The sequence below is a fragment of the Hordeum vulgare genome, chromosome 3H (assembly GCF_904849725.1).
Source record: "Hordeum vulgare subsp. vulgare chromosome 3H, MorexV3_pseudomolecules_assembly, whole genome shotgun sequence".
NCBI lineage: Eukaryota > Viridiplantae > Streptophyta > Magnoliopsida > Poales > Poaceae > Hordeum > Hordeum vulgare.
The window spans coordinates 576,828,611-576,900,699 of record NC_058520.1 but is presented as its reverse complement, the minus strand read 5'-3'; the positions used below and the strand labels follow the sequence as shown (position 1 = coordinate 576,900,699).

Below are 72,089 nucleotides of genomic sequence, written 5' to 3'. Positions count from 1 at the left end.
ATCCTTGGCACTGAGGTTCAAACGATAAGATCTTCGTAGAATATGTAGGATCCAATATGGGCATCTAGGTCCCGCTATTGGATATTGATCGAGGAGTCTCTCGGGTCATGTCTACATAGTTCTCGAACCCGCTGGGTCTGCACACTTAAGGTTCGACGTTGTTTTATGCGTATTTGAGTTATATGGTTGGTTACCGAATGTTGTTCGGAGTCCCGGATGAGATCACGGATGTCACGAGGGTTTCCGAAATGGTCCGGAAACGAAGATTGATATATAGGATGACCTCATTTGATTACCGGAAGGTTTTCGGAGTTACCGGGAATGTACCGGGAATGACGAATGGGTTCCGGGAGTTCACCGGGGGGGGGGGCAACCCACCCCGGGGAAGCCCATAGGCTTTGGGGAGACACACCAGCCCTTAGTGGTCTGGTGGGACTGCCCCAAGGGGGCCTATGCGCCAAGAGAAGGAAATCAAAGGAAAAGAAAAAAAAAGAGGGAAGAAGTGGGAAGGGAGGGGGACTCCTCCCACCAAACCAAGTCCAACTCGGTTTGGGGGGGAGTCCTCCCCCCCTTGGCTCGGCCGACCCCTTGAGGGTCCCTTGGACCCCAAGGCAAGGTCCCCCTCCCTCCTCCTATATATATGGAGCTTTTAGGGCAGATTTGAGACGATTTTCTCACGGCTGCCCAACCACATACCTCCATAGTTTTTCCTCTAGATCGCGTTTCTGCGGAGCTCGGGCGGAGCCCTGCTGAGACGAGATCATCACCAACCTCCGGAGCGCCGTCACGCTGCCGGAGAACTCTTCTACCTCTCCGTCTCTCTTGCTGGATCAAGAAGGCCGAGATCATCGTCGAGCTGTACGTGTGCTGAACGCGAAGGTGCCGTCCGTTCGGTACTAGATCGTGGGACTGATCGCGGGATTGTTCGCGGGGCGGATCGAGGGACGTGAGGACGTTCCACTACATCAACCGCATTCTCTAACGCTTCTGCTGTATGATCTACAAGGGTACGTAGATCACTCATCCCCTCTCGTAGATGGACATCACCATGATAGGTCTTTCGTGCGCGTAGGAAAATTTTTGTTTCCCATGCGACGTTCCCCAACAGTGGCATCATGAGCTAGGTTCATGCGTAGATGTCTTCTCGAGTAGAACACAAAAGGTTTTGTGGGCGGTGATGTGCGTTTTGCTGCCCTCCTTAGTCTTTTCTTGATTCCGCGGTATTGTTGGATTGAAGCGGCTTGGACCGACATTACTCGTACGCTTACGAGAGACTGGTTTCATCGTTATGAGTACCCCCTTTGCTCAAAGATGACTGGCAAGTGACGGTTTCTCCAACTTTAGTTCAATCGGATTTGACCGAGGAGGTCCTTGGATGAGGTTAAATAGCAACTCATAGATCTCCGTTGTGGTGTTTGCGTAAGTAAGATGCGATCCTACTAGATACCCTTGGTCACCACGTAAAACATGCAACAACAAAATTAGAGGACGTCTAACTTGTTTTTGCAGGGTATGATTGTGATGTGATATGGCCAATGATGTGATGTGATATATTGGATGTATGAGATGATCATGCTGTAATAGAAATATCGACTTGCACGTCGATGGTACGGCAACCAGCAGGAGCCATAGGGTTGTCTTTATACTAACTTATGTGCTTGCAGATGCGTTTACTATTTTGCTAGGATGTAGCTTTAGTAGTAATAGCATAAGTAGCACGACAACCCCGATGGCAACACGTTGATGGATGATCATGGTGTGGCGCCGGTGACAAGAAGATCGTGCCGGTGCTTTGGTGATGGAGATCAAGAAGCACGTGATGATGGCCATATCATGTCACTTATGAATTGCATGTGATGTTAATCCTTTTATGCACCTTATTTTGCTTAGAACGACGGTAGCATTATGAGGTGATCTCTCACTAAAATTTCAAGATGAAATTGTGTTCTCCCCGACTGTGCACCGTTGCTACAGTTCGTCGTTTCGAGACACCACGTGATGATCGGGTGTGATAGACTCAACGTTCACATAAAACGGGTGCAAAACAGTTGCGCACGCGGAACACTCGGGTTAAGCTTGACGAGCCTAGCATGTGCAGACATGGCCTCGGAACACATGAGACCGAAAGGTCGATCATGAATCATATAGTTGATATGATTAGCATAGGGATGCTTACCACTGAAACTACTCTCGACTCACGTGATGATCGGACTTGGGATAGTGTAAGTGGATCATGAACCACTCAAATGACTAGAGAGATGTACTTTTTGAGTGGGAGTTTAGCATATAATTTGATTAAGTTGAACTCTAATTATCTTGAACATAGTCTAAGTCCACTTTGAATATATTTGTGTTGTAGATCATGGCTCACGCAAGTGTCATCCTGAATTTTAATACGTTCCTAGAGAAAGCTAAGTTGAAAGATGATGGAAGCAACTTTGTAGACTGGGCTCGTAATCTTAAGCTAATCTTACAAGCTGGGAAGAAGGATTATGTCCTTAATGCTGCGCTAGGAGATGAACCACCCGCTGCGGCTGATCAGGATGTTAAGAACGCTTGGTTAGCACGTAAGGAGGACTACTCAATAGTTCAATGTGCAGTCTTGTATGGCTTAGAACCGGGACTTCAACGTCGCTTTGAGCGTCATGGAGCATTTGAGATGTTCCAGGAGTTGAAGTTTATCTTTCAGAAGAACGCCCGGATCGAGAGGTATGAGACCTCCGATAAATTCTATGCTTGCAAGATGGAGGAAAATTCGTCTCTCAGTGAACATGTGCTCAAAATGTCTGGGTACTCAAACCGTCTAGCTGAACTGGGGATTGAACTCCCGCAAGAAGCTATCACTGACAGAATCCTTCAATCACTGCCGCCAAGCTATAAAGGCTTTGTGTTGAACTACAACATGCAAGGGATGAACAAGTCTCCCGGCGAGTTGTTTGCAATGCTGAAAGTCGCAGAGTCTGAACTCCGTAAAGAGCATCAAGTGTTGATGGTGAGCAAGACCACTAGTTTCAAGAGAAACGGCAAAGGCAAGAAGGGCAATTCGAAGAAGAGCGGCAAGCCTGTTGCCAATCCGCCGAAGAAACCCAAGGCTGGACCTAAGCCTGAAACAGAGTGCTTCTATTGCAAGGGTATGGGTCACTGGAAGCGCAATTGCCCCAAGTATCTGGCAGATAAGAAGGCGGGCAAAGAAAAATCAGGTATATTTGATATACATGTTATTGATGTGTACTTAACCGGCTCTCGTAGTAGTGCCTGGGTATTTGATACCGGTTCTGTTGCTCATATTTGCAACTCGAAACAGGAACTGCGGAATAGACGAAGGCTGGCGAAAGACGAAGTGACGATGCGCGTAGGAAACGGTTCCAAGGTTGATGCAATCGCCGTCGGCACAGTGTCACTTCAACTACCATCGGGATTAGTGATGAACTTAAATCATTGTTATTTAGTGCCTGCGTTGAGCATGAACATTATATCTGGATCTTGTTTATTGCGAGACGGATACTCTTTTAAGTCAGAGAATAATGGTTGTTCTATTTCTATGAGTAACATCTTTTATGGTCATGCACCGAATGTGAGAGGATTGTTCATATTGAATCTTGATAGCGATACGCATATACATAACATTGAGACCAAAAGAGTTAGAGTAAACAATGATAGCGCCATATTTTTGTGGCACTGCCGCTTGGGTCATATTGGTGTAAAGCGCATGAAGAAACTCCATGCTGATGGACTTTTGGAGTCACTTGACTTTGATTCACTTGACACGTGCGAACCATGCCTCATGGGCAAGATGACTAAGACTCCGTTCTCCGGAACAATGGAGCGTGCAAGTGACTTGTTGGAAATCATACATACCGATGTGTGTGGTCCAATGAGCGTGGAGGCCCGCGGCGGATATCGTTATTTTCTCACCTTCACTGACGACTTAAGTAGATATGGTTATGTCTACTTGATGAAGCACAAGTCTGAAACATTTGAAAAGTTCAAGCAATTTCAGAGTGAAGTGGAAAATCATCGTAACAAGAAGATCAAGTTCTTACGGTCTGATCGTGGGGGTGAATATCTGAGTTTCGAGTTTGGTACTCACTTAAGACAATGTGGAATTGTTTCGCAGTTAACACCGCCTAGAACACCACAGCGTAATGGTGTGTCCGAACGTCGTAATCGTACTTTGTTAGAGATGGTGCGATCTATGATGTCTCTTACTGATTTGCCGTTATCATTTTGGGGTTATGCATTAGAAACAGCTGCATTCACTTTAAATAGGGCACCATCAAAATCCGTTGAGACGACACCATACGAACTGTGGTATGGCAAAAGGCCAAACTTGTCGTTTCTTAAAGTTTGGGGATGTGATGCTTATGTCAAAAAGCTTCAGCCTGAAAAGCTGGAACCCAAAGCGGAAAGGTGCGTCTTCATAGGTTACCCAAAAGAGACAGTTGGGTACACCTTCTATCTCAAATCCGAGGGCAAAGTGTTTGTTGCTAAGAACGGAACTTTTCTCGAGAAGGAGTTTCTCTCGAGAGAATTGAGTGGGAGGAAGATAGAACTTGACGAGGTTGTCGAACCTCTTATCCCTCTGGATGGTGGCGCAGGGCAAGGGGAAACCTCTGTCGTTGCGACGCCGGTTGAGGAGGAAGTTAATGATGATGATCATGAAACTCCAGTTCAAGTTTCTGTTGAACCACGCAGGTCGACGAGATCACGCGCTGCTCCAGAGTGGTACGGTAATCCCGTCTTATCAATCATGTTGTTAGACAACAATGAACCTGCAAATTATGAAGAAGCAATGGTGGGCCCAGATTCCAACAAATGGCTAGAAGCCATGAAATCCGAGATAGGATCCATGTATGAGAACAAAGTGTGGACTTTGGAGATACTACCTGAGGGCCGCAAGGCTATTCAGAACAAATGGATCTTTAAGAAGAAGACGGACGCTGACGGTAATGTGACCGTTTATAAAGCTCGACTTGTGGCAAAGGGTTTTTCACAAGTTCCAGGAGTTGACTACGATGAGACCTTCTCACCCGTGGCGATGCTTAAGTCCGTCAGAATCATGTTAGCAATAGCTGCATTTTTCGATTATGAAATCTGGCAGATGGATGTCAAAACGGCGTTCCTTAACGGTTTCCTTAAGGAAGAGTTGTATATGGTGCAACCCGAAGGTTTTGTCGATCCTAAAAATGCTGACAAGGTGTGCAAGCTCCAGCGATCCATTTATGGACTGGTGCAAGCATCTCGGAGTTGGAACAAACGCTTTGATGAGGTGATCAAAGCATTTGGGTTTATACAAGTGGTTGGAGAATCTTGTATTTACAAGAAAGTGAGTGGGAGCTCTGTGGCGTTTCTAATATTATATGTGGATGACATATTACTGATTGGAAACAACATAGAGCTTTTGGAGAGCATAAAAGGTTACTTGAATAAAAGTTTCTCTATGAAGGACCTAGGAGAAGCTGCTTACATTCTAGGCATTAAGATCTATAGGGATAGATCAAAACGCCTGATAGGACTTTCACAAAGCACATACCTTGATAAAGTTTTGAAGAGGTTCAAAATGGAACAGTCCAAGAAAGGGTTCTTGCCAGTGCTACAAGGTACGAGATTGAGTAAGACTCAGTGCCCAGCAACTGATGAAGATAGAGAGCATATGCGCTTCGTCCCCTATGCTTCAGCCATAGGCTCTATCATGTATGCGATGCTGTGCACTAGACCGGATGTTAGCCTGGCCATAAGTATGGCAGGTAGGTTCCAGAGTAATCCAGGAGTGGATCACTGGACAGCGGTCAAGAATATCCTGAAGTACCTGAAAAGGACTAAGGAGATGTTTCTCGTGTATGGAGGTGACGAAGAGCTCGCCGTAAAAGGTTACGTCGATGCAAGCTTTGACACAGATCCGGACGACTCTAAGTCGCAAACCGGATACGTATTTATTCTTAATGGGGGTGCAGTAAGCTGGTGCAGTTCCAAGCAAAGCGTCGTAGCAGATTCTACATGTGAAGCAGAGTACATGGCTGCCTCAGAGGCGGCTAAGGAGGGTGTCTGGATGAAGCAGTTCCTGACGGATCTTGGAGTGGTGCCAAGTGCACTGGATCCAATAACCTTGTTCTGTGACAACACTGGTGCCATTGCCTTAGCAAAGGAACCAAGGTTTCACAAGAAGACCAGACACATCAAACGACGCTTCAACCTCATCCGCGACTACGTCGAGGAGGAGGACGTAAATATATGCAAAGTGCACACGGATCTGAATGTAGCAGACCCGCTGACTAAACCTCTTCCACGGCCGAAACATGATCGACACCAGAACTGTATGGGTGTTAGATTTATTACAATGTAATTCACATGGCGATGTGAGGGCTAGATTATTGACTCTAGTGCAAGTGGGAGACTGTTGGAATTATGCCCTAGAGGCAATAATAAATGTATAGTTATTATTATAATTCCTGTATCAAGATAATAGTTTATTATCCATGCTATAATTGTATTGAATGAAGACTCATTTACATGTGTGGATACATAGACAAAACACCGTCCCTAGCATGCCTCTAGTTGGCTAGCCAGTTGATCAATGATAGTCAGTGTCTTCTGATTATGAACAAGGTGTTGTTGCTTGATAACTGGATCACGTCATTGGGAGAATCACGTGATGGACTAGACCCAAACTAATAGACGTAGCATGTTGATCGTGTCATTTTGTTGCTACTGTTTTCTGCGTGTCAAGTATTTATTCCTATGACCATGAGATCATATAACTCACTGACACCGGAGGAATGCTTTGTGTGTATCAAACGTCGCAACGTAACTGGGTGACTATAAAGATGCTCTACAGGTATCTCCGAAGGTGTTAGTTGAGTTAGTATGGATCAAGACTGGGATTTGTCACTCCGTGTGATGGAGAGGTATCTCGGGGCCCACTCGGTAATACAACATCACACACAAGCCTTGCAAGCAATGTAACTTAGTGTAAGTTGCGGGATCTTGTATTACGGAACGAGTAAAGAGACTTGCCAGTAAACGAGATTGAAATAGGTATGCGGATACTGTCGATCGAATCTCGGGCAAGTAACATACCGAAGGACAAAGGGAATGACATACAGGATTATACGAATCCTTGGCACTGAGGTTCAAACGATAAGATCTTCGTAGAATATGTAGGATCCAATATGGGCATCCAGGTCCCGCTATTGGATATTGATCGAGGAGTCTCTCGGATCATGTCTACATAGTTCTCGAACCCGCAGGGTCTGCACACTTAAGGTTCGACGTTGTTTTATGCGTATTTGAGTTATATGGTTGGTTACCGAATGTTGTTCGGAGTCCCGGATGAGATCACGGATGTCACGAGGGTTTCCGAAATGGTCCGGAAACGAAGATTGATATATAGGATGACCTCATTTGATTACCGGAAGGTTTTCGGAGTTACCGGGAATGTACCGGGAATGACGAATGGGTTCCGGGAGTTCACCGGGGGGGGGCAACCCACCCCGGGGAAGCCCATAGGCTTTGGGGAGACACACCAGCCCTTAGTGGGCTGGTGGGACAGCCCCAAGGGGGCCTATGCGCCAAGAGAAGGAAATCAAAGGAAAAGAAAAAAAAAGAGGGAAGAAGTGGGAAGGGAGGGGGACTCCTCCCACCAAACCAAGTCCAACTCGGTTTGGGGGGGAGTCCTCCCCCCCTTGGCTCGGCCGACCCCTTGAGGGTCCCTTGGACCCCAAGGCAAGGTCCCCCTCCCTCCTCCTATATATATGGAGCTTTTAGGGCAGATTTGAGACGATTTTCTCACGGCTGCCCAACCACATACCTCCATAGTTTTTCCTCTAGATCGCGTTTCTGCGGAGCTCGGGCGGAGCCCTGCTGAGACGAGATCATCACCAACCTCCGGAGCACCGTCACGCTGCCGGAGAACTCTTCTACCTCTCCGTCTCTCTTGCTGGATCAAGAAGGCCGAGATCATCGTCGAGCTGTACGTGTGCTGAACGCGAAGGTGCCGTCCGTTCGGTACTAGATCGTGGGACTGATCGCGGGATTGTTCGCGGGGCGGATCGAGGGACGTGAGGACGTTCCACTACATCAACCGCGTTCTCTAACGCTTCTGCTGTACGATCTACAAGGGTACGTAGATCACTCATCCCCTCTCGTAGATGGACATCACCATGATAGGTCTTTCGTGCGCGTAGGAAAATTTTTATTTCCCATGCGACGTTCCCCAACACTCCTCTCTCTTTTCCCTCAAGAACTGGCAAGAATCATTGGAGGGATTGAGAGTTAGCAAGTTCGAAGAAGGTCAACAATGGGGGGCAAACTCAAGCTTCACGGATAAGGTTCGACGGGGAAGAAGATCTTCTTTTATAGGTGGGGAAAAATACAACAGTTATGCTTCACAGCTCGCACACAGCGGTACTACCACTCATGGGAGCCGTACAGCCGCTCATGGGAGCGGTACTACCACTCGGTAGGTTCACCAGCCATGCTGAGGCAAAAAGGATGCGCAAGTAAAGTCCGACAGAGCGTTACTACCGCCCGGTAGGTTCACCAACCATGCTAAGGCAAAAAAGTATGCACAAATAAAGTCCGACGAAGTGGTACTACCACTCGGCATAGAAACTGCCTTTACTTTTGCATACGGACTCCAAATTCAACGAAACCAAGTTTGTTAGAAAGCTAACGAAATGGGCTAACACAATGTTGATAGGAATATCAATAAGAAGCAAGTGATAAAAGGCCCATAAGAAAATGGCGAGAACCCTTCCTCGAATAAGACCGGTAAAAACTCCCAACATCAAAAACATCATAGAAGATTCATATGGACTCCGTTTTCGATGAACTCGAGCTTTTCATGAAGATGACCATAAGCTCTAAAACTAACAAAGAGAAACAACAAACAAGAACCAAGAAGTATGATGCAAGGATGCAAATGGTTTGATCTCTCAACGAAGATACGACCAAGCTACTCACCTGAGAGCCCCCCTTGACACTACGACAATCTATCCTAAAACAGAAAACCTATCAAGGGCAAACCTATACCTTGCACCTCGTCCTCTTGAGCTAGATGACGATGATCTTGGCTTCCTCAAGATGGAGGACCTTTCTTGATTGTGTTGGCTTGATGAAGACTAGTTGATTGCTCCCCCATACGAGCCGCTCTTGAGCATATCTTCACAAGTCCATTGCCACCAAATGGACGGCAAGCTTCAAGCATGATATCTTTGTGATGATCCACTTGAACTTGCACACCGCAATCTTGATGACGATCAACACTTGATGTCATCCTCCATGGGTTATATGAGATCTTCCTCTTGACGCAAGCCCATGGAAACACACCTAACCCCACACAGAACTCTCACGAAGACCATAGGTTAGTACATAAACGTGTAATGGACAATGCTTACCATACCATGGGATCACTTGATACCTCTCGGTACATCTTGTACGCTTCGTGTATTGATCATCTTAATTTACTCTTTGTCTGACGATCTTGATCAACCTTGTGTCTCTATGACCATTCTTTGGATAATACCTTGAATACCACCTTGGTCATCATATAAACTCCTTGAACCCAACAGATGGACTTCAAGAAGTGCCTATGGACAAATCCTATAAATATAACTAAGGCAACCATTAGTCCATAGGGATTGTCATCAATTACCAAAACCACATATGGAGAAATATGCTCTAACATCATGCTAGTGTGCAACAATGATTTTTCATAAAGCCTGTTCATGACTGTGTTCGCTCGCTAGCTGGTAGCTTCCCAACATATTTGCTAGCCTCCCCGTGTACTAAGCGGGAATACTGCTTGTGCATAAAAATCCTTGAAACAAAGTTATTCCATATGAGTCCACCATACCTACCTATATGCGGTACTACCATGTCGTTCCAAGTAAATTTGCATTTGCCACCTATAATATTTCAAATGAACCTCTATCTTGTGTGCCTAGACCGCTCATGGAGCAACAGAGGGCGGTCAGTGTCATCCATGCTAAGCGTATTATTCTCATGATGAGTTTTTATTCACTCGTCCTTGCACGAGAGGGGCTGGTATAAAGGGAATCCCAACCCCGAATCATAAATCAAAAAAATCCCCCTGGATTGTTGTTGGTATGGACGACACCCGTGGATTCGGATAGCCGTGGAGTGTGTTTGGTTGGTGGAGGGGGTAAACCTTTACTTTTACCGCTTGGGAACCGCCGCTATTTTTATTAGCATGGAAGATATCGATAACTCTTGGACGTAATGTTGATAGGAAGGGTGCACCTCCCAAAATAATTTATCTCTTATTTTTGCTATGAGCTCTGGCACCTTTGCAAATCCCTGCTTCCCTCTATGAAGGGACTTTCTATTTACCTTCATGTTATTTTATTCTTACTTTGAGTCATCACCTTCTCAAATAAGCACCAGACCTGACAGCACTGTTGTCATCCTTATGCTTTGTGTCTAGTTAATCGTTGTTTGTAGCATGACTGGATCTCTTTTACCTTGAATTACAATGTCTAGTTGTTGCTTGAACTTTAGAGGCAATCTGCATTTATGTTTTGCGGCCTCAGAAAGGGCTAGCGAGATAGCATTATTGTCATAGTATATCATGCTCGTTCTGACAAAGTGCTGATATTTGACACATCTTATTATTGCTCGCTAGGTGATTATGCCATTGATATGAGCTAATATAGTTTCTAAGGGTTACTGTCGATACGGTTAGTTATGATTTATGCTGAAAAGCTGGATGCCCTCTAAGCATGTATATGTAAACAAGAACAAAAGAGTTTGTAAAAGCTTTTCTTTATCACTTTTAGTTTGTCAATTGAATTGCTTGAGGACAAGCAATGGGTTAAGCTTGGGGGAGTTGATACGTCTCCACCGTATCTAATTTTCCTAACTCTTTTTCTCTTGTTTTGGCCTCTAATTTGCATGATTTGAATCAAACTAACCCGGACTGACGTTGTTTTCAGTAGAACTACCATGGTGTTGTTTTTGTGGAGAAATAACAAGTTCCCGGAATGGAACGAATTTTTTTAGAGATTTTTCTGAAATATATAAAAAAATATTGGAACCAAGATCCACAGCAGCCCACTAGACATCAGGGTGCGCCAGGCCCCCCTAGCGCGGCGTGATGTCTAGTGGTGCCCACGTGGCTCCGCTGACCCTAATTCCAACGCTATAAATTCCTATTTTCAGAGAAAAAAATCATAGAGGAAGTTCCATCATGTTTAACGATACAGAGTCGCCACCACCTCCCGTTCTTCATTGGAGGCCTAATCTGGAGTTCGTTTGGAGCTCCAGAGAGGGGAATCTCGAGTCTTCGTCATCACCAACCCTGCTCCATCGCCAATTCCATGATGATCTCCATCGGGAGTGAGTAATCCCTTCGTAGGCTTGCTGGTCGGTGAAGAGCTGGATGAGATTCATCATGTAATCGAGTTAGTTTTGTTAGGGATTGATCCCTAGTATCCACTATGTTCGGAGATAGATGTTGCTACGACTTTGCTATGCTTAATGCTTGTCACTAGGGCCCGAGTACCATGATTTCGGATCTGAACCGCTTATGTTTTCACCATTATATCTATGTTCCTGATCCAATCTTGTAAGTTATGTGCACCTACTACGCGTTAGGATCCGCATACCCCAAAGTGACAATAATTGGGATTCTTTCCAGTGATTACCGTAGTTTGAGGAGTTCATTTATTCACTATGTGTTAATGCTTTGTTCCGGTTCTCTATTAAAAGAAGGCTTTAATATCCCTTAGTTTCCTTATGGACCCCGCTGCCACGAGATGGTAGGACAAAAGATGTCATGCAAGTTCTTTTCCATAAGCACGTATGACTATTTACAGAAGACATGCCTACATTATATCGATGAACGGGAGCTAGTTCTGTGTCGCCCTATGTTGTGACTATTATATGATGAATATTATCGAGCAACATCACTGATCCAGTGCCTACGAGTTTTCCACATATTGTGCTTGATAAGTTACTATTGTTGCTACTACTGTTACAACTGCTACACAACTGCTATCACTGTTACCGTTACTGCTGCTACTGTTACCACTACTATCAAAACTATTATATTACTGTGCTACCGATCACTGTGATGTAGATACTAAATCTCCAAGTGTGGTTGAATTGACAACTCGGCTGCTAATACCTGCAAATACTCTTTGGCTCCCCTTGTGTCGAATCTATAAATTTGGGTTGAATACTCTACCCTCGATAACCATCGCGATCCCATATACTTTTGGGTTATCAACTAGTACCATATATTTACTATGGGCACCTACAAGCGGGACGAGAAGGTCTGCAAAAGGGCGGTTCACATGGTTGAGCTAGTGGTACGACAATATCTAAGGTGGTTCGAGCACACGATTACTTGGAGCCGGGCAGATCACCCGCCCCAGGTTGATGATCTGGGTGACCTGGCTTTACTGGTCGCCTCTCAAGTGGGCGGTTATAAGCATACTAAAGTGCGTATGGATGGTATCAGTAGCATCAACATATTGTATTATGAAACCTTTCAACGGATGAATCTCATAGAGAAGGATCTTAAACCGTCCTCTACTATTTTTCATAGGGGCGTGCCCGATAAGTCGGCTTATCCTGTAGGAAGGATTGCATTGGAGGTGGCCTTTGGTAATAAACATAACTACAGGGAAGAGACATTGTGGTTTGAAGTGATCAAGATCAAAAGTCCATATCACACGCTATTCGGATGACAGGCTTACGCCAAATTCATGTCTCGCCCGTGTTACGTGTACTTACACCTCAAAATTCCAGGACCAAAGGGAACAATCACGATGCACGGAGATCATCAAGTCGCCATGGAACGTGAGGAAGGAGATGCTGCTTATGCGGAAACAACCTGTGCTATGGAGGAGTTGAAGTCTTATAAGGATAATGTTAACACAGCTGATATGACCCCGCTCAAGAAACCAACCACTTAGAAGGACACTCTCCTAAAGTTCCAGCCGACTAAAGATAAAAAAGCAAGTTGATTTTGTCTGTGGTGACTATTCTCAACAATTCACCATTGTGTCAGACATGGATCCCAAATAGGAAAGCTCGCTCATCGAGTTCATCCGTGAGAATCGGGACATCTTTGCATGGAAACCTTTTGACATGTCGGGTGTACCGAGAGAAATCGTTGAACACCACCTTAATGTGGATCCTAAGTTGAAGCCAGTCAAGCAATTCCTCCGTCGTTTTAATGACGAGAGATGCAAGGCCATTAGAGAAGAGGTGTCCCGACTCTTAGCTATCGGGTTCATCGTGGAGGTTTTTCATCCTAAGTGGTTGGCTAACCCGGTGCTTGTGCTCAAGAAAAATGGCACGCCGCATATGTGTGTGGACTATACGGATCTTAATAAGGCTTGCCCAGCTGATCCTTTTGCCCTCCCACGTATTGACCACATCACTGATGCAACGGCGGGTTGCGAGAGTGTGTGTTTCCTGGATGCATATTCTTGTTATCATCGCATAAAGATGGCGGTTGAGGACCAAGAGAAAACAACTTTTATCACGCCCTTTGGAGCATTCTGCTATGTGTGTATGCCTTCTGGACTCAATAGTGCTCACGCGACTTATTAGCGTTGTGTGCATAAATGCCTCCATGGAAATATTGGGCGCATATTTATGCTTATGTTGATGACATTTGGTAAAATCAAGGAAGAAGGAGACCTTGCTTGAGGATTTAGAGGGAACCTTTGGCAATCTTCGGGTCTACAAGATGATGCTTAACCAAGCCAAGAGTTTTTTTTGGAGTACCTATAGGAAAACTACTAGGTTTCTTGGTTTGAGAGAGGGGCATTGAATCTAACATGGAGAAGACTAAGGTTATTACTTCCTTGTCTAAGTTGGCATGCATCAATGATGTGTTGCACGTGGTGGGCCGCGTCGCAGCTCTGAGCCAGTTTATAAGCCGCAGGGGAGAAAAGGCGATTCTGCTTTACCGGATGAAGAAGAAGAGTGACAACTTCGTGTGTAGTGATGCTACTAATGAGGATTTTGAAGCGCTTAAGAGGCAGTTGGCTAAACCGCCGGTGTTGGCGGCTCCAATCGACAAAGAGTCTATGCTCGTGTACATGGCATCTAATAATCGGGCCGTCAGCATGGCAGTTGTCGTGGAACGCAAGGAGGTAGGGAGGAGTACCCAGTCCAACGACCGGTTTATTATGTTACTGAAGTTTTATCAAAGTCCAAGCAAAGGTACCCACATTGGTAGAAATTAGTGTTTGGAGTGTTCATGGCTAGTCGCAAGTTGAAACAATACTTCCTTGGGCATCCAATCATGGTGGTCAGTTCAGCTCGTCTTTGGATCATCCTGCAGGAGTGACCTAAACAACCTTTATTAAGGAGCTGGTGCCAAATGGATAACAGGAGAGTCGTGAAGGAGCGCCACATAAGCGAGTCATCACACGTTCCCATCTCCATCAACCCAAGCCGCCGCCATCTCCCATCTCCATAGACACCGCCTTCATCACCACCATAGTTCTCTACCATCTATTCATACTTGTAATCGTGTATCACACACGGTATCCATTATAGGACATATTATCAATCAGTCCATCTTTGTGATGTATTCTTCATGTGGTTTGATCTCCATGTTTGAGTAGTCTGATAAGGTATGGGTTGAGGCAAGAGCCTTGCAACCCAATGTATTTGTTAGAGGGATCAATGGAAATGCTTTGAATTAAAGTCTCACATGTGTAACATAAAAAAAAATGTAGTTGTCTCTTGTCTTGTTTGTGTTCTTCATCCTTGCAAGTACCCAGCATCATGGAGAACAGGCCACAAAGAGGCTAAGGACAAGCAGACCGTGGAGGGTTATTTTGAACACCAATGACACAAAGGTTTAATATGGTAACACACATACTTTCCCTCGCGATTCAAAAAGTGTAGTCATTAAACGCCCGATGCTTTTGTCTGATTATTGGAATCTTAATTATCAAGGGAACCATGTGTTACGGATAGGGCCTTCAGTTGGACAACTGACACTTGATGCAGGGAGCGTGTCCGCTAAGACATAATTTGGACGCATCCCCACTTCGATCTGTAGCACATATCCATGGGTCACTTCCAACACACAAATTAAGATCATATTTGGTCATGTCACAAATACATGGTTGTGATAATTAATACCTCATACCCATCCCTATTTTATTATAAGTGTTATTCTTGTTTTCAGTTTGATTTAAGATCCAGTCAAGAGTTGGATTAATTCTTTGGCAAAAGCTTGTTTGAGACCCTAGCTTAAAGGACATCGTCCTTCCATGGATTCAATAATTCACGATCACCTCTTGGGGAAAGGCGAGAATCCTTTCTTCTCCATTTCCATTTCACTAAAGGAAGTAATCACCCGCCTTCTCACGCGAACATGTGGGAACCCCGTTGTATGGTTTTGCAATATGTTAATGATTTTACTTATAGTGGGTTGCGGCCTTGCAAAAGTGATAGAAGTCTAAACCCGGGTTCGTGAGTTGTTTCATATGTGATTAATGGGGACTTTTAACTTAATGTTATGGTTGGGTTCTACCTTAATGAACCTTTAGTAGTTGCACATGCTTGCTAGAGTTCCAATCATAAGAACATGCAATCCAAGTACGGAGAGTATGTGAGCTTAGGCCTCTCTCTCTCTCTCTCTCATAAGTATGATGACTATAATTATCGTTTCATATTCAATTGCCTAGAGACATTCATTTTTCTTTACTATACTTACAAAAACATTTAATTTATTCTACTCTTTATCATCTTGGAAATCTATCATTTTATTCTCGCAAAGTAGCTTTATTACCCATTCTAGGTAAAGCAAAGGTTAGTGTGCCTAGAGTTGTATCGACGGTCGATAGAACTTGAGAGATTATTAATTGTACCTTTAGCTTCTCATTAGGTTTTACACTCTTATTTATCAAAAAGACTACTACTGATCCCCTACATTTGTGAGTTATCAACGCGTCATAATACAGCGGGGCATTGAAGCGCCATTATGAGTCATTGTTAATGTAGCCGAATGACCCAAAGTCGATGACAATCCCGAAGAGCATCTCCACGGCAAAAATCTGTGAAGAAACCACATGCGCCATTGATCGCAAGATGTGCAACCCCACGGTGGGCGTCAACTGTCGTGGGGTAAAATATGACAGTAAGGGAGGGGTGGAAATGAGGCTTGATCTAACAATGCGAGAGAGGGTGATAGAAGGTGTATATAGGTTCATACCCCTCCGCGATGGAGGTAAAGCCCTAGTTTTATTCTGGAGAAAGATGTTCTTGCGTATAGTGTTACTATTACAAAAGGTTTCGAGCTTGTAACCAGGAGCTTGGGGTTCGCTTAGGCCCTTTCCGGTGCTTCATGGTGTACAGGTGCTAAGGATGCCACATAGGTAAAAAAATGATGTGACAAAGAAATTAAAGATGAGAGAGAACATTATGATGACCCTAGAAAGAAATAATGCTACGTGTGTGGACTACCAATCAATGCATGAAGGAGTTAAGTTGTTAAACAATTCAATATGGAAAGATTAACTAGAAAAGCTAAGCACCTATGCATTGAAGGGAATAGTTGCTAAGATTTTTAATACACTTAGCACCTCATGTAAGCACCAATGCATTGAAATTTGGAAGTGGCCTTACATAGAGTTCGCTACTCCGTCGCATATTGCAATGTTATATGTAAATTAAAAAGTAATAAACATGCCCGCTACTTGTGCTAACGAACACCAAAATTACTTGCCGCAATGCAAGGCTCCAGGCTTGGTAATGTTCAAATCAATGTTTTTGGCTGTTAGACTCCTGCATCCCGAGTGACGATGCATATGCGTGAGGATATGTCCTTTGCATTTTGGGTCGAGAGTTATTCTCTTTACGTGTAACCCATCCTGAGTGAGAAAACCTTATGCATTGATATTATATTGGAACATATCATATATTAGCTTGGGCCTCCACGGGCCAATGTTGTGTTTTAGGTCATCATGGTCCTACATTGTGGGAGATGACCTCCTCAAATAATGTGAAGAGATTGTACTTTCAATCTTCGTTCGAGGGAGAAATTTTCGCATTTTGAAGGATGTAAATCCTAGCTACGAGAATCTGCATCAATACTCTACATCAACTCTTCTTCAGTTGCACTTTAATTTGGTAAAGATCTAATCTAATTTTATTTGCATCTTTATATTGTTCCTAGGTTTGATTTGTAGGACAACCTTTTTCTACTACATGGTTGTTTAACTAATTGGGCGAAAATGCCACGAATCGTGACATTTCGGATGGGAGGAGAGTAAACAGGTCCTATTCATGGCGTTTATATCTTTACCACATCGGAGGGTCGATCATGCTGATGCATATTGTAGGTAAGACTAAACGCTAGAGAACTTGACGTGTCCCATGCAAGCAAAACATATGTTAGAGCAACTTCAACGGGGCGACCCAAACGGACAGCGTTTTTGTCCGTTTGGGTCGTCCGTCGGTTTGTTCGTGTTCATTTTTTTAAATGGGTGTGCACATACACCTAAGGGAAGCAAGTGGACGGCAGCACTGTCGTATTAAAATAATAGAAGAGAGATGGGTGGGGGTGGACCAGCAAATTAAATAACCAGACAAAGGTATGTGGGTGACTATGTGACAAGTAGGCCAGATCGACCACATACGGGCACCGAGAGGACGCGCGCGTGTCCGTTTCGCATCCGCGCCGACGCATTTTAGCCCCAAATTTGAACCCAAAATGGATTGACGCGGACGCGTTTTAACAATGGATCCGCACGTTGAGCCATCATTTTAATCCATGCAGACCCAAACGGACGACGACAGACGAAATGGATCTCCCCAATGAAGTTGCTTTTAACGTGGCAAAGAAAGTTAGGTCCATTTTTTCTTCTTCAAAACCGGATAAAATCACGCTGAGCTTCGCATTTAGGCTGGCCATAGTGGGGAGTATCATATAGTAGTATCATGCATATGATACTACCTTTAGACTACCCATAATGGGAGTAACATATGTAGTAACATAAGTGACACCTAAGCAAAAAGTATGATGTGGCAATTAAAAAATGAGAAGAGAGAGAAATTGAGTAACTTAGCATGTTACTACATCTATGATTAACATAGCGGATACCAAGGCAAGATGAGTCTATAGCCTAATAAATGGTAGGCTCAATGTTACTACCCTTATGTTACTATCCATTGTGGAGGTAGTAACTTAGACAAATAACATATGTATGTTACTACTCCATGTTACCCCCCATTGTGAGTATCATATATGACCTTATTTATTGACATGCATGGCACATAGTACCATAGCATTTAACATGTTACGGTATCTACCTATGTTACTCTAACCCTCTTTCTTCTTCAATTATCTGCCACATCAGCATATTTGCTAGTCTCAACTACATGAGGCTGGTCGTAATGGGAGTATCATAAGTACTATCATGCATGCCAACTAGTCATATTTGATGAGGTGACATGAAATTAAATGAAGAAAAAGAGGGTTGGGTATCATATTATGATATTGTATCATATTAAATGTTGTGCTACTATGTGTCATGCATGATAATAAATGAATTGTTCTATGATACTAGCACATGATACTATGCATTACGGATGTAGTATCATATGCATAATACTAGTATATGATGCTCTCCATTACAACCAGCCTGATACCACCTTAGTTACTCCCACTATGATCAACCTTAGCCCCTGTTTGGTTTCAATAAGTCAGGTAACTTAAAACCAGTGACTTATAAGTCACGCATGTTTGGTTGTCATCTGACTTATAAGTCATCTTTTCATGTAAAAGTGGATGACTTATAAGTTTTAAGATGGGGTGGAGCAACTTATGACTTATAAGTTGGGGTTACTTATAAGTTGGGTATGTTTGGTAAAATAAGTCATTTTTTGTACTTTTCAACTTATAAGTTGATGACTTATTTAAAACCAAACAGGCCTTAAAAGTTAATAAAACAGTGATTTGGTCTTGCACACAACGACAACGCAGGATCCAAAGGAAAGAAAAGAAAACGCGGCCGCGCCCGACGACCGCGCGCGCCACGGAAACCTTGCCTTCCGCGGTATCCTTATCCTCACAAAAATTAACCACTTTCGGCTGATTAGGCCTCACGAGGACCAACTCAGGCCCCGTTTGGTTTCAATAAGTCAGGTGACTTAAAATCAGTGACTTATAAATCACGTCTGTTTGGTTGTCATCTGACTTATAAGTCACCTTTTCATGCAAAAGTGGATGACTTATAAGTTTTAAGTTGGGGTGAAGCAACTTATGACTTATAAGTTGGAGTGACTTATAAGTTGGGTCTGTTTGACAAAATAAGTCACTTTTTGCACTTTTCAACTTATAAGTTGATGACTTATTTAGAACCAAACAGGGCCTCACATATTTGGGCAGCCGAGGCACCATACGGCCTAGCTAGAGCCCTCCGCGTCCAGACGCTCCAACCTGGCTCGGACGGAGCACTGCAAGCAGTGGCCAGTGGCAGTGGGTCACCTGTTTTAAAGCGTGGAGCCGGGTGGATGAGGCCGGGAACATGCAATGCTCGTGCTGGTGCTCGTGCAGCAGTGGATTTGCACCGCACGTGGCTGCTTCAAAAGCCAGCCGACAGGTCCATCCGCGCATTCCTAATCGGGAGTTTTACTAAGGTTACCTGGCCCAGTGGGTGCGGTGCGCTCTCCGTTTCATTGATTGATGAGTAAGCAAAACATGGTCTCTTGGATCTCTAGACCTACTCCTTTGTAAACTAATACTACCAACATTTTAGAGTATATAAGTACCTTTCAGCGTTTTATTCTGCTGGACACCAACACCACCGACATGAGTGGAGTGGATTCCTTTATGGAAAATGAGGGGAAGTGGATTCAAAAGTGAAAAGTGGGACACGTGTATATCCTTTGGTCGATGCCATTACAGAGCAGCTACCAAAACTAAAAGATGTCCCGCGCCTTGCTACAGAAAACTTGTTAAAAAATAAATGAGTAAATATTGGAAAATTAATGTTAATGCAAAAATCATTAAAAAAATGTCTTGTTTAATTACTTAGAAAAAATCCATCCATGAGGGTATGTTAATAGAAAAAAATAACTGATGTCTACATACATGACTTGATGATATAACATTGTTGCATGAAGAGAAAAATGGGGTAGTGAATTTTAGCTATTTTAAAAGATACGAACGTACCCCTTCACTCCTACCCATGCGAGCACCCAGCGCTAGGATTTGTGCTGCCTCCCGTCGCACAGCCGTCGGCCTACCTCGTTTCGTGTGGCCTTAGGCCATGAAGGCAATGATGGATCCCGGTTCCAACCGATAGGAGGACTTCATTTTTAGGTATTTGTTAAGTATTGCTCGAGTTTCTCTCCTATTCTTAAAGACGAAAGGGCGACGACTTTATGATAATGGAATAAGATTCTTTCCTAGCCCCTGTTTTGAGTGTGCCTTTAGCGTCATCGGAGAGCGTGTGGAGGTTTTGTCTTCAACAGATCTCACGGGATTCGATCGGTGTTTGTCTTCAGTGGATCCATTCCGATCTAGTCTGCGTTCGTCTTTGTTCGTGTGTCTACAGGTTGGATTCTTTTGATATACGCTTTCTATTCATCGGCGATGGTTGTTGTTCTGATGCGTTGGTCCTGTGGTGCCTTAGCACGACGATTTTCCGACTGTCTGTTATAACAAGGTTGGCTCGGCTCTGCTGATGGAAGGACGACGATAGCGACGCGCTTTCGGCTCGCTTTAGTGTTTGTAGTCGTCGTTAGGTGGTCTATGAAGATGGATTTTTTTACTTCTAATGTCCTTTATACTATATTAACAGTTGATGAACTGATCAGAGGTTTTTTCAAAAAAGAATCTCATTAAAAAAACAATACTCCCTCCGTTTTAAAATAAGTGTCTCAACTTTGTACTAGTTCTAGTACAAAATTGTACCAAGGTTGAGACAGTTATTCTGGGACGGACGGAGTAGTTAGAAAGCCATACCACGTGATTAATAAACAGAATAAAATACAGGTAGTACAACCCCGCTGTGTGCGTGCAGCAAAAACCAAAAAGCCCCGGGATACCGACGTTTTCGATTCCCATTGCAGCTGCTGGGGAGCACAGAATCACCCCGTGTGAGATGTACAGCGATCCGTCAACCACATTGACCCCACGTCACCCCCGCGCCCCGTCCCTCTGACAGTCTCACTCCTGCTCTCCCCGACAGTGCTCCGAGTCGGAGGTCCCCTCCCCGCCTCGCACCGCCCCGTCACACTCCCTTACCCCTACCAACCACCGGGATACGAAAACAGAGAGAGAGACGAACGGCGGCCGGAGGAGACTGGCGCGGATGGCGCGGCGCGGGCGCGTGGAGCTGCGGCGGATCGAGGACCGGACGAGCCGGCAGGTGCGCTTCTCCAAGCGCCGCTCGGGGCTCTTCAAGAAGGCGTTCGAGCTGTCGGTCCTCTGCGACGCCGAGGTCGCGCTGCTCGTCTTCTCCCCCGCCGGCAGGCTCTACGAGTACGCCTCCTCCAGGTAGGTGCATGCTCTCCCCCCGCCGACCCCACGCACTCTGCTTACCTGCTCCAGTTACTTAGTCCTCTGCACGAACGCGCGGCGTGCGCTCGGCTCGGTGGATTTGCTCTGTTTTCAATCTGGTTTCCCCTTAGCAGGCGGCTGCTCTCCGCGCGCACGCCATATGCTCGAGACAATCTTCGGCAGGGTTTCCACCTTGCGCGAACCTGCTTAGCCTCTTGGTTTTTTCATCTGCTGCTAGTATTGGCACCACCGCCTTGCATGAACATGAGCAGGGGCAGGTGTTCTGCTTTTGCTTCGTCCGAGAGAAAAGCGTAGTCAATACTGCTCCGCGGAGGCCTCTCTAATGGCGTGGACCGCGTGCTCGTATTCTTCCGCCTATAGGACCCTTGAGCTTCTTGCCTAGTTGGCTCCTGCGCGGTCAACCAACGCATGCCGCCCGCATGGTGATTTCCATTTTTGTGTGTGCGTCCTACTTGACAGGAGACGAATTCGTGGTCGCCACATGCCGAGAGTGGGAGCATCGGCAGTTAACGTCAGGCCTATACCGTTGAGTTTAACATGAAAATCATTACTGGAAGTAGACAGACAACACGAAGGGTTTTGGGTGGGCCGGGGATAGATAGCGATGTTTCGCGTGTTCGAACTCCCGCAAAGCCCCCCTCACCCCCTCCTCCACCATGTTTGTCCCTGTTTTACCGGAAAAACGCAGGACGGCCCCATGGACTGATATATGACCGTGTTTGATGGCTTCGGTGGTCCGGACGGATGTGGCATGTTTGCAAGTTCACCTTCGAGATGTCCTCAACAAAGTGTTTGATCTTAGTAAACTTGTCAAGCTAACCAATCCTAGATACAAGCTTCCTCTCGGTGAACTATTTGGAGGGTTATTAATGTGGAAGAATATCAGGTCAAATATATCTTAGAAAAAGACACTTCCTTCACAAGGTGCTAATTACGGTGAAGAGGAGTTCTGGTTACTTTGCTCAAAATTAGAGCAAGATTGGGTCATGCCTTGGTGGATCTAGGCATAATATAACTACGATAGGGTCCATGAACATCTCAGATTTTTTCAAATAACATGAAGAGTAGTTGCTTTGGAAGGTTATCGAATAGATATTTAATAAAATAGGAAATGATATTTTTCCCAAACTTAAATGGGGTTGAAGGTTTTACTCGATGACAATGTGGGCACATAGATCATGTCTACAATGTTTCATAATTTCTGTAAGTAGGTAAATATACCTTTAATATTATGATCCAATAATGGACATAGAAGTATCCAATAAAGAAAAATATTGGAAAATGCATCACAATTTTTGTGGGGGCGGGCTTTATAATATCATAGGAGCACAAAAAGAAGTTTCTTTCTAACAACCAGAAAAAGAAACCATGGTTTTTATATGGTGGCATTAGCTAGGGTTTAGAGATAAACCCTAAGAAATAGCTTGAGATCAAAATGGTCTTTGAGTAAGGGTCATGGTTTGAGGGGAGAGAGCTTGCCAACTTACTAAGTCATTCAACACACATCCAAAGAAAATCCAAGAAACTCAATGCATTCAAGAAGAAAAAAAGTTAGGAGGCTGGTTCACATGCCAAGTGATGTTTGATCTAAACATGTTGGAAGGTCAAGTTCCCCCTCTCTCGTGGGGAACAAAGAAGCATGGCCCTTTGTCCAGTCGTTGAAAGCTAAATGGGGAACACACAATCTCCATGGGGTCGATTGTGACACCTCCTGATCGAACACACAGAGGAGCTCAGGTGATCCCTTAGCCTCCCTCGCGATTTTTTGTGGGAGTAGTGGAGTGGGTCTTGCGTGAAGCCCGTCCAGTCCTTAGAACGTAACTCCTACAGCCTAGGGACAACCTAAATAATCAAATGTGGTGTCACTGGTCATCATCCTCTCATCGCTTTACATGAAGCTCTAGTAGTTCGGACTTCTTTAGGCGTAGTCGTTCACCGAGACGACAAATTGAGGGATGCGTGACCTCAATGTGAACTTTTGGTTATCCCATGGCTGGAGGGTTTTCACGTCTACTCTGTCGTGATTCCATGGAACCACCGATCCCAAAAGATTTTCTTAATATATACACCACATTAGAAGCAACTGGTGGTTGTGATGTTCTAATACCTTTGTAGCGATCCTTAAGGGGGTCGTTAGAGATTGACTAGCGCATCTCCCCTGGTCATCAATCCGCTCCCGGGACAAACTATGCCACATGTCCAACATGGAGATGAGGATCCACTATTGGACTTCATGTCTTCATCCACCTTTTCAAGACGCGCGATACAATATTGTCTATTCTTTACTACCTATTCATCCAACCATTCAAGGGGAGGGGTTTTGCTTCCACTGCCTACACTACCAACCTAACCAAGGCTAGGCCATAGTCGATATAATCCCTCCTCAAATGGGCATGGAAGGTCGTGGATGTCGAAGAGTCCATAAAGCTCATCATCAAAAAGTACTTGGGCTCGTTTAGGTCGGGATCGCACCGCAGTGACCGCTTGGTAGAAAAAAATAAGAAGTGTGCAAGAGCCGGTTGTGCCAAGAAAACCTTGTGCTTTGGTTGCTTTTAGTGGCAAGCCCAACCCCTCTCTGTACAAGGGAAGTGTAGGCCAACAACCCCTACCATAGTTTTCCAACCTCCACCAAGAGCAAGGGCGACTCTAGCAAGTGGTGCCTCATGCATCTAACAAACATGCATAATATCACAAATTTGCGCACCTACATCGAGGCAGTTTAATACAGAGTGGAAGCGTTAGCAAAAGAGGTCGTCTAGTGGCGACCACTACGGTCGACCCATACTCGGATGCCAACACTGACCCTTTTTGGAACGCATGCTGGACCATATATTTAGGGGCTTGATGTTTGACGTGTTTAGGAAGCATTCCAAGGTCGTTGAAAGGGAGTTGTTGGCCAGCATCGCATCCCAAAAGCAGCTACCAATGGTTAGAGACCGTCATCACCTTCGAACGAGTGGACAACCCCGAAAACTTAGTTTAGCTTGGATGTTTCCTTTTAGTACTCACCTCAGTGATCGCTAACTAGAGCACCTTCAGGTGCTCATCAACTTAGGAAGTTCACTTAGTGTTATCTTCACTTAAGCATGCGACGACGTATGAATCCCGTTTGGGCAATTCTTCCATGTAAGTCCGCAAATCTTCTACCCAACCTATCATACATGTTGCTTTGTCCATTTCTGTCGGCACCGCTGACAATTTCTTAATGAGAAGGTGATCTTTGATGTTGTGGACTTCGAGACAACATTCAACGCCATACTTCGATGGCTAGCACACATGAAATTGAAGGTCATGCCCAACTATGCGCACTGTGGCCTCCAGACCCATGTGATGAAGGGGGTCATCATGGTTTAGGGATGCATGAAGGCCGTCGTTGGTTGCGATAGGAAGAATATTGGCCTGGCAACCAAGTATGTCGAAAGAATGAGTGATGTGTCTCAAGGTCGACTCAAGTGGACCTTAGGGAATCACCCCGACACCCAAACTTGATCCCGAGTCAACTTGAATGAAAAAGAGGACTTGAAGACCGCGGGGCAGATGTAATAAAAGCGAGAGCACCCTTAGTAATACTAAGACATCAGATCAGACACTACTTTCCCCTTTACTAATTCACGTGATGTAAAGCCTTAGGCCCCGTCGATAAAAAAAAGTTGTCGATTGCCCCTCTGATGAAGTACACCTCATCACAACCTAGTACTTGCAATGACATTCGTCCCGACACAAGGGCATCTTTCCTCAAGAGGAGAACCAGGATGATCAGGTTTGGTACAAAACTCGAAAACATGAGAGGGAGGGACGCGCCGGGCCATGGATGACATTGATGGCCTTATGGACCTTATAGGGAGAACCTGACCCTTGTTGGTCAGAAAACCCAAGTTTTCTAATCGTGATCTTTGCACTTCCCATTAAATCCATACTTGCTTTCGCCATGAAAAAAATTGTTGGCGGCATTCCCATGATAAGTTTTTTTGTAAACACTAAGGTTTTTGTGGGCTCGCCCTTGCACGAGATACATGAAGGAATAGAAAGTCCTTGTGGTACCCTGCCTTGATTCCTCAGTGTTGCCTTCACTTAGAAAAGTGGTCTCCCCTAGGTATCTAATAGTGGCACGATAAGATGTATTGCATGCAACCTAGTTATAAAAACAAAACTAAGTATAACAAGCATAGATGAGAGAGAGCCGTGAGGCGGCCTAGGAGCTAACTAGGACATTGCGACTTGTTCACAAATGTAAGAATCAACACACGATTGTCAGCCCCAAAGGTACTACACCTTTAAGCTAAGTGTCCGCAGGCTAGAAAGGGTCGATGTTCAACTCAAGAATTAGAATGCATAGGAAAATTGATATTGTTTTCATCAATTTATGTGACGTATGTTTAGTGTTATGGGTGAAGACCCTGTGAACCTAAGCTGCTCAGAGCCTGGAATATCCTTAGTGGTTGCTAGGGGTCAAGTCTCGGCACAAGGGAAGTAGAAATCGCTCAGAACTCTTAGGCAAGGCCCCCTGTCGTAGAAGGATTGACCATAAGGAAGTTGTCGACTACGTGGGACAAAACTTGAACGACTCCTTTCTCTTTTGCCGAACTCACTTCCCACGTCACCATCTCCCACATCGCGTCAACACATGAGTCTTAAATCTACCGTAGATTGCCAAGGTCATCGAGGTTCCTCGTGGCATGATCTGTAACCCACCTTCAGACAAGAAGTTGCCACTGTCGTAGAGTACGAACCATAGTGACATGTGTGTCGCCACCAAGGACCTCTCATGGGAAAAGATAGTCTCCATCATACTAATGTTTTTCCTTGGCTAATGTGCCTCCTTGGCTAACGCAACACACGACATCCACTCAGTTTCTCCCCATGCCACGGCCAGATGACGCTCCAGGAGCTGGGTGCGCAAGGCACGTCGAATTTTATCTTGCTCTGGAGAAGTTACTTGGTCTTCAAGTTTGACACCCCCTTAGGTCGTCCTCATCTCTCCTTGACTTGCAAGACCCCAACAAAGATGGTTGTTAAACACGAGAAGGTTAATGTTTAACTAATCAAGCAAAATATCGGCCCTATCGTGAGGCAAGGATGGTAAGCCATTTGTCGTAGTAGTCCTGTCTAGTCCGGTTCACGTTGGTGGAAAGATTCACTCGTAACTCCTTGACCATAGGTCGTTCTCATGTCGCCTCGATGGTCCTCCCAGCTATACGAGTCGGACCAGCTGACCGGGTCATCGTTGGACTGTGGGAGGGTGACAAGGACATCACAAAAAATGCTATGCATTGGAACTAGGGCCCCATAAGAAAAAAAAGCCTGAAGCCCACCCACAAAAGAGCATCAACCAACAGAAGGGGGAGATCCCTGTTAGTTGGGTTATCCCTTGGCTATCATCGCAAAGGTACTTTGAGGGAGTTTTGTCAGGGCTGGCTCGCCTCTGCTCTTTCTCATTTGCGAGTCAAGGTTTCCAGCCTCGAAAACCCTAACCTTGCAGTGAAAAATCTCTCCTTGGTTTTTGTCACTGCCAAGTGGCGGCGGTTGTGCGCCCAATATGTTCCGGCCATTGAGCAAAATGGGGAGGGAAATCCACCCTTATTTGAAAGATCAGAAGTGTGTATGTGAGTTGAACTCGGGCCAACACGATGTCTTCTAGATAACTTGCGGTGGTTAAGGGTTAGCCAAAAGTGGAGCACACATGATGACCATGCTTCGTTGAGGCTAGAGAAACCTTACCAATCACAACGTTTATAACTTCTTCATCGGAGAACTTCACCAAGAAGACTCCCTCAAACATCAAGGGAAAGTGTGGTACTCCGAGAAGTTTTGGGTTGCATCCTTGGCATGAAGATCTTTATTGACAGTAATTCACCGATAGTACATAGCTGCCCTAAAGAGGTAGGCCTCGAACTCTACTCTGGAATCTTGGCTAGGGAGCTTCCCCTGAACTCGCCTCGACAATGGAACTACGTTGACCACCAATTGAGGGAGAGGCATTGTCCAATGATGTAATCTCTATGTTGCTGCGGAATGATGCGGCAAGACACCCTATCCTCGACGTTTTTTTTAGCTTTCTTGAGATAGAAGTACCGCCACCTGCCGAGGTATAGCCTTACCTTAAGCCAAGCTTCGCAGAGGTGAGTGGACAAGGCAATCAACACAAATGTCGATGGACCGAGGTGGGTAAGCTCGATTTGTTACAAGGCGGGATCAAATGCCCAGCCAGAGGAAGCTTTCAAATACCACCACTTTGTCGGTGTTGTTTCGAGTAAAAGGTTCCCCAAGGGTAGAGCGCTAGTGTATGACCTCTTGCTCTAGTAAGAGGTGACCGTCCACCAACTGATGTAACTCCCCCTTGATTAGAGGCAACATTGTCCATGGGCCAATTACCATTCTGGAAGAGGGCTGTGAGAAAGGGAGGTTGAGAAACCTAAGGTCAAAGGGGTCCAATAGATTCTCTCCCGTGGGTTCTTATTGTAGTCTCTGCATCGGTGATAGTTTAGATCAAAATACACCAATGCCACTACCAAAAATTCATGTTGTCGAATAGAAGCAGCTGGAACGATTGAACCTAGACTAGTCATGGGTGAAGCACTCTTTGTTTTCTAGCCTGAAATACCATCTCCATACATTGTTCTCAATATTGGACTGAAAGTATGATTAGAGCCACGTGTTCAACCATGCATGACATAGGGGTCTGCAAAGATTGAGGCTCCCACTCCGCCGAGCTAGCTGGGAAGAAGCCACATGAAGTGGGAGTGGAAGATACTTTTGAGGCCCCATCCACTGAGCATCACATTAGATTCATTTGAATACCGGTGGATTTTGTCGGTGAGAACATGTACCTAGTCGGAGTAGGATACCTGGAAGGCCTACCCATACCAAGTAACCAAAAGGGTGTGTAAAGAATCTCAAGCTTTGAACCCCATTGTCCCCCAGTTGACACTTTAATGAGATAAGGATGTGTGCATTATACCAGATATTTCGTAGTTACAAGATATACACTCCCCATAACAAATAAATCACGTGGTCGTATTGTATCACCCAAAGGCAACTATTATCACCGCTCATCAACTTATATAAGGGGCAAGTGATCCTGCGTCAAAGATCCTCATGGTCCTCGAGCAACATGCCTGTAATCTAGCCTTTTGTAAATTAGATCATCATTTCAATCCTCTCATTGATCAATACAACTTAGTAGGCAGGATCTAGGACTTTTATCCATTCGAGGGCTTGAACCCGGGTAAAATCACCGTGCCACCTTCATCACACATGAGATCCCTTTGGGCACCACCCTTCTCACTACTGCCTTCCACGACCTCTAGTAGATCGTGAGATTTTCGATGCAGTAATCGGTGACAAACATAAATCCATGAAGTAGTTATCGTATTGAACAAATTTAGTTGAATATACTCCCACCAAAATCAATATTCATCTCTTGATACTGGGTGACTACATATCCATAACTAACTAGTCTACTAGTGACCTTTTGCGCCACCACTGGAACACGACTGAATCTGGTAAGAGACACTTTGCTAATCATATCCTACATGACTCAGGTTACTACATGACATCTCTATGCCTTAAGGCCAACCTTAATGTCCCAATGTCATTAACTATTATGATGACCTTATTAAGATACTCAATTCTATGTGTGTACGTTTTCTACACGAACACATCTAATCTAATCAAGGGAAGTTATGACACCCTACTTTTGTAAACGAACCATTAATTTAGAAGCGAAGTGACGATGTAATTTATAAATGGGAGGGCATCACTTTTACTTAAAAACTATCCGAGGGTTTATTCTACTTCTACCATATAACATGCATATATGAGTAAAATAACAATAATAAAATCTACCACATACACATGATTGTGATATATGGTATGGCACCCTATTATGGTGATCTCCATCGCCATGTTTTTGTTATCCATATGGCCTCCATCTCCATGGTCCATGTACAATGTGCCACCAAGTACTAATATGAGTTGTTACTCCTAACAGTTAGTAATAAATTACATAGAGTTATGGAATCATCACAAGTCGACATGTAGGTCGTTAATACAATTAATGATAGCTCATTGGCTCCACAACATGGGTCAAATCGTCATGACTCGCAGGTCATGGAAAATTACATACACGTATCAGATGCATAATGGGCCATACTATACACATTAATCCTGCAAAAACAAGTTATGCATAGAATCACATTATATTGTTTTATGTGAATCCACAATTCCTTAGGATGTCTTATGATATAAGGGGTTCAGAGGGGCACCGGTCCTTCCAAAGGTGTCCCTTGCGGTGTCTTGACTGCCAATTGCTGACCTATTCGTCGACCATCCCTTTCTTCACTTGGTAGATCATATTTATCGATTTCATCATATATCGATTATTGTTCTGATTCAACCAATCAATTGATCTTTGTATGCAATAGGCTATGGTGTTTAAAACCGACAAAGACCCATCCGAGTTAATGTAGAACCCAATCGCACAATCATGATACATTGGTGACAAATCTAGAACACGGTCTGATCGGTAATCTTTATACCGATCCGACCAAACATATTGATCTTTATTGACAAAGAAGAAAACAAACCTCTATAACTACTCAGTTATGTCTTAGTGTTTGGTAACCCCTAAGTAAGTCACTATACACCTCAAGTACATGAAACAATCTTAGGTCTAAGGACATGGCATACTAATTGTAAGAGATAACTAGAAAGCACTCCCTCTTTATCTCAAGTTGGGTCATTCCAACCCCTAACAACATCCCCTAGTAGGATGTGCCAACTCCCAAAACTGCACATAAAGAACATATGAGACGAACTTTCAGAATGTTACATACTTGACACTCCTTTTCCCTCACGATATTGGTCAAGCTTGGGATCGATCGCTCTTTCTTGATCACGTGACTCAAAATACTTTACTAGGTTATCTTTTAACCGTAAATAGCATGCCCATGCATTTTCGAACGGATGAGGGACCATACCTCTCTCTCTTTTTCATTATAGATAATGAAAATTTCCATGGTTACTGACCATGCCCCACAACATGTTATATGACAAACAAGAAAAGCAACCTCTATAACTAGGTTACGAATTAGTGTATGGTAACCTCTAAGTCACCACACGTTGCAAATACATGTGACAATCTTAGGTCAAGGGCATATCATACTCATTGTAAGAGATAACTAAAAAGCACTCATGTTGTATCAATTTAGATTTTCCCTGTTAGGAAAGCAACGTATCTGTATTGAAGGTCCAAGGAGCATATATATATTACACATGACTTGAGGTGCAAGGAAAGTAAACATAGACTAATAAGGACTCCTAGACTAATACTAATAGACTAATAAGGACTCCTAGACTAATACTAATACTTCCTAACACCCCCCTCAAATGCAAAGCTATGCAATAGCATTGCATTTGAAGAAGTGTAATACTAAAAAACAATGATAATCCAAATCCGCGTCTTGAGAGTGTCGTTGTAGCATGAAGAGTCTTCAAAACTTGTCGAGTCGCCGAAGGAGAGAACGAAGAGATGGCACATCAGAGGTAGACACCGAAGAGATGGCACATCTGAGGAAGACACCGCATCACTTGAAGATACAACATAAGTATCAAGAGAAGATGGGTTATCAAAAGAAGATGGCACATCAAGAGAATAAAGCATTGCGCAGAAAATCATAGTCCACGACAACCGTCGGCGAAAGAAGCTCGGCGAATAAGGCACGATGGACATAGATCGACAATGCAAAAAAAATCCAGAAAATTCTATAGAAAACAACATGGGCAAGTAGGCCACAAAAGTTGCATAGAAAGGATCAGGACCAAAGAAAAGGCCGACGGACAAAGGTACGGTGGACTCGCATGGCATGAGAAAACACAAAATATCAACGGATTTGGTGGACGCAGCGGAAAACAAGGAAAACTAGAAAACACACACTAGATTAGGGATGATGGCAGCGGAAGAGAAAAAATAGTATCATGGCGGCGAAGGCCAATTCCAACCAGAGTGTGCGTGAGACGGTCCTGACTGTGTAGAAGGTGGTTGCTCAGTGCGGGAAGCCTGAGTCACAATACCAACAGTACCCGTCAAGGAAGAACCTGAAGCAGCGAGCAGACGCTTAAGTCTCAGAATATCCTGCTCAGTCAAAGCGATGGCTGAAGCTGTCGAGGTAGATGCCGAAGTCTCTGTAGATGATGATTGCGCCTGGCGCAAGTGTTTCTTCTTCGTGCAGCAGTGGGACTCAATATGACCATCATTGTTGCAGTAGCCAAAATGTGGACGGGGGCGACCTGAGCCTCCAGAAGGAGTGGGCAAGAGCGGCGAAGCACTCGAGTGAGAAGGGGTCGGTGCAGCAGTTGGCGTAGAAGTAGCCCGAGCAGCGAGCACCGAGGGAACCTCCAGCAAACCAGCACCACGTAAGCGAGTCTCCTCAGCACGAATCTCAGAAAGCGCCTTCATGAGAGAAATACGGCCACGAGCAAACAACTGAGCACGCCGGGGCTCAAACTCCTTACGGAGCCGAGACAGGAACTCGTAGACGCGACGAAACTCCAAGTTGGCCTGGACAGCCTGGCAACAGGGGCAAGTACGACAACCAGCAGTGCGGAGAGAATCGAGCTGGCGCCAGATAGCAGAACTCTGTGCATAGAAGTCATCAACAGTAGAGTCACCCTGCTGAAGAGCATGCTCCTGACGAACCACAGAGAGGTATAAGGCATCACCAGAGGGCGCATAGCACTGACGAAGGTGAGTCCACATCTCAAAGGCAGTAGGAAGGCCCAAAAACTCAAAGGCAAACCGAGGCAGAACACTAGCAGTGAGAACAACTGCATCACGAGCATCATCATCAAGCCACTGGGTGTAAGCGGACAGAGCACCGTGATACACCTGAAGAGCCTCCTCATAAGCCAAGACCTTCTCATCATAAGCACCCACAACGGCCTCATCAGCAAGCTTAGCCGCATCCTTTGCGGCCTGAGGAGCATCCGCAGGAAGAGCCGGTGTGGTCGGCGAAGTAGGAGCCATGGGAGGAACCGGACATGGTGGACAACATACCTCGCCAGAAAGAAAACCCCATATACGGATGCCACACATGTGAATGCGCATGAAGCCAATAAACTCGGTGTAGTTAGTGCCATCAAAGATCATCGGACAACGCGGAACAACAACGTAGCCGAATGCAGCAGATATTTTTTCCTTTTTCTTTTTCCTTTTTTTAGGAATAGCAGTCAACGAACCGCAGCTGCGTCTGAAACCGCGTTCGCTTCGTCAGGAGCCGCGTCGATCTGGATCCGCTTCGATCTGGATCCAAGGCAAGGCAGCGAGTTGATCCGGAGCCGCCCTCGATCTGGATCCGCGGAAGTGGCGAGATGGGGTGGCGGCGGTGGCCGCGACTGGAGACGGCGCCTGCCAGAAACCAAACCAGATCGGGAGCAGTGGCGGCGGCTGGCGACGGCGGAAGGCGGCTGGAGGCAGAGCGGGAGCAGCTTCGTTCCAGCGGTTCTGGAGAAGCAGCGCTGCAGCAGGAGGAGGAGATCGGAAACGGGAGCAGCTTCGTTCCAGCAGTTCTGAAGAAGCAGCGTTGTAGCAGGAGGAGGAGAACGGGAGCAGGAACAGCGGGAGCAGCTTCGTGCCAGCAGTTCTGGAGAAGCAGCGCTGCAGCAGCAGGAGGAGAACGGCTGCAGCTTGCACGACGCGGGAGAAAGTGTCGGCGAGAGAGGCTGCAGCGAGAGCTCGGGAAGGAGGAAAAAGCACGAGTTGCGTGTGCGAAAAAAGAACCTAGGGCTCTAATACCATGTTAGGAAAGCAACTTATCTGTATTGAAGGCCCAAGGGGCCTATATATATTACACATGACTTGAGGTGCAAGGAAAGTAAACATAGACTAATACTAATAGACTAATAAGGACTCCTAGACTAATACTAATACTTCCTAACATTCCCAACCCCATGTTCCCTAACTTGTGTTCGTATTATTGGTTCGACATCTCCATGTCCATGAATGTGAAACATGTTCATCAACCAATACATGTGCTAGTCTAATTTTAATATGTTTCCGCACATGAATTTGGACTAGGGACTAATTTAGAACAATCATTTAAGCATACGAGTTCTACAAACAAGCCATATATTTGCTAATCAGTACAAATGATATTATTCGAGGAACATTTTATAAAGCATGGATGCATCAAAATATAATCATCTCTATGGTTGTCTCTATGGCATATTTCCAACATAACATCCACATAACACTCTAGTTTAGCACGAACATATGACATGCAATGCTACAAATTCTATCAACAATCGCAAGGAAAAGTTAGGTTTGTCAAGTGAGTATACATAAGTTCTAATAAATTCATTATCACAGTCAACACACATTGTTGTTTGATCCAGCAGGCTCTCATAATAATCATGCCAACTAGTATATCCTTTTACATACAACATCTCCAAGAAATAACAGGTATTATGAATATGTTAACATCATTAATGAGTGCATGCTCATGTAATGCATTCTGGTAAAATATAACAACTATCAAAGTTGTCAGAATCGCGATTCTGAATCGGATCGGAGCTCCGTTGCTAGGATCGTGAATCGTAGAATCATAACTATCAGGATCGTAGAAACTTAGATTCTATGAGGAAAACCGTAGAATCGGAGGGGCTAGTTTGGATCGTAAGATCGTAAGATTCTAAGACTTTGAGTCGCGATTCTGACAACTTTGACAACTATGTCATATGATTACTAAAAAGCTTACCACATTGCTATATAAATTCATAGTCAAACTTGGCAAATCATTTTGATCTCGTTTCAGAAACTCACTATTCCTTCAAGAATGTTACCCGTATACATTAAGATTTCACGTGAGCATATGCTCTTGGCTTAAAATTCTCCTTGCACCAATTCCATAACCTGACAATAATAAAACATAATAGATCTATCAAGCACAATCATGCCAATTACTCACTTTAAGAAAAATTAGCCTATAAATTATCTAAAATGATGGGTTATCCATTGAAAGATTATCAATGAACATCCACGAGTAATATTTAGCATTGGAAAAGGGCATGGTCTAGCGATAGAGTGTTTCAAGATAAGGCCTCTCGTGTGATGTACCTTTGGCGCCATGTCTTAGCCTTTACTTCAACTTTTTTGTCTACGTCGACGAGGAATTGCTTCACCTTTGGCGTTATCTCTTTGCCTCCATATCATAAGTGTCTACGTAGTGCATAATTAATAAGGATAATATGATGACATATCTTATCTCAAATATTGTCTAGACATGCAATGTGGTACATATATCATTAATGTCATCCAGTTAGATTCATGTAACCTCAATAAAAGTGGTGTTTACCAATAAGATGTGTACACTTGAGTACTATTTCTATTTACTAGGTGTTATAAGTTTTGTAATTGCCATTTGAACAAATGCATATATGATACTATGATAATTAACTATTTGTCTAATTATGATATTTAGTTGTTTTTATACCTTGTTCTATCTATATTGCAAAATGTTTTGGTACATGTATAAATGACATGAATATTTCTTAAATAAAAGTTTACATGCTAATATATATTGATTTATATCATTATTTTACATATTCGAAAGTAAGATTTCCAGATTTAGTACATATTTTGTATCAAGTAAACTTTGCATTATGAACTGAAATTAAGCAAATATATCATAAATTATTTGAATTTCTTAGTACTCCCTCCGCCCAAAATTCTTGTCTTAAGTTTGTCAAGAAATGGACGTATCTAAATACTAAAACGTGACTAGATACATTCATATCTAGACAAATCTAAGACAAGAATTTTGGGACAGAGGGAGTACTTTATTATCTTATAGAATGTCATTTGGAGTCATTTTCACAACCTTTAATGCAATTTTTTGAAAAGCAATGCCTTGTGCAAAGATTGTATTTTAACATGATGTGATTGTTGATCGGTAATTTCTATCATACTTGTGATTTCTAAAGTTTAATGATTCATTTGCATTTCTTGGTCTGGATAGGTTTAAAAAAGTGTCAAAGGAAATTCTACTTCGATAAATATTCTCTCAAGTGGGAATTGAATAACAACTGAATTTATAGGAACTTTGCTTCATATGATGGTGATGGTGCCTACAATGATATAGAAATTATTATGTTTTACAAATGATTGTTTGATGTATAGATACTTGAATTTATTTAACAATTGTTCTTTTATAAACTTGTATGCCAATTGAATATTGCTACTTTCAGTGAGTTACTCTGAACTTCTTTCATATTTGAAGTTCAATTTCGTAAGAATTTTTTTATTTGGTTTAAAGTAACTTTAGTGATACAGACAAAAACACTCATTATTCTTCATCTTTTAAAGATTTATAAAAATATATCTATCTTTTTCAATCTTGACCCTAAAGTAATTTTCTAATAGTGGTGCAGTAATGTGCACTCCCTTTACCAAATTTCCCTGTAATATAATTAAATGTCAAATATTTCATGTATTTCTATGAATTTATAAAAATAGAATACTATATAGATTTTCAAAAATCAAATTTTATTGAGTTTTGTTGCCTAGCGTACATATTTAATACTAACTTTAGTCTTTTATGTGGAGAAATTTCACTTTTAGGATGTGTTATTTTGGTGAAATGATAGAGTGTTCCTTAGCAATGTTATAAATATATTCTTATAATATAATGTAGACTTCCATCCAAACTTTTGCCGACAATTTGATGAAACATTGTGATATTTAAAATTCATTCTTTTGGTAGTTTAACTCATGTCTTGGTTTAGGTTATTAGTTTGACATGTGTATTGTAGCGCTAGTTGAACTCGTGTCTTCATCTAGGTTATCTAGTTTGAATCTATCTTATGGCTAACCACATTCTTACACCTAGCCCCTCTACCAAATGATTTCATCTAGATGCAGAACCCATTGCTACATCTAATTTTTGGTGTTCTTACTCATTTCATCTTCCTATTCTCCTTGCTTTGGCACTACAACCTTCGTTGTCCTTTATGATTGTTGTGTCAAAAATATCTATGCTGAAAGCACATCTAAGCCCCCGAGTGTAGTCACCCATGTCAACATGGTGCCATTTTTCTTCTCAAGTCATCTAGTTTGGTCACGGTGCTTATTTTGTCCTAATTTTGGTATTTTAATATCCTCTCCTTCGCTTCTCGAGTCACCTTGAATGAAAATTCACTAGGTTGTCTCGGCACACCTCTAGGTGACGATCAAAGTAGACAATGGGAAGCATGAGTCCATCGGTTATGAGAGCCTTGTGGAGTGATATTGTTTTTTTTTGGTGTAAGACTACTTAAGTTATGTGTTTTGGGGGAAACTTCTGATTACCTTACAATGGTATATCCTCGTGGAAAATGGCCTAGTTTATGAGGGCTAAACACAAGCCAAATCCTAATGGGTGGATATCACAATGCTCCCTTTTAGAAGCAAAATGCACGTATTAGCATTGAGAGTTATAAACAAACAAATGCCTCGAGGTATATGAAAAATAAGTCAATTTCTGTAAAATGTGGACTCTACTACCTTGGCTCATGAGTGGGCGTTCAGTGCTATCTTACATGATGTTGTCCCCTTGCTATTCTCTGTGTGTATCAACGACCATGTCCATTGGAGATCTCTTTAGGTAAATTTGTCGACCATAGTTCTATTGTGCCATTATATACAAAATTCAACAGAGGGTGGTTCTTCTTGCCATGTTGGTAGATGAGTATTCTCTAAACTTGAACCTAGTTCTGCTCATGCAACATTTGGGGTGTATGTAGGATTGTTTGTATATCTGGAGGGGGTGGGTGAATAGACAATTATCAAAATTATTAAGTTCATTTGGCATACTCTAACTCTAATAAGACTAGTTTCCTACTTTCCTAGAACTAGAACATGCAAGTTCTAGGGAAGTAATGCGGAAGTGAAACTTGCAATTGGGGCTAGAGATAGGGATTGCAAACACAAAGATGTGTTCCAACGTTTGGACTGTTGGCGCAATCATACATCCTCATTGGTGGAGGATCAAACATATAGTCCGAAGATAACAAAAGTCTCAACTTTCCATCCACCATCATTTAAGCCCACCTAATGTCAACAACACATAAAATCTCTCTCGGGGACCAAAAGGGTATATTCGGAGAAACAGAGGTGCACCGCAATACAAAGGGGCTCTCTCAGAAAAGGATTTAGCTTTCACAATTTTCATCACCCAACTCAAGGGTTAGGGGTCATATTTGTGGAAACCCATAAATCTGACCATTTGATGCAACAAAATTGGTTTGGAAGTTGTAAACATCACACCAAAAGTAGCAAAAGTTGAACAACCGGGGGAGGAGAACTCCGAAACTATCGAAATGGTCCAAACTCACCTTTGGAAACCAACTACACGGAGGTACCGTGTGAAGATCGTTCATAGGTGTTAAAGATTCAAAACAACATGGTGCTTCCATAAAGGAAGAGGCAGTCAGAAATACCAAACAACTCTTATTCATAAGTATTTGACGTAAGAGATCATCCTCTAAAAATGGCTTGGTGGAAAATGGCTAGGTGATAGATCATAGGTTCCGAATAAACATCTTTCAAATCTTCTAGAGCTATAATGGAACTGCAGTGGCCGGACAAAACTTACTAGTTCAGAAATACCAGACAGGAAAACCTCGGAGGTACCAGGCCTAAAAGAGATATCCCTGAATCTCGTAGAGCCTAGTAATTATGTATTATAAGTAGTTCGAAAAAAAAACCTAGGAAACAACAAGTTCACTCAACAACTCTCAAATCACTAGGTTCAGTAGTCTAGACTGATTGGCCAAAAGGTACCAGGAAAGTGCTTCAAGTGAAATAATAAGAGCGAAAAACACGAGGGATTACTTCAAGATTTTGTATGTGTTCATTTGTAGTTCTAATGTGAGTGCCTCTTTAGATAGGATAGTTCTCTTTGGATTCAATGTGGAATCTTCGATCCACTAAAATATTAGAATATTACTAACTATTGAGCCCTAAGCAAACTACATTTTGGGGTCACTATTTTTTTTCACTTAGCATAGTGACATGATATGAAATTGTTGAATAAGGGTACCATGGCCCATGTATTGTTGACCCAGGTGCCCCATACCGATACAAGAGAGGTGCTCGATCTAAAGGATGTACTCGACCATGTACGAATAGAAGAGTCACCAGTGCAATCTAGCTCGTGTGACGACTTCACCTCTCCTCACATCCCACATGGTATCAGAGCGCAAGGCTTGAGCATAAGACGGTGGTGTTGGCTTTGGCGAGGTGGCAGGGTCTAACATAGAGGTGGTGGGTCCATAGGAGTTGTGTGCAAGGAATGCACGCTATGACGGGACTGTGCACGAGACACAACAACAACAACTTGGTCGTGAGGATTTCCTAATTTCCTCTTGTTGATTCTTGCTGTTGCTGGTTCCGAGCTCCCCAGTTGTGTCTTAGGAGAGGAGCAAAAGTTGTTGTTGTTGTGTTGTTGGAGGCGATGAGGAGTTGTTGCTGATTGGAGAGGGCGGGAGGCAGTGACAGCTATTGATGTCCTTGAGTGTAGAGTAGGAGATGGTGGTGCATGTGTTGTTGTTGCTTCTGCTGCAGGAGGTGTTTCTGCTCCTTGTGGCTATTCAAGGAGGAATGCTAGCTGTTGTGTGTGGCCGTCTGGGAGGAAGAGGGGAGGTGGTGAGGTCCTAGATATGTTCAATGACTTGGTGAAGGAGACCAGGATCATGGATTCAATGTGGCCGGATGATGGATATTCGTGTGAGTTGTGACGCATAGATGAAGGAAGGCACAAAGGAGATGAAATGTTGATAGGAGACCATGACTGGAAGAGGTTACATGTTGCGGGCAGGTGTGAGTTGCATGAGGTAGAGGAGTTGGTCGTTGGTTTACCTCATGTGCAGCAAATATGTGGAAGCATGTGTGTGTTTGGCTGCCTTTTCCCTAGGCGAAGTGATGCAAGAAGTAGAGGATACATGTGTGATTGAACAACACGATAGCTAAGAGGATACTAGACTTCCAAGTTTGGCTCATTTTATCTGTACAAATGAGAGCAACACTAAAAAAGCCACAATTGCTGCTTACATAACTGATGTGGAGTGGATACTAGGCTGTGGTGCATCTCAACATGTTGCGTGTGACTTCAGAGAATTTGAGTCATATAAACAACACACGCCCTCTCCAAGTAACATCATATGTACAATTAACGGGACATATCAGCCTATTAAGTGTGTTGGGGCAGTTCAATGTACCCCTACTATTAAGTATCTTCATTCCTACATAAGGCAGGTTCCTCGGTCAATCTTGTGTCTTCGAGTACTCTAATCAACTAAAAGACTAATGTGCTTGCTTTAGAACATGTCGACTAGAAGGAGGATTGGGATTGGAATAAGGCGTAGGAGACTGGTACATGGACCGTGAGAGGCTTGGTCAAATGGGTAGCTTGATGTTGCGACAATTGTGGAAGAAAGAGTCTCGATCATAAACCACCACTACAGAATGGGGAATGTATCATTTGATAAAATGTAAAAGTTGTTTCCTGATGTAATGAATTGAGTAGATAAGAACAAGCTAAAATATGCGCCCGAGTTTAAAAAATACACGAGGACGTCTTATGTAAAAGGGACTTGGAAGTATATCCCCATGCATGCTTGTTCACTCGGATGTGTGGACAAGTCCTATGGTGTCAGTTAGTGGTGTAAAGTATTATGTGACTTGTATTGACTGTGACTCATGTATGGCATGTGTCTATTTGATACGTAACAAAGACGAAACTCTCCAATCCTTCAAGAATTTGTATGCCTATGTGAAAAATCACTTCAATGTTCAGCTACAAGTGATAAGAATAGATAATGACACTGAGTATGTGAACAAAGTGTTTGGTGTTTTCTTATCAGAGGAAGGAATTTTGCATTAAACCTCATGTGTAGACATTCAAAATGGAGTGGCAAAAAGAACGATTTGACATATTCTTGAGGTTTTCGATCACTAATGTTCACTTTGAATGTGTCAGAATTCTTCTGGACTGATGTTGTGATGATCACGACATACCCAATCAATCGGGCATCATTGGGAGTACTAGGTATGATGTCACCTTGTGAGAAAGAATGATTTTATGGTTTCTCGCAAGTTGTTTGCTTGTGTCTGCTTTGCCAGGGATCACATACCACATGTGCGCAAATTGGATCCACGGGCCGTCAAGTGTATCTTCATTGGGTATTCTTATGGGTAGTGAAGCTACAAGTGTTGGTTTCCTTATGAATGGAGGACCTTTTAGATCATGAATGTCACCTTCAAGGAATCCAAACTATTTTCTGGTGAGAGAACTGATCTTAGTGGCTTATTTTTGCTAGTCTTAACCATACCCAGCTTCATGTGATAAGTCAAGAGGGGAAGGAAGGTGATAGTCGGTGGTACTGATTCAGCGTTGTAGCAACCAACCGAGGGCGATATTTTCAGTACAACGAAGTGAGCAACTATCTCAGCAATAGATAACACCATCGAGTGAAGGCCAGTTGTGACTGATGGGGTAGGCAGGCGGTGCTTTCATGGAAGCGAGGTGATGGTGTTGCACATCAGGGAATCAATTAGATCAGGCACACCTAAAGGTGTATTCATAAAGGCAAGGTGATGGTGTTGCACATCACGGGGGCTACTGGATCAACCGTAGACGGAACAACAAGGTAGAACGATGAGATTTCAATCTCCTTTTATGGGGATCAGGCTGAACATGGGTCAATTGATTTACTAGTTCCTTTGTGCAAATGTACTCAAGCAATAGCAGGGTTACCACAAGAATGGTTTGGGTTTGATGCCATTTATATTGGAAAGAATGTCTCCTATAAAGCATATTATTTCCAGCCTACAAAGCATTTGTTGCTTCTCTTCAGTTGGTGCCTCTTCCAACTGATTGGAAGGCAACAAAAGTGGATCCAAAGTGGCGAGCAACTATGATAGAGTTGGAGGCATTTTGTAAGAACAAGACATGGGTACTAACACCTCTTCCAATGGGAAAGAAGGAAGTCAGATGCAAGTGGGTATACACTATAAAATAGAACGCAAAAGGGAAGATTGGAAGGTACAAAGCAAGCTTGTGACGAGGGGGTTCAGCCAGACTTACTACATTGACTATGATGAGACCTTTGCCCCATTAGCAAAGATGAACACCGTGAGGATTCTGATATTTTTTGTGGTCTATACATCAACTTGATGTGAATAATGCTTTCTTGCATGGGGACCTGCAGGAGGAGGTCTACATGGATCCCACCTGGGTTCTCTACTTTGGAGACTGCTCGCAAGGTATGCAGGTTAAAGAAAGCTCCTTATAGTCTCAAATAGTCTTCTAGAGCATGGTTCGACAGGTTCAAACATGTTGTATGTAATATTGGGAATGAGCAGAGAAATGGTGATCATACATAGGGATGTAAACATATCAGATCAGATAGCAATTTTCCCATATCCTTTACCATATTTTTGTCGGATTCAAACCGGAGTGGATAATGACCGGATGCGGATTCAAATTCGGATTATATCAGACTATGGATTCGGACTTGAAGCGAAGCATACTTGGACCCAAAACGGACAAATGGACAAATAAATATGGGATTATATGTGCGAAGAGACATGCTTTTGTTTCTACTATGCAAACAATATTAACATGGTTTTTACCCAACCATATAACACTAGAGAGTGGGCCAAGCACCTACAGTCATAAATCACGCAAATACGACAAAGCAATATGGATAAAGTGATGATAGGAGTCAAAATGATAGCATCACACATAGAGTACCAATACTTATCAGTCTTGCTATGATGTTGCTAGGGTTAGGGTTATACTCTATTTATATAAGGTGATTCTAATTAGTTTAATTAGCTATTTTTGCTTGTCGATTGGGCTAAATTTATTGGATAATCCTATTTGATAACCTTGGATAATCCTTAAAAATACTGGATAATCCACATTCGTCAGATATTATCGATACCATATCCATCGGTTATCCAGTTTACCATAATCTGTATTCGCATCCATATCCGCTGAGTTCATGCAAGTGCATACCATATCCATACAATTGGGCGTGGATGCGGATTTGAAGCGGACATTATCCATACCAATTACTTCCTAGTCATACACTCTTCTACATGCATCAAAAGGGAAAATCACTATACTTGTTGTATACGTGGATGATATTATTATCACATGCGATGAAAATAAGAAATAGCGAGGCAAAAAGAGTATTTAGCTAAGGCCTTTGAAGTTAAAGATCTTGGTTGATTCAAATACTTCCTGGGCATAGAGGTGTCTAGGTGTGTCAAGGAGATAGCGCTATCGCAGAGGAAGTATACTTTAGATGTCCTAAGCAATGTCGGGATGCTAGGATGTCTGGCTGCATGAACCCCAATTAATCAAAACCACAAAGTTTCAACTCAGTCAGGATAGCCAATGGATAAGGAGGTGTCAAAGATTGATTAAGAGCTTGTTGTACTTATGGCATACACGCCTAGCATTGCCTTAGCAATAAGTGTGGTAAGCAGATACATGCATGAACCTATGAGTGATCATCTTGAAGCAGTGCACATGATTCTGAGGTACTTGAAAGGGACTGTTATTTGAGAGTATTAGGAATCTCGTGGTGGATGAGTACTATGATGCAGATTGGGCAAGTTGCATAGATGATTGTAGATCAGCCTCGGGATTATGTGTCCTTGTTGGTGGGAACTTAGTGTCATGGAAAAGTAAGAACCATGTTGTTGTGTCCTGGTCGACTATCGATGTCAAATATAAAGCTATGTCTCAAGGGTTAAACGAGATGTTGTGGACCCAGAATTTTGTTAGAAGAACTGAAGATAAAAAAGACTAGTTGTGTGAATGTGTGGTGTGAGAATAAATCAGTAATCAATATAGCAAACAATCCAGAGCAACATGATAGAACTAAGCACGTGGAAATAGACAGATTCTTCATCAAAGAAAAGCTAGGTGTTGGGATCATTAAGATCAAGCATGTGATTTCAAGGTATAGATTGCAAACCGCCTTAACAAAAGGATAGGGAACTAAAAAATGCAATTTGGTGTGTGGCAGGATGAGAATGATAGATATGTATCACCCCCCTTGAGGGGGAGTGTTGATTGAGTGGCCCATGGCCCATGTAGTGCTGGACCAGGTGCTGACCCTGTCTAGATAGAAGTGCACCAGTGCAATTGAGGACAACTTATTGGTGTGCGCCTCCTCCAAGTCCACGGAAATAGAATGCGTGAAATAATTAGTCCCTTTGGTTGTCTCGCCATTAATCACAAAAAGTCACTAGCTAATTTAGATGCACTTTTAGTGTATTTTCTCGTGTGCTAGCATTTATCTTTTAGGGGAAAAAAATCGGTGTCCATTTTCTCTTTCATATGTCCAACTGCAGAAAAGCATGCTAGAGACCTCTGGTGGGGTCACGAATGAAGAGCGACAAGGATTGGTCTGCCACCAGTAAGCCCCTCCTACGGGAAAACATGGAGATCCTAATCCTGGATGTAAACATGATGAATCTGTATCTCATACTTAGTTATGGGAATCACATTTATCTGGTTGGCCCATGTTGTGAAGCCTGAAGGTTGTGCAATGCTAGAAACCAATAGAGCATTAGTACCTTTGTGTGCCTAAATGACATGAGGTGCCAACCCAAGTATGGCATGAGAAGCCTAAATACATCCCATTTCCCATTATTGGCCTTGACATCGGTGATGCACCTCCATGTCACTCTTGATATGTGTCACTGAAGGAGGATTTTAACATTTGTATTGTGAGGCGTCTCTGAGCCAAAGGCTTCTAAAATTCATGTCAAGAGGGTCAAAAGGCACTTGCATTTTGTTGTTCACCTCTGCGTATGGAATAAAGAGCATGGAAATTGCGCCATTTCATTCGCGGGGGGGGGGGGGGGGGGGTGGGGAGGGGGGGCAAGTGGTCACATTAAGAATCCCTCCGATTTATCAGCCATAACACTCTTATAGTGATGGATATGTCGCAAAGACAGTCTACTAACATCAATGGTGGCCAGTTGTAAAATAATTGGACCACCGTCATGCCCGTTACATGGGATCTCTTCATAGAACAAGGCCCATTCATACATCACCACTTTCGTACAAGCGCTCCTCACAATCACGACTTAAAAAGGTTCCAAAGAGGCACCTCTTGTTGCCATCTAGCAAGCAGTCGAAGGGTCCAAATGTTTTTAAAGTCGTCGTAGCTCTTGTCCATTCAGACATGGTATGGTCATATGGGAATCGAGACTTCTCAAATCACATAGCCCCCCCTTGCATTTGAGATTATGTAAGGCATGTGCTCGGTTTTTCCAGAATGGTATGTTATTCATACTCGCTTAGTATATTACTCATCTAGGTAGAAGATAAAATTGATTGTGGTATGCGTTATAAAAGGTCAAAGGGAAGAGTTATAGATCAAGACTATCTTCTAAGTTCAAAGGTCGTTCCCATGCTTCATTTGTGTTTTAATAATCGTAACCCATGGTTGAAGGTTTATGTTGGATCCTAATGCGAATGCTGGATAAAGGAGAATCATCAGCTCATTTCAAGAGCTTTTCTAGAGGTACCAACAAGAGACACAAAGGGGAGGTCACCCTGTATTTTAGATGGAAACAATCTCACGGTCTAGGGAGGATATTGTGGCATGCTCATAAACTTTTCAGCAAACTTAAGTTGGTTGCTTCCCATTTCTTCAAGTTTTCTCCTAATCTTTCAATAACATCAGTAGTTTCAATGATGATCCTTCGAGAGGCTTCCCCTTAGAGGATCTTCAACTTCATGATGGTTAGCGAAATACTTACAATGGCTTAGTACCAGCTACCAATCTTAGAAGTGTTTCAAATCAAACGTTTCTCTGATTCAACCCTTGATGGTGGTTTGGTCCAAAACATACTCCAATGCAGTTATTTCCAGGAGTTCACCCGCCTTCTCCAATATGATTAAGGAAGTGTATCATGCATAGGAACTACGCATAACTTGATGGTTGTTTGAACATTAATTCAATGTCACTAGTGACCTCTTAAGTGTGGAATTAGTCACATAGCTTGTCCCTTTACGGGCCCTCTTGGGGTGTTCTCAAAGACTATGGCTTGATAGGATGCTTCACTAACAAAGAAGGCAATGATGCTTACCTCATAGGGTAATACACTGATGAATCCTTCCTCAAGTGTCTAAAGTGCCTCCACGCCTGTTTGTTTTTCTTAAGGCTCACATTCTTCCAGGATTCACAAACAAGTGAAACAGAGCAACCTCATGAGTTAAGCACCTCTAATGCAGTGGTATACAACAATTGTCTTGTGTCGTGGAGTGTACACATCCAAGGACAAGCTCTTGCACCAACCCTTTTACACCTTTGAAGTGGTCCTACTCAGGCTTTGGGGGTGCAAAGTGATTCATCTTAAGGCGAGGCTCAAAACCTAGGGAGGCTTCCATGTTCATTGTCAACACAAGACATGCAGACATTTATAAAAGGCGAATCCTTTTAGATCATTTCGAGGGATTGTCGAACACATGAGGTACCAATAAGAGAAAGAAAGGGGAGATTACTCAACATCGAGCTCACGACATAGAGAAACTATTGTGGCATGCGAATAAACTTTGGGGAAACTCAACTTGGTGGCTTCCCATTTCTTCAACTCTTCTCCAAATCTTTCAATTGCATTAATAGTTTATAGGATGATCCTTCGAGAGGCTTCCTCTTGGAGGATCTTCAACGGTATGACGAGTGTTGAGGTACTTCCCATGGTTTCTTACCTCCAAGGATTCTTTGGAAGTATCTCGATGGAACATTTCTTTAGATCAACTCTTGATGGTGGTTTTATCTAAGATATACTCTAATGCAATTGCTATCACAAGTTCGCTTAGCCCCTTCCGATATGCTTTCTTGCATGTATAGGAACTCATATAACTTGATGGTTGCTTCAAGATTTATTTAATGTCACTAGTGAGCTTTGAAGCGTGGAATCACCACTCACACAGCTTACTCCTCTATGGCTCCTTTTGGGGTATACCAGGAGACTTCTCCAGTCTCTACTTGTTATAAGGTGAGAAGTTTCTCTGGGACAAGCTAATGACTTACATATTACTTTGCCAAGGATCTTTTATGGATAGTCACCTTCGTTTGAGAGTTGCAAACATGGTGGTTGCTCAAATCCTCAAGGTGCACCACACGATGTTCGTGTGCATGACCTAGCATCCCTTGTGAACAAGGTGCCCAATAAGTATAGAGTCATTATGGTGATGTAGATGTGTTTATGTTTGATTGCATATTTGTTGTGCGTCAGACCGAAGCAGGAATATTGAGGATATCAACATATTCAACTATATATTTGATGGGATGCATCTTGAAGTTGTACCATCCATTGCAAAAGATAATGCTCATCATGTAGGCCTATTTCATGAATTGTGTAGGGCCTTTCCTGGAGATTTAAGCTAAGGTTGGTACCCGATCCGCCTTTGAGAATAGAAATCTCTCCTACTATGTGGAGGATAGATGCCTCCCTTTTGCTTGAATTGCCTATCACCATCTTGAGCTCACCACATTGCACCCACGATGAATGGAGTGGGTAGATCGATAACCTATGTGTGTCACAACTTCGATAGTTGTACGAGGGAATGCTTGATGCCCTATATTATCGATTATGCTTCTGTTTGGCAAAGTGACTTTTCTTAGGTGGCTAAGAAAAACACCTTGACTATCTTAAAGTCAACCTCACCAAATCCACCAACTCTTACGTGGCTAAGATGTCGGTCTCATTGAGGGTCCTATTTTCTTCTAGTTGTGCTAGCCCTTCTCCAAGAATGATGGAAATTTTATGGAACGAAAGAAAAACATCGAGCAAGGGCTTGTGAAGATGACACGTTGTAAAGACTAAAAGGGAGACAATAATATTGTTCGAAAGGAATGTATATGTGGTGTAATTGCTCCTCTTATATATGTTCTAACCTACATAATTACAAGGTATTTATGAACATCCTTACTAATCTATCCATATAATGGTTCCTAGCTAGTAGCTACAAATTCGATGGAAGCTTTAGTTGACGGGGGCATGTACAGGTTGGGTATTGTACTCTAGGCAAACACCTTCCCCAAAGGCCCAAACTCTTGGGAGAAGACATGGAGAACCCCGAGGAGAAAATGTCTTGGGGGAGGCAAAGAGCCCTCAGGCCTAAACCTGATCATAGGCCGGGCTGTGCCGGGCTTGCAAAACCCCGATCCTTAAACTACAAACTTTAGCTTGGCCCCAAGCCTGACCCTTAAACTACAAACCTCAGCCCGGCCCGAAATGCTGCTTGAAGCCCGAAAGCCCTGCCTGGATACTATTCTTTAGCCTACTCTTTAGCCTACACGCGTGCAAGCCCGACTTGAAAATCAGAAAATTGGATGCCCGAGCCTGGCCTGAATACTCTTTTGGGTGGTAAAATGAAGCCCAAACCCGGCCCAAAATGCAAGCCTGACTGGCCCGGCCTAGTTTTTTTGGGTCGGGCCAGGCTGTCCATGATCAGTTTTACTCGGGCTCAAGGAGGGGGCTTTTATGAAAGAAAAGTGATACAAAAGTTTCCGAATTAACACTATGTAGGCTGTAGCTATTATTTGCACAGGTTGAGATATGAAGAACCTATATGAAGGGCTTCATCAAATTATAAAAGAGAAAGAGATGAATTCTATTTTACCGTTTCTCCTCGGTACCTTGAATTTTTGTTTGAAATTGCCTGTAAGAGTCTTACATGCAGCTCTTCACCAGATTTTTGTTTGAAAGACCTAAATGCGGTCTTCAGCAAATTATAAAAGAGAAAGAGATGAATTCTATGCTACTGTTTCTCCTGAGTACTCCATTTTTCTTAAATCGCCTGTGAGTCTTACATGCAGGTCTTCACCAAATTTTTGTTTGAAAGACCTATATGCAGTGTTCACCAAATTATAAGCGAGAAATAGATGAATTATATTTTACTGTTTCTCCTCAGTACTTAGATTTTTTTTGAATTGCCTGTCATAGCCTTACATGCAGGTCTTCACCAAATTTGGAAGACCTATATGCAGTCTTCACCAAATTATAAAAGAAAAAGAGATGAATTCTATTTTACAGTGTGTCTCCCCAGTACTTAGCTTTTTGTTTCAAATCGCCTGTCAGAGTCTTACAGCTTTAGTACAGTGATTTTCCAAGCGGTAATGTTGTACATTTTTTTCAGCATAGAAGGCACATATGATCGCTATCAGAGATTTGCGGGGGCTGGAACGAACGTGAATGGAGGCGATGCAAGTAGCAACAATGTAAAATAATCTATATAGCTTTGATTATTGCATATCTTAGAGCTTGTTTAGGTGTGGAATATATAACTGCCAAGCATCATACTGTGGATTGAATCAGTCTATATTTCTGAAGTTGCCATGGAAATATGACGTGCATGATCAAGTGTTTGTGATCAAGGATTATGTCGCCTATGATGAAGTGATTGTAATCAAGGACCGGCAAGATGAATACAAATATATATTTTTTTGTATCTACTAGTTTATCCAAATAAGCCATATATATTCTATAACCTAAGACTATATTGTAATTACACCATTATGTAAATTAAATGATTATTTATATACTTACATATCTCTGACAATATTTTGGTTTGGAACCAGGATGGTGATCCTTCAAACATACAGTCAACACTTAAAGAGATCGCCTCCTGGTAGCTCTTGAGACCTTTTATAATCTCTTCTACTCCCTCCGTACCTACGGAGGGAGTAGTATGTTATTTACTGTGTTTTCCCTAAACTGATTATGTGCAATCCTGCAGGTCTATTCAAAACAATGCTGATGACTCAGATGCTAATAAGCTAGAGAAACTGGAGAAATTGCTGACAGATGCTTTGAGGGATACAAAATCCAAGAAGGTGCACTTCAATGGCTCTACTGACACCTGTAATCAGGTTTTGTACCAATGCATCAAGTCTCTGTTTCCTTTTGGACCCTTGCTCCATCAGAAAAATGACTCTGTTTTCAGCTATTTCACTAATTCAACAGCTCACAGCTTGATTTCTACAGTCTTGCTCTTGATGCCCTAAATAGACATAATTAATTCCTACTGAATATAGATCGTTATTATCTACTGATGTACGGTACGTAGTTTCCATTTTTAGTATAAATTCTACTATAGAAAAGTCCAATAAAGTACTAACATATTGAGATATTGGGCTGAATGTGTGTGCTATATTAGATCCTATGTGTTGGTAAATGATAGGTAGAGCAAAATAAGCTCACTGGATACTTTACTATGGATGTGACTGCCTTTGATAGTTTCATCGTAACTCACAAGGAGTTAACTGCTACTTCGATGGACCCAAACTAAGTGTTGTGGTCTCAGTTCAAACGACCCTTATTTTGGATCGGAGGGAGTAGTAGTTTTTCTAAATACAGCGTAAGGACCTGTTTGGAATCGACGTATGGCATCGGCATTTAGTTCAAATCGGTGTATCCATTCCAAACAGGGCATAAAGGTTTGTGTGCTATGGTGCTACAGCCATTGACTGAGTAGAACTGTACTTGTGGATATGATCCAAGCAACAGACACACGTATGAATAAAGAAATCTGACCTCGTGCCAAAAATAATAAAATCCTTGTGAGGAAGATTTGTTTGGTAGGCCTAAATCAGTTATGAGCATTCCTGTGATGTCAAAATAGCAGATGCCTACATATCTTCTGGCTATACTAGAATCAGGTTATTCCATAGCATTAGTAAGCCGGTTCGTTTTGCAGGCTGCCCGAAATGACAGACAATGGGGACATCGGAATAGATCCTGTCAGTTACCTGCAAATAGGAAATTAAGTTTTGAAACAGAACCTGGTCGGAATGTTAAATCAATGCAAAGGCTATTTTCAAGGCAATTTAGTGCATAGATTAAAAACAAGACAAAATGGAGGCATCAGAATAGATCCTCTGAATCCATGTACAAAGATTATTTACATGCTTTGCTTTCTTGTTTGCCGGAGTGCAGATGTTGGCGCAACAAAATAGCGGTGCAAGCACTAGGAGTGGCGAGAACTCCAAGCGAGGAAGGAGTTGAGAGCAGTCATGTGCTGTGTCTACATTTGGTACAAGCAAAGCTCTGTTGCTGATGCAACACTCTTCCCCAGTTACTGGGCATGAAAGAGTTGTCAGGGCTGCTGCTTGTAAGGCGTATGGCAGTAAGGGCAAATTCAATAAAAGGGTGGTGGGTTGATACTAATAATTCAATAATATGTTGTTTTACCTTGTGCCTTGTTCAGACTGTATGTGAACCTATCAATCTATTGTCATCCTTCACTAGTCCTGCCGTATGGAACCGAATGGTCTCCCTCATAAAAATAAAATTTCAACTGAACGGGAAATCAGTTTATGCGGATACACTTTATAACCTAATGCAGATGTTTCCTCTTTTAAGTTGGTGAGGATCATATTCATGTCTGCATTAAGCAAAAGGACTGCTCAGTGCTCAGTAAGTGAAGGCTGGTTCGTGATCCCATATTAGCCTTGGAATTTCACCCGCAAAAAAAAAAAAATTGAAATCTATCAAAAAATAAAAAAAGTACTGGGCTTGCTTGCTGGATGATGAGATGTGGCCCTACTATGTCTTGCATTTGCTGCTTCAAAATTTGCAGACTCTTTTATTCTTTTCTCCTTGGATCCAGCAGATGTGGGCTTTGGGCTGGGCTTCTTGATGTTAGTGTTTGCTGAATCTCGATGCACATGTTAATCAAGTGCGTTAAGGGAAGAAAAAGAGTTGAGTTTCAGCTTTAATCCCGAAGAAAACTGTATAGTGCATAGATCTGGCAATTTATTTCATGGGTTTTGTAACTCTGGATCAATCCACGGAGAATTAGTTAAATCTTAGCCGACAGCGAGTACCATCGATCTGACATGGGGACTTCCGCAGAATTTTACTCATCCTAAGCTGTGAAAACAAGCACTGCAATTCTTTTTTTCACCAGATGAACAATTTTTAACAACATTTCATTTTTTTGGTAGATGTGCATTAATCAACTTGTAAAACCAATTGAGTAAGAAAACCTTTCGAAGTGTACAGGTTGGCCGCGTTAGCATCAGAGAATGGAATGCAATACAATACGAGCGAGCAAACGCACCTGACATGCAGATGAACGGCCAGCCGCCAATGCGGCCTCCGGCTAGCCAGTGCCGGTGACTTCCGGCCCCGGCAATGGCGGCACACCCATCCGTGCGCCCGACGACGACCTCACCACCGATCATGTAGATCGATTGGCCGGTCGATCCGATCCCGCCTTGCACGGAAACATCACAAACATAGTATAATCTGTGTTGTATAACAAATCCAGCATCGCATCGATGTGCGCGAAAAGAAAAGGTTGAGTTGTGTGGACGAAACCCCTCGTCTCAGGCCGCTGTGATGGAAACTAAACCCCCACTCCACTCCTGTCGTGCTCGTGCATGCCATACCATACCATACCATACCATGAAACCAGCAAGGAAATGAGATGAGCAGCAACATGAAAGAAAGCAGCAAAGAACTGGAGCTCGAGCACGCGCATTGACCCATGCATAGGGCCTACGACGCGCGCCGTGAACCTCTGCATGCGCGTCTTGCTTGCAGAGGCCGTAGGGCAGGCAGGAGAGGAGAAACTCCACAAGAACTGAAGAAGAAGCAAATGGAAGGGAGAGAGAACAGGCAAAGCAGCGGGCCGGGCAGTAATAAGTTTCGACCGGCCAGTGGCAGGGACATATCGGGCATGTCACACGCTGACACTGTTTTCACCAAAAAAGGAAGGAAAGAGCAACTATCTCTGCCCGCTTTGGAGGGCGAAGGCGGCGGGCGGGCGCCCCTTGGGCCGTGCCCGGGGTCAAGCAAACCACGCAGCCACCAGTTGGACTGGACAGGTATTCAATGTGCAAAGGGAGAACCGCACGAATCTTGGCAAGTTGACGGAAGCTGTCGGACAAATGAGCCTCGAACGAAGGAAAGCAAAGAACGAATCCGTAACGGGAGGAAAGCAGCGACCTTGATTGTAGCAGCGACCCCTGATGCCGACGGCTGATGCGCGCGGCAGCCTAATTTTGCTGCACTGCATCTAGCTGAGTCGGCCTACGTACAACCTGATGGCTGATGCGGCAGCCTAGTTTTGCTGCGTCTGGAGAGGCCGGCAAGTCGACGGGCCAATGGTGGCAGCGATGCAAGAACACAATCTCGGTCTCCAAATAAAAAGAAAAATCGAGGCTAAGACATGAACGTATGGGGGGTGAAGAGAGCAGAAAATGGGAGGACGAGAGAGCAAAGCGGAAACGGGGACGAGGACGGGAAATTTATTTTCCTTGCCACTGAGCCGGCGACGCCCGGAGGCACGCGATGGTGCGCCGCATATTACACTGTACCAGTACTAGTATTACTTTGGGAGCTAAGCTAGGAGTGCCGGAGTCGGAGTGGGGTACCATGTCGGCACCTCCGACTACGGGTCCGCGTCGTCGTGTCGACGCAGCATTGGCCGGCGGAGTAGTACGATGAGTCACCGCCCGCGTCCCGGGACAAATTCACGGTTTTGATTTTTTGGCATATTTAATCCGATCTGACCTTGTTTATGAAATATTTTCGGATTTGATTCTTTTTCTACCGTCAATAGCTACGACGGTAGGCATTCATGCACTATCATCACAGACAGTAATGATATGGAACGGATCAATGCAAATGATTATTTTAGATCAACGGAGTCAAACAACCCTATCATCATTATCTATGACGATAGGATGTGTATGCCTACCGTCACAGCGGATGACGGTAGGAAAAACAATTAGACATGATCAGGATAATCGGGCTAAGTAAAAAGATCAAAACAGTGAAATCGTCCCCGCCATGTCTCGTGTGCCGGTTCGTCGCGTTTGCAGCTTGCGGGCCTGTGGCTGGAGGCATGGCATCCATCGCCCAGAATCGGGGACAGGAAGGGACGTCCCTCGTCAGAGCAAGGACCCTGCGTCCCATCGTACTAGTGGGAGCGAACGTCGTGGTTGCCACGCGAGGCAAGGCTGGCTAATAATGCGCTCCATTTTCTGCGTGGGCCCACAAATCAGTGGAATCTAATTCAACTTTTACATCATGCAGCAAAGCAAATATGTTACTCCCTAAATATAAGTTTTTTTGACATTTTAATAGGAGACTATACGCGAATCAAAATGAATGAATTCACGCTCTAAAATATGTCTATATACATCCGTATGTAGTTTAATAATGAAATCTCTAGAAAAAAAATTATATTTAGGAACGAAGGGGGTACTTGTTTAGAGCATATCAAACAGTTTTCCCTATCCCTAAAACAACCGTCGCTTTGGGGTAGTTGAACCAAAGAAATGACAGTACTCCCTCCGTCTCGGTGCATTAGGCATCTTAAAAGGTGCATTGTAACTTAGACATGCATGGATTGAATAGAAGAAGAAATTGAATTATAGGGAAAGCCAATCGCACTATTCCTTTCTCAACTGAAAACGTGCTATTAATTAGGGGAGCTCTTCAAATTCAAAAAGCATGCCGAATAAATTACATGCTTGATCCTTCAATTAATAGATGGAGTCTAATTAATATGCATGCAACTAATATTACTTGTATTATGCTTTAGTGTTTTAAGATTATTTAATTTCCGTACAATGGCTAATGCACCGAGACGGAGGGAGTACTTGTTTAGCCGTGCCCTCTCATCCCGTCTAAAATAACAGTACCTATTTAGCCGTGTGCTTTCATCCGGTTTGAAACGACACATTTGGATTCTCATTCTTGCGTTTTCAAATCATCTGCTTTAAATTCGTAACTGTAATGATTTTATGTGTTTTTTTGTCTTATTATGTTTTGCAATCTTGCATTACAAACTGGGCTCAAATCTGTAGATGCTCTTTACTTGTGTTGAGAGAGAGAGAAGACGAGCTACGTCCGAGAGGCTTTCATTCTGCATATGAGTCATTATTCAAAAAGCTATGGATATGAGTGTCTCATTTCAAACTTCAATTGTACTTTTGAACGAGCACCACTTTAGGCGCAGTCCTTTTTTCGTCATTTCTCTTCCTCGAATCTTCCTTGTCATTCGTATAACCACTTTCCCATGTATTGTTTTTTTCTTTTTTTCACTTTAGGCGCAGTCCTTTTTTCGTCATTTCTCTTCCTCCAATCTTCCTTGTCATTCGTATAACCACTTTCCCATGTATTGTTTTTTTCTTTTTTTCTTTTGCCGTTGGCAATTAGGTCTATTACATATTGATCCTGCGTCTCCTAATTTCGTTGGGTCGTCGATGTTTATTTGCTTGTCATTAATGATCCTCTTTTGTACTCACTATATTAAATCAGCGACATATATTTTGAAATGGGGGAGTATGTTCTTTCACATCTAGCGTTGATGGTGTTACTTGGACACCAATCCCATAGCCTACCCAAACCCGACTACCATCATATGTGTACAATTAGGTGTTCATCGTTAAAAGCGGTGGCGAAGGGAGGGGGTATGTTTTGGGCTGGCTTTGCTGCATGTCAGGGCTGATTACTACTTCCTCCGTTCCTAAATAAAAGTCTTTCTAGAGGTTCCACTAATGGACTACATACGGATGCATATAGATATACTATAAAGTGTAGGTTCATTCATTTTGCTCCGTATATAGACCTCTAGTGAGATCTTTTAAAAGACTTATATTTAGGAATGAAGGGAGTATGTGGTATACCCTGTTAGTTTGGGGCAGTCGTTCGAGAATGGCTCTGCCACTGGTTAAAGGAATGGTGCATAGTTTCAAGTAAGAGCAAAAAGAATATGTGATTTGAATTGTGAACAAATTGCACCACGAGGGAGGAAGAAGGCACTTGCTAACACCTTGGTACTTGCATCTTCATCTCTTATACAAGGTGCAAAGTAGGAGTGGTTGCGTCCCCAACTCAATAAGGGTCAACTTATAGGTTTGACAGATTGTGCGTCTGAATATAGTTAATGATCTTTTTCAGTGTGAGACATCGGTTCTAGCAAGGTGCCTTCTTTAATCTTGATACTCTACAACTCCAACCTTCGATAGGTGTGTACTCGTACGAATTCTCGTACGACACTATGTTGGCCATAATGAGGCCGTGACGAGAGGTAAATCACCCCCATCTCATCTATTTCTCGTTGTTCTTCTTCATCTAAACCTCTCCAAACCCTACCACAACCTTACTGGATCTCTTTGGTCTTTCGATTTAGTTCAAACTCTTCTATGTGATCAATCTATGGTATGTTTATCCTCTAATCCCAACTTCCTTCTCGTGAATCCATGTTCTGTGTGCCTAGCATTACCATGCCTAGGATATGCATACTTTTGATTCAATTATGATTTTGGCTTGGATTCATTGATGTTCTTAGAGGAGTATGATGTTGTAGTTACTGTAGGATCACTATTGTGTCATTCTATTGGTCTGACAATTTATTTTTAGAGATGTTTAGGATGAGGTTCACACGTGTGACTCACGATGATGCACCAAGTTTATCCGTCGGTGTCGCGCAAAGGCAACATATTTTCGCACAGGGGATCGTCTTCACCATTTGTGAGGCCATAGACAAGTCCAAGAAGCTTCACGCAAGGTAGATGAATACCACCAAGTGGGATTGCGAGTCCACGATAGCGGAGTTGGGCATCTGTAACGATTACAATTTATTATGTGATAATACTGGGTTGCATCATTTTTTACCAGGGATGTGCGACATACAAACTGTTGACGCTTGAGTTTCTTAGTACTCTCTTGCATAATGTTGGTTTCTCTCGAGAGTGGATGATGAAGAAAAAATCACTTTCCGTCTCATGAACCAGAACTTCAACATCACTCTGGATGAGTGGTGTGATTACTTTGGCTTCACGAACAACAGTGACGATGTTTCCCATGTCTATGACTTTCTTCTAGTGTACCCGAGGCAATCCTTTAATTTATTAGCTGAGTTACCATGACTGCAAACAAAAGGCCAGTTGCATTGAAAGTCATGCTATTCGATAGGTCGTCCACCAGCTGGTTGACGTGTCTCCTCTTAACAACCACATTGTCCACATATTCCTCTACCATTTTGCCAATTTGTTTCCCCAAGCAAGTCTGGATCATGCGCTGGTAAGTGGCGCCCGCATTTTTTTTAGCCCAAACGGCATTGTGTTAAAGTAGAATGGCATGTAGGGAATTATAAATGTGGTTGCTGCCTGGTCGGATTCCTTCATCTTGATCTGATGGTATCCGGAGAAGGCAACGAGGAAACATAAGGAATCGTGTTCGGCTATATTGTCGATAATTAGGTCTATTTGGGGCCGTTGGGGAACGTCGCATGGGAAACAAAAATTTCCTATGCACACGAAGACCTATCATGGTGATGTCCATCTAGGAGAGGAGATTTGGATCTACCTACCCTTGTAGATCGCATAGCAGGAAGCGTTAAGAAACGCGGTTGATGTAGTGGAACGTCTTCACGTCCCTCGATCAGCCCCACGAACCGTCCCACGAACCGTCCCGAGATCCGTCCCACGATCCGTTCCGATCTAGTGCCGAATGGACGGCACCTCCGCGCTCAGCACATGTACAGCTCGATGACGATCTCCACCTTCTTGATCCAGCAAGAGAGACGGAGAGGTAGATGAGTTCTCCGGCAGCGTGACGGCGCTCTGGAGGTTGGTGATGATCTATCTCAGCAGGGCTCCGCCCGAGCTCAGCAGAAATACGATCTAGAGGAAAAACTGTGGAGGTATGTGGTCGGGCTGCCGTGGCAAAGTTGTCTCAAATCATCCCTAATATCTCACTATATATAGGAGGGAGGGGGAGGAGGCAACCTCAAACACTCAAGGTTTGGCCGAAATTGGAGGTGAAGGAGTCCTACTCCAATCCTACTTGGAGTAGGATTCCACCTTCCCACTTGGAAACTCTTTCCACCTTGTGTTTTTCGTTCTCAAACCTTATGGGCCTTAGTGGGAACTCATTCCAGCCCACTAGGGGCTGGTTTATCTCTTCCCATAGCCCATGAGACCCCTTGGGGCGTGACACCCCTCCCGATGGTCCCAGGCACCCCTCCCGGCACTCCTGGTACACAACGATGAGCCCGAAACTTTTTCGATGACCAAAACAGGACTTCCTATATATCAATCTTTACCTCCGAACCATTCCGGAGCTCCTCGTGATGTCCTGGATCTCAACCGGGACTCCGAACAACTTTCGGTTACCAACACCTATAACTCAACTATACCGAAACGTCACCGTACCTTAAGTGTGCAGACCCTGCGGGTTCGAGAACTATGCAGACATGACCCGAGACACTCCTCGGTCAATATCCAACAGCGGGACCTGGATGCCCATATTGGATCCTACATATTCTCCGAAGATCTTATCGGTTGAACCTCAGTGCCAAGGATTCATATAATCTCGTATGTCATTCCCTTTGTCCTTCGGTATGTTACTTGCCCGAGATTCGATCATCGGTATCCGCATACCTATTTCAATCTCGTTACCGGCAAGTCTCTTTACTCGTTCCGTAATACAAGATCCCGTGACTTACACTTAGTCAAATTTCTTGCAAGGCTTGTGTGTGATGTTGTATTACCGAGTGGGCCCCGAGATACCTCTCCGTCATACGGAGTGACAAATCCCGGTCTTGATCCATACTGACTCAACAGACACCTTCGGAGATACCTGTAGAGCACCTTTATAGTCACCCAGTTACGTTGCGACGTTTGATGCACACAAGGTATTCCTCCGGTGCCAGTGAGTTATATGATCTCATGGTCATAGGAACAAATACTTGACATGCAGAAAACAATAGCAATAAAACGACACGATCAATATGCTACGTTCATAGTTTGGCTCTTGTCCATCACATGATTCTCCTAATGATGTGATCCCGTTATCAAGTGACAACACTTGCCTATGGCCAGGAAACCTTGACCATCTTTGATCAACGAACTAGTCAACTAGAGGCTCACTAGGGACAGTGTGTTGTCTATGTATCCACACATGTATTTGAGTTTCCAATCAATACAATTCTAGCATGGATAATAAACAATTATTATGAACAAGGAAATATAATAATAACTAATTTATTGTTGCCTCTAGGGCATATTTCCAACAGTCTCCCACTTGCACTAGAGTCAATAATCTAGTTCACATCACCATGTGATTTCAACGAATCCAACACCCATATAGTTCTGGGGTCTGATCACGTCTTGCTCGTGAGAGAGGTTTTAGTCAACGGTTTTGAAACTTTCAGATCCGTGTGTTCTTTGCAAATCTTTATGTCATCTTATAGATGCTGCTACTACGTGCTATTCGTAAATACTCCAAATATCTACTATACTATACGAATCCGTTTCACTACTCATAGTTATTCGGATTAGTGTCAAAGCTTGCATCGAGGTATCCCTTTACGACGAACTCTTTAGCCACCTCCATAATCGAGAAAAATTCCTTATTCCATTAGTCACTGAGGATAACTTTGATCGCTGTTCAGTGATTCAATCCTGGATCACTCTCTGTACCTCTTAACAGACTTGTGGCAAGGCGCATATCAGGTGCGGTACACAACATGGCATATTGTAGAGTCTACGGCTATGGCATAGGGGACGACCTTCGTCCTTTCTCTTTCTTCTGCCGTGGTCGGGCTTTTGAGTCTTACTCATATTCACACCTTACAATAAAACAAAGAACTCCTTCTTTGCTGATCTATTTTGAACTCCTTCAAAAACTTGTCAAGGCATGCATTTCATTTGAAAGTTCTATTAAGAGTATTGATCTATCTTTATAGATCTTGATGCTCAATGTTCAAATAGCTCTATCAAGGTCTTCCTTTGAAAAACTCCTTTCAAACAACCTTTTATGCTTCACGGAAATTCTACATTACTTCTGATCAACAATATGTCAACCACATATACTTATCAGAAATTCTATAGTGCTCCCACTCACTTCTTTGGAAATACAAGTTTCTCATAAACCTTGTACAAACCCAAAAGCTTTGATCATATCATCAAAGCGTATATTCCAACTCCGAGATGCTTGCACCAGTCCATAAAAGGATCGCTGGAGCTTGCATACTTGTTAGTATCCTTAGGATCGACAAAACCTTCTGATTGTATCACATACAATCTTTCCTCAAGGAAACCGTCGAGGAAACAATGTTTTGTCTTCCTGTGTGCAATATTTCACAAATAATGCAGCAACTACTAACATAATTCCAACAGACTTTTAGCATCGCTACGAGTGAGAAAGTCACATCATAGTCAACTCTTTGATCTTGTCGAAAACATCTTTGCGACAAGTCGAGCTTTTCTTAATAGTGACTTATCACCATCATCGTCTGTCTTCCTTTTAAAGATCCATCTTTACTCAATAGTCCTACGACCATCAAGTAGTTCTTCCAAAGTCTACATGGATCCTCTCTCGGATTTCATGGCTTCCAGCCATTTGTCGGAATCCGGGCCCACCATCGCTTCTCCATAGCTCGTAGGTTCATTGTTGTTCAACAACATAACTTCCAAGACAGGGTTACCGTACCAGTCTGTAGTAGTACGCGACCTTGTCGACCTAGGAGGTTTGTAGTAACTTGATCCGAAGCTCAATTATCACCAGCATCAGCTTCCACTTCAATTGGTGTAGGCGCCACAGGAACATCTTCCTGCACCCTGCTACACGTTGGTCGAAGTGACGGTTCACTAACCTCATCAAGTTCCACCACCCCCCCCCCCCCACTCAATTCTTTCAAGAGAAACCTTTCCTCGAGAAAGGGCCTTTTTCTAGAAACAAATACTTTGCTTCCGGATCTGAGATAGGAGATGCACCCAACTGTTTTGGATATCCTATGAAGATGCATTCATCCGCTTTGGGATCGAGCTTATCAGACTGAAACTTTTTCATATAAGCGTCGCAACCCTAAACTTTCAAGAAACGACAGCTTAGATTTCTCTAAACCTCATTCTATACTGTGTCATCTCAACGGAATTACGCGGTTGCCTATTTAAAGTGAATGCGGTTGTCTCTAATGCATAACCCATAAATGATAGTGGTAATTCAATAAGAGACATCATAGTATGCACCATATCAAATAGGTTGCGGCTATGACACCATCACACCATGGTGTTCTTGGTGGCATGAATTGCGAAACAACTTCCACATTGTCTTAACTGTGTACCAAAACTCGCAACTCAGATATTCATCTCTACGATCAATATTGTAGACAGTTTATCCTCTTGTTACGACGAACTTCACTCTAAAACAGAATTGAACTTTTTCAATATTTCAGACTTGTGATTCATTAAGTAAATACTCCTGTATCTACTCAAGTCATCATTGAAGTAAGAACATAATGATATCTACTACGTGCCTCAGCACCCATTGGACTGCATACATCAAAAATGTATTTCTTCCAACAAGTTACTATATTGTTTCATCTCAATGAAAACAAGGCCTTGCTCATGTGGTATGATTTGCATGTCACGAGTGATTCAAAATCAAGTGAGTATAAAGATCCATTGGCATGGAGCCTCTTTATGCAATTTATACCATCATGACTCAAGCGGCAGTGCCACAAGTAAGTGGTACTATCATCATTACCTTGTATCTTTTGGCACCAATATCATGAACATGTGTAACACTACGATCGAGATTCAATAAACCATTGAAGGTGATTATTCAAGCAAATAGAGTAACCATTATTCTCTTTAAATGAATAATCGTATTGCAATAAACACGATCCAATCATGTTCATGCTCAACGCAAGGACCAAATAACAATTATTTAGGTTTAACACCAAACCCGGTGGTAGGGGGAGCGTGCGACGTTTGATCATATCAACCTTGGAAACACTTTCAACACGTATCGTCACCTCGCCTTTAGCTAGTCTCTGTTTATTCCATAGCTTTCATTTCGAGTTACTAATCACTTAGCAACCGAACCAGTATCCAATACCCTCATGCTACTAGGAGTACTAGTAAAGTACACATCAATACCATGTATATCAAATATACTTCTGTCAACTCAGCCAACCTTCTTATCTACCAAGCATCTAGGGTAGCTCCGCCTCAGTGACCGTTCGCCTTATAACAGAAGCACTTAGTCTAGGGTTTGGGTTCAATCTTGGGTTTCATTAGAGCAGCAACTGGTTTGCCGTTTCATGAAGTATCCCTTTTAGCCCTTACCTTTCTTGAAACTTAGTGGTTTTACAAACCATCAACTATTGATGCTCCTTCTTGATTTCTACTTTCGCAGTGTCAAACATCGCGAATCACTCAAGGATCATTGTATCTATCCTTGATATGTTATAGTTCATCACGAAGCTCTGACAGCTTGGTGGCAGTGTCTTTGGAGAACCATCACTATCTCATCTGGAAGATTAACTCCCACTTGATTCAAGCGATTGTCGTACTCAGACAATCTGAGCACACGCTCAACGATTGAGCTTTTCCCCTTTACTTCGTGGGCAAAGAGTCTTGTCGGAGGTCTCATACCTCTTAACAAGGGCACGAACATGAAATCACAATTCCATCTCTTTAGAACATCTCTTATGTTCCTGACGTTTCAAAACGTCTCCGGCGCCTTGCTTCCAAGACATTAAGTATTTTGCACTGAACTATCGCGTAGTCATCAGAAACGTATATGTCCGACGTTCACAACATCCACAGACGACGCTCGAGGTGCAGCACACCGAGTGGTGCATTAAGGACATAAGCCTTCTACGCAGCAACGAGGACAATCCTCAGTTTTACAGACTCAGTCCGCAAAGTTGCTACTATCAACTTTCAACTAAATTTTCTCTAGGAACATATAAAAACTGTAGAGCTATAGCGTCAGCCACATCATAATTCGTAAAGACCATTAGACTATGTTCATGATAATTAGTTCAATTAATCATATTACTTAAGAACTCCCACTCAAAAAGTACATCTCTCTAGTCATTTGAGTGGTACATGATCCAAATCCACTATCTCAAGTCCGATCATCACGTGAGTCGAGAATAGTTTTAGTGGTAAGCATCTCTATGCTAATCATATCAGCTATACGATTCATGCTCGACCTTTCAGTCTCTTTTGTTTCGAGGCCATGTCTGCACATGCTAGGCTCGTCAAGTTTAACCCGAGTGTTCCGCGTGTGCAACTGTTTTGCACCCGTTGTATGTGAATGTTGAGTCTATCACACCCGATCATCACGTGGTGTCTCGAAACGACGAACTGTCGCAACGGTGCACAGTCGGGGAGAACACAATTTCGTCTTTAAATTTTAGTGACAGATCACCTCATAATGCTACCGTCGTTCTAAGCAAGATAAGGTGCATAAAGGATTAACATCACATGCAATTCATAAGTGACATGATATGGCCATCATCAAGTGCTCCTTGATCTCCATCACCAAAGCACCGGTATGATCTTCTTGTCACCGGCGCCACACCATGATCCCCATCATCATGATCTCCGTCATCGTGCCGCCATCGAGGTTGTCGTGTATGCTATGCTATTACTACTAAAGGTACGTCCTAGCAATATAGTAAACGCATCTGCAAACACAAACGTTAGGTTAAAGACAACCCTATGGCTCCTGCTAGTTGCTGTAGCATCGACGTGCAAGTCGATATTAACTATTACAACATGATCATCTCATACATCCAATATATCACATCACGTCATTGGCCATATCACAACACAAGCATACCCTACAAAAACAAGTTAGACGTCCTCTAATTGTTGTTGCATGTTTTACGTGGTTGCCATGGGTATCTAGTAGGATCGCATCTTACTTACGAAAACACCACAACGGAGATGTATGAATTGCTATTTAACCTCTCTCCAAGGACCTCCTCGGTCAAATCCGATTCAACTAAAGTTGGAGAAACCGACACTCGCCAGTCATCTTTGAGCAACGGGGTTGCTCGTAACGATGAAACCAGTCTCTCGTAAGCGCAGTCCGAGCCGCTTCGATCCAACAATACCGCGGAATCAAGAAAAGACTAAGGAGGGCAGCAAATCGACATCACCGCCCACAAAAAAATTTGTGTTCTACTCGAGATAACATCTACGCATGAACCTAGCTCATGATGCCACTGCTGGGGAACGTCGCATGGAAAACGAAAAATTTCCTACGCACACGAAGACCTATCATGGTGATGTCTATCTACGAGAGGAGATTTGGATCTACGTACCCTTGTAGATCGCACAGTAGGAAGCGTTAATAAACGCGGTTGATGTAGTGGAACGTCTTCACGTCCCTCGATCAGCCCCACGAACCGTCGCACGAACCTTCCCGCGATTCGTCCCACGATCCGTTCCGATCTAGTGCCGAATGGACGACACTTCCGCGTTCAGCACACGTACACCTCGATGATGATCTCCACCTTCTTGATCCAGCAAGAGAGATAGAGAGGTAGATGAGTTCTCCGGCAGCGTCACGGCGCTCCGGAGGTTGGTGATGATCTATCTCAGCAAGGCTCTGCCCGAGCTCCGTAGAAATACGATCTAGAGGAAACACCGTGGAGGTATGTGGTCGGGCTGCCGTGGCAAAGTTGTCTCAAATCAGCCCTAATACCTCAGTATATATAGGAGGGAGGGGGAGGAGGAGGCAGCCTTAAACACTCAAGGTTTGGCTGAAATTGTAGGTGGAGGAGTCCTACTCCAATCCTACTTGGAGTAGGATTCCACCTTCCCACTTGGAAACTCTTTCCACCTTGTGTTTTTCCTTCTCAAACCTTATGGGCCTTAGTGGGAACTTATTCCAGCCCACTAGGGGCTGGTTTATCTCTTCCCATTGCCCATGAGTCCCCTTGGGGCGTGACACCCCTCCCGATGGTCCCCTGCACTCCCGGTACACTACCGATGAGCCCGAAACTTTTCCGGTGACTAAAACATGACTTCCTATATATCAATCTTTACCTCCGGACCATTCCGGAGCTCCTCGTGACGTCCTGGATCTCAACCGGGACTCCGAACAACTTTCGGTTACCAACACCTATAACTCAACTATACCGAAACGTCACCGAACCTTAAGTGTGCAGACCCTGCGGGTTCGAGAACTATGCAGACATGACCCGAGACACTCCTCGGTCAATATCCAACAGCGGGACCTGGATGCCCATATTGGATCCTACATATTCTCCGAAGATCTTATCGGTTGAACCTCAGTGCCAAGGATTCATATAATCCCGTATGTCATTCCCTTTGTCCTTCGGTATGTTACTTGCCCGAGATTCGATCGTCGGTATCTGCATACCTATTTCAATCTCGTTACCGGCAAGTCTCTTTATTCGTTCCGTAATACAAGATCCCGTGACTTACACTTAGTCACATTGCTTGCAAGGCTTGTGTGTGATGTTGTATTACCGAGTGGGCCCCGAGATACCTCTCCGTCACACGGAGTGACAATCCTAGTCTTGATCCATACTAACTAAACGGACACCTTCGGAGATACCTGTAGAGCACCTTTATAGTCACCCAGTTACGTTGCGACGTTTGATGCACACAAGGTATTCCTCCGGTGCGAGTGAGTTATATGATCTCATGATCATAGGAACAAATACTTGACATGCATAAAACAATAGCAATAAAACGACACGATCAATATGCTACGTTCATAGTTTGGCTCTTGTCCATCACATGATTCTCCTAATGATGTGATTCCGTTATCAAGTGACAACACTTGCCTATGGCCAGGAAACCTTGACCATCTTTGATCAACGAACTAGTCAACTAGAGGCTCACTAGGGACAGTGTGTTGTCTATGTATCCACACATGTATTTGAGTTTCCAATCATTACAATTCTAGCATGGATAATAAACGATTATTATGAACAAGGAAATATAATAATAACTTATTTATTATTGCCTCTAGGGCATATTTTCAACAGGGGCAACAAAAAAGGATCTTTAGGGCATGCTTTGTTTTGGTCTTTAAAATTGACACATAGCGCCAAGATTTATCCTTCTTTGGCACCATTACCAGGTTTGGCAACGAGTCGGGGTGTTTAATGTCCCTGATGAACATGATTTCCAATAGTTTGGCCAGCTCCTCGTCCATGGCTTGGCGTTTAGGTTCGGAAAATCGGCGCAAGACCTGTTTGACAAGTTTGAAACCGGCGATCATGTTCAGGTTGTGCTCCGCCTACCCCTGTGGGATTCCTGGCATGTCTGAGGGGTGCCAAGGAAATATGTCCCAATTTTTGCGTAAAAGGCGTGTAGTGCTTCATCGATTTCGGGATCCAGTTGTTCCCCGATTGATGTTGTTTTACTAGGATCCGTTGGGTGTACCTGGAATTTGATGATTTTGTCAGCAGGTTTAAAGGATGTGGACTTGGGTTACTTGTCGAGGATCGCGTCGTCTTTGGTCACCATGGCGCGTAGTGCCATGAGTTCTTATGCGGCAAGGGTCTCTGCTAGCACCTCTAGGGTGAGGGATGTCGTTTTGTTTTCGGTTCGGAGAGCTCTTTTGGGGTCACTGTTTATTGTGATCACTTCGTTTGGCCCTGGCATTTTGAGTTTCATGTATACGTAATGTGGTGTGGAATGAAACCGTGTGAAGGCTTCACATCTCAACAATGCGTGGTAACCGCTCTGGAACGGGACGATATGAATGAGAAGCTCTTCATATCGGTAGCTATCGGGTGTATCAAATACTACATCGAGCGCTACTCGTCCGGTGCAGTGAGCCTCTCTCCCGGGGACAATACCCAGGAAGGTCACTGTGCTTGGCTCAATTCGAGATCGGTCGAACTGCAGTTTTTCAAGTGTGTCCTCGTAAATGAGATCAAGGCCGTTGTCCCTGTCCATCAGTACTTTGTTGAGTGTGAAGCCGTCGACTATGGAGTTCAGGACTAAGGCTGCAGTTACCCGACCTGTGTTGGCCATCGGCTCGTCGCCCTGGTCGAAGGTGATAGGTGTGTTCGACCATGGGTTTGCCGCCGCTACATGGTGGATTTGAGGGATCTCCCGAAAGGCTCTCTTTCTCTTCTTTTTTTGACGTAAACATCTCGTAGATCGATAAGATTTCTGTGGTTGTATGAGGCGGTACCGCTGGCCGGCGCTCCGATGGTGTTGCATTGAGGATGTTTTCCCCGCTTTTTGTGACCTGCTTGAGGACCCAACATGCTCTAAGGCTATTGGTGGAGCTTGACTCAATCGACGCAGAATGTATGGGGCATGGTTTGTCCTGTGGTGCGTCAAGGACCGACCTAGTCCGTGTCCGTGTTCTTTTCGCTGAGTTTCCGATCATGGCCGGCCCCATGACCGAGGGTGTGCGTCTTGTCCGGATTTGACTCGTGAGGCTAGGGTCGTTGCACATTTGCTGAATTTGCAAAGTACTTTCCATGGCACAGTATTTAAGCACTAGGCTTGACAACTCAGTGAAGGATCCAATCCGACGACGGGAGATGGCATTGAGTATACCCTCATCGTGGCAATGCTTCTGGAAAGCACGAATAAGCTCCGGCTCGTTGCGGCCTCCGGTCCTATTGCAGAGGTGGAATCTAGCCCAAAGGTGGTGTACTCATTCCACTGGCCTCTGCATGACTTCATGTGTGGTCGAAGATACTCTTTCATCTTATACTCAAGTTGTGTAGTGGGTGGGGAAAGATTTTGAATTCCCCTGATTTGTGGGCAAGAGACCTCGATGGTTGCGTTCCCAATTGGGTCGCGCGGTGGTCCTGCCGCTAGCGCCGACAAGTTGCCGGGGCGAGATAGATTTTTCGGACTATTGGGTGAGTCCAGAAGATTATTGATCGGGATGTAAACCGTCCTCAACTCAGGTGACTAGTGTGGGGAGCCCATAACCGAGCACTTGACGATCTTGGTCAAGTGTGTAATGGGTGGGGTGTAAATTTCCCTGTCGTCGGGTCTAAGCCCTATCTGATCGTAGACCGTAATGTGGTCGTTCGTCATTCCCATGATTTGTATCTGATCGAGTAGTTCACGTAGAACCGGGGTTTTGGTGGAGCTCGTGCCGCTAAAGAGTTCGGGTTTAACCCATGTCACTGATCCCCTGGTAGAGCTCAAGGTCGCTCCCAGAGTGTTCTTAGCTGAGACGCGCCGAGGCATGTTTACCAGACCGGGCTCTAAGGTCGGGGCGGGGACGCAAGTCGTCTCGGTTGTGAGGTCCATGGTGTCCGATGCCGAGGTATTGGGGCCCGCACATTCCTCGAGAGGAGCTAAAAGTCTAGTTAACGCAAGATCTCCCCGGGGGTCAGTGGTGAATTACAGATTCTCGAACCTGAATTCCTGGACGGGGGTAAAGTTCTTGACCGGGTCGAGGTGGCCGGCCGGATTGGCTTGCAGAACAATGCTTCCGAAGGCGAAGAACTATCCGGGGACGAAGACATCCCTGTTGATGATCTCCTCGATGATGGCTAGGCATGCCATTGATCCTTCCGGCGATCCAATCAGTGGAACTCTCAATGAAAGCACTAAAGTCGGCTTCAAAACCGGCAGATCTCGAGTAGGGGGTCCCGAACTGTGGACCTTAGATAGATGGGTTGCAGGAAAGAGGGGGAGACGGTGTTTACCCAGGTTCGGGCCCTCTTGAGGAGGTAAAACCCTATGTCCTACTTGATTATATTGATGTGGATGATGATTATAGAGTCTACCTCGAGATCGTGTATACTAAACCCTAGGTGAATTAACTTGTCTATATGGACCAGGACCCCCGGTTTATATATCCACCGGGAGCTAGGGTTACATACAACCGACCTAGTCTACTTTACATAGTTGCCACGCCGGTCTTTGGTGTTTTCCTCCTTAAGTACGAGACGATTGCACAACGCGAAATATCATAGGCACGGCCCATTAGGCCGACCTCCTAATAGTAAGACGACTACCTGAGGACCCCTTAATCTCGGACTCCCTCAGTCAGGAGTCGACATGCGAAGTACCCCGTGATGCCCGACACTAACAGGTTCACCCTTCCTGACCCTTCTCTTGCAAGAGAATTGCTTGCGAGGAACTCCATTTAGCAAGACTGAATAAGTGTGAGAAGAAAGAATTTCCTTCACCCAACCAATCGATTTATGAAGAAATGTATGTGCTTCAAGATCAACAAGATTGCTTCATATTCAGTCGAATCAAATGCATTTTCAAATCAAGTCTTAGAATCACAATAGGCCTCTTAAAGTGGTGTAGATACTCAAGAGCTGAAGCAATTCAGTCTTGAATGATATTCGTCCCGATGAAGCCATAGTGGTTTTTATGCACACATGTGAGTATTTCACATTGTAACATTGTGCCAACACATTTTTAGCTATAAATTATGGATTTCAATCAAAGAAATTGGTCTAAAACCATTCGCCACTTCCTGAGAAGCCTTCTTCGGGACCAAAGTAATATAAGAACTATTAATGCTAGCCGTTTGGGTCGTTCCACAAAAAAGTCGTGAGCTTGTTTATTGAAATCTAAATATACGACATGCCAACATTTCTTAATAGAAATCCCACTGAAACCATTAGGCCCAGGGGCTTTATCAGTTCGCATGTGTTTCTTTATTTCATTCATTTCCTCTTTATCTGAAAAGGTGTGACTAAGATACCCATACAAGAGGTTAAGTTGTTAGTGTTGGAGTGTGACTTTGTTCGAGTCAAGATAGATTAGTCATAAACTAGATCTTCTCACTATATTTTTAATTATGTTTGCATAGCTTTGCAATATAGTTTGTTGGTTACAGTAAGGGCCATCTTTTATTCCATGTATTAGCAGTTGTAAGGCTCTTTCGAGTGCTCCATGTTGTACATGTGCTAGGGTGTTACATAGACAAAAAAAAGATGACGTGACAAAACAATTAAAAAGGAGAGAGGACATTATAGTGACCCCACAAAGAAATGTGCTAAACACGTGAACCTATGCAAAATGATTACCACCCAAAGCATGAAGAACTTTAGTTATTAAACAATTTCATGAGGAAAGCTTAGCTACAAAAGCTAACCACCTATGCATTAGGGAAACTCGTTACTAAGATTTTTAATGCCCTTAACACCTCATCCAAGCACCAATGCATTGAAAGAGGCCTATCGCTATTACTTTTGAAATAGAACTCTTTAAACACCCCCCCCACACACACACACACACTTACGCAAACCCGGAAGTGTGGCATTAAGAGCATTTACATGCTACATCCGGGCGCCCCAAACCCGCCTCAAATGTCCGGGTGGATGGCCCGGTGAGTAAAGGGTCACATAATGCGACCTAGACGGACACCTCAAACCGGCCTCAAATGCGCGGGCTGACCAACATCCTTCATATCCAGCCCAAATATGAGGCTGATATGGGGAGGCCCAGGTGCGTCCGCCGCATCGGACCCGACCCACACTGGCCCACCCAACCCCATATATATTCGTCTGGATCACCTCCTTGGACCAAACCCTCGCCACTCCACTCTGACACCCAAGCTCCCGTCTGATGATTTCCTGGCTTCTCCTACAAGCCAAAAGCGGATCCGAGTCCGACGACGTCAGATATGTAGACCATGAGCTCATCACACTCTGTCCCGAGGAGGAGATGGACGTCCGGCTTGCACTTCGTCGCTCCGAGGAGGAGGTCGTCCACCTTGCGCTCCGACGCTTCCGGGAGGAGGCCGTCCGACGAGAGCGGTCGGACTCCTTCCGTCGGGAATCCGTTGCGTGTGTCCAAATCCGCTACGGGTGCCATCGCTGCCTCTCCGGAGGCGGTGCGACCCATCTGACTTTTGTGTCAGGGCGAGGTGGTGGGCGTACAACCCTTCCGTTGGTGCGTCGAGCTGGAGGACGCACCATGGGTGTCTTTCAACGCAAACATGGCACGACGTGCCCGACATGCGAGGCGGCAGCAGCCTTCGTGACGGTGGACGTTGTCGAGGTAGAGTCGCATTCTCTGGCGCGACGTATGGTGAATCAGCGCGGGCGCCACAACCGCCTCGTGGTGGATGTCGGTTCTTCATAGGAAGGATCCATCATCGACCTCACGTCCACCAACACTGTAGGGGTGCGGTCTACATCAAGGAAGAGTAGGACATGGAAGTCGGAGGGAGCTCAACTCCCGTGAGCCGACTCGTGTCCCATGTCCTACTCTACCTCGTCCGTGACCATACCAACACTCTCGGGAATGCAGTCGGGCATCGATCATGGGCACAGCGGAGGTAGATGAGATCCGCTTAAAGATCATTTTATGCTGCATGTAATAGTATAAAATTGAGATTTTCAATTGAAGGTATTAGATGGCAAAACATATTATTTATGACTTGATCGATGAGCGTACGCGGACGTGTTAAATACGTCCATATATGTTTGATGGATCGGATTTGTCAAGTCCAGTTGTAGACGCTCTAATCTATACCTATACCTATCTAATAATAAATGGGCTATTTCTTCCTACGGTACGTCATGAAAATTGCTGTTCAAGTTGTAAAATATCATCCGTCGATGTCACCTATAAATGATAAAAAATGTTTTACACAGGAGAATCCTTCGCCTGGGCCGGCGCATGCAGTAGGGACCTCATATATTGCACGCTACGCGCTGGGAGAAGACACATCACACTTGTTTGAGCCGGCCCATGTACGGACAACCTATTTTTAAAATTTAGTTAACTATTTTTATTTTAGGTTTCCTCATTTACTTTAATAATTTGGGACTTCAAAAAGTTTCTAAAATTAAAATAAATGGGAATTTAAAAATAAAATGTTTAATAAAGCATAAAATGTTTGTGGATTCAAAAAGTATTAGCGATTTAATAAAAAAATGTTTCCTTTTTGCAGAAAATGTTCAATGTTCCGTAAACAATTGTTTTCGGAAATAAATAAAAATTCATTATTTTTTAAAGATTTCATGTATTAAGAAATGTTAATGAAATTGAAAAACAATTTGCTAGTCCACAAAGTATTAATGAAAAATATCCCACAAATGTAAAAACTCTTTGTGACTTAAAAATAGTTTATTCATTCATAAAATATTCGTTGATACAAAAAATGATCATGCATTTTAGAAAAATGCTCGTTAAATCAGAAAAATGTTCATGAATTTCAAAAATTGCTCCACCAATTTTCAAAACAATGTCCGACCATTCTAGAAATGTTTGCCATTAAAAAATTTGTAAAGAATAATGTTCACAATTTTACAAAAATGTTTGTAAATATTATAAAATATTTTTTACTTTGAAAAAATGTTTAAAATTTTGTAAAAGTGTTCATGAATTTGAAAATTATTTACGATTTCAAATATGTTCACGAGTTTAAAAAAACATTTATGATCTGACGAAATTAAGAGTGATAGTATATCTCAATGATGCAGTAAAATGTGATGATGGTCATTGGATCTGTTCCTCCGTTGCAACGCCTTTTTGCTAGTACTAATTCTCGAAAAGATGTACCACCGCAGAGGTGGGGCCGGCCAGCTCTCGCAGCTCCCCCCCGGCTCCCCGTCGCCGCAGCCCAGACGTCGGCTGACGCTTCCCGTTCCGCCGGCCATCGTTTTCCGTTCCTCGGGACGACGCGATGACGTGCCCCGCAGCAGCTCTTCTTCTCCGCGGGAAAGGCCCCGCAGCCACAGAAACGCTCCCTGCGCCGCCGCCGCCGCCGCCGCGTGGGCCGACCTGTCAGGGAACG

The 72,089-nt window shown here is 43.6% G+C and overlaps 1 protein-coding gene and 1 long non-coding RNA gene across 3 annotated transcripts; one reads left to right on the top strand and one right to left on the bottom strand.

The window, feature by feature from the left end:
* Positions 1-21,182: 21,182 nt before the first annotated feature.
* On the top strand, positions 21,183-50,935 carry LOC123445261 (MADS-box transcription factor 51-like). Of its 2 annotated transcripts, none has more exons than XM_045122228.1 (5): positions 21,183-21,499; positions 48,733-48,814; positions 49,175-49,224; positions 49,333-49,429; positions 50,532-50,935. In XM_045122228.1, the coding sequence occupies exons 1-5, from the start codon at positions 21,315-21,317 to the stop codon at positions 50,598-50,600; spliced, it is 483 nt and encodes a 160-aa protein (XP_044978163.1). In that variant the 5' UTR covers positions 21,183-21,314; the 3' UTR covers positions 50,601-50,935. The 2 variants fall into 2 exon arrangements, with proteins under 2 accessions (XP_044978163.1, XP_044978162.1); XM_045122227.1 differs by having other exon boundaries at positions 21,187-21,499; positions 49,333-49,465.
* Positions 50,175-52,337, bottom strand: LOC123445263. Its single transcript, XR_006631065.1, has 2 exons — positions 51,658-52,337; positions 50,175-50,344 (listed from the first exon to the last, which is right to left on the bottom strand). It is a non-coding gene; the product is annotated as an uncharacterized LOC123445263 (long non-coding RNA).
* Positions 52,338-72,089: the final 19,752 nt, after the last annotated feature.

Bases quoted from the DNA above. Each gene is read 5' to 3' on its own strand.
- LOC123445261 (XM_045122227.1), top strand. From the start codon at position 21,315: ATGGCGCGGCGCGGGCGCGTGGAGCTGCGGCGGATCGAGGACCGGACG. The intron at 21,500-48,732 runs GTAGGTGCATGC...CATTTTTTTCAG, and splicing joins TACGAGTACGCCTCCTCCAG to CATAGAAGGCACATATGATC. The intron at 49,466-50,531 runs GTTTTGTACCAA...GCCGGAGTGCAG, and splicing joins CTACTGACACCTGTAATCAG to ATGTTGGCGCAACAAAATAG.